This window comes from Corvus cornix, chromosome 3, assembly GCF_000738735.6.
Source record: "Corvus cornix cornix isolate S_Up_H32 chromosome 3, ASM73873v5, whole genome shotgun sequence".
NCBI lineage: Eukaryota > Metazoa > Chordata > Aves > Passeriformes > Corvidae > Corvus > Corvus cornix.
The window spans coordinates 100,731,041-100,803,129 of NC_047056.1; the positions used below are offsets into that span (position 1 = coordinate 100,731,041).

General features: G+C 41.4%; 1 long non-coding RNA gene across 2 annotated transcripts; it reads right to left on the minus strand.

Moving 5' to 3' along the window:
* Window positions 1-14,551: 14,551 nt before the first annotated feature.
* On the minus strand, window positions 14,552-28,432 carry LOC104685438. Of its 2 annotated transcripts, none has more exons than XR_002044107.3 (5): window positions 28,207-28,432; window positions 27,458-27,607; window positions 26,086-26,280; window positions 19,883-20,042; window positions 14,552-17,844 (listed from the first exon to the last, which is right to left on the minus strand). It is a non-coding gene; the product is annotated as an uncharacterized LOC104685438 (long non-coding RNA). The 2 variants fall into 2 exon arrangements; XR_751116.4 differs by having other exon boundaries at window positions 28,087-28,432.
* Between the last annotated feature and the right edge of the window lie 43,657 nt (window positions 28,433-72,089).

Genomic DNA, 72,089 nt, shown 5'->3' on the forward strand with positions numbered 1-72,089 from the left:
GTAACCCTTTAGGCAGATTTCTTTTTGCCTAATGTACTATTTGAATGTACCTGATAAAAATGCTGAAGAGGAGAAACCAGGACTGTTTCAGTCTCAAGTGTTCTCTATATATGGATTTTTCAAGCAACTACCCAAAATGCTCACCTGAGACTGGATAAAAGAGTCACAAACAGGTATTTGTTGAAACAGAGCATTAAAGTAGGGGTTAAGGAATAGAAATTAACAATTAACTATACTAAAAGACACAAACCCACTGAGATTAGCTCAGCTGGTTAGAGCAGGGTGCTAATAATGCCAAGGTTGTGGGTTTGATCCCCATATGGGCTTTTCACTTAACAGCTGGACTTGATGATCCTTGTGGGTCCCTTCCAACTCAGAATATTTTGTGATTCTGTGAAAAAAACCCAAAACCTCTTCCAGCCACATTTGCATTGCCAGATATGCTCAAACAAATAGAACAGTGTCCCGTGAATTATTCTAGTCAGAAGTACTTCCTACCTCCTCCCTGTCAACACAGCCTTCGGGTCCTATGTTCACCAAAAAATCTCTCAATTCCTTACTCACACAGGTAGAACAATTACTGGACACATGCACAGGAGAATGCACTTGCTACCCACCCAGGTTTCTGAGGAACTGGCCCACTCTCCATTCAACTGTTTTACCTAGACTGTCCATTTGGGAATATCAACATTTCCTTCCACACCAACTTTCACAAAACACTTTTCCTTTGAGATGGAGAGTCCTTAATGATGTGGGTAATAAGTTCTGCACTGCCTGGTGTAAACCAAACTTCACTGAGAATTGCAGGAACATAACACTACTGTGAAAGTCAACTCAGGACAATGTGTCTTAAATACATTTGCTTCAGCTGTAGATATCTCACTAAAACCAAAATTGGTTTCTCGTCCTGCAGTGAACCGTATTAGGCTTGAATTCAGTGGGAGCTTTGCCTGCCTTAGGAATTTTATAGGGAATGATGAAGCCAAGTGAGCCAGGCTAATGTACAAGGCAGGCTTGTGTAAATTGCTGAGAGGAAAATGGAAATGACGGAAAGGTCTGAGAGCTCCAGAAGAAGCTGAGCCATTTAATTGATTCTTTTCTTGTTGCTTTCATATGTAGGTGAGAAAGCTGCCAGGGTCTTAAAGTTGCTTTTTGTCTTCCCATGTAAAGGTAACCTTGAATATCTTTAAAACATGCTGACAGTCAAGTACTGCTAAATCATCCTGGTCAGTTAAAGATACATAATAGAAGCAGAAAGGAAGGGAAATCTTTAGAGGAGTCTAAGTAGAGAAGTTTCTTTAAAAATAAAATATCAAAAATGGAAAGAAAGACTGAATGCTATGCTGTATATGTCAACAAAAATCCCCTTATTTTCTTATTTACGGATTTCATTGATAATGAGGCACGCCGGCATGCTTTGGGTTTTCAGTATGACATGCTGTGATTCCCTATTCTATAAAGAAGTAACCTGGTACACTCCACAACAGTGAAATGCCTTAAAAATGGAAATTATCTATATTCATTAGAGTCTGTGCTAGAGCTCACACGTTCTGTGTTAGGGCTCACAAAGCCATGGAGACCCAGGTGAGCAGTCACTGGACAAAGGCAGCAAATTGCTTGGTACTGCAAAGGGAAGTTTTCGTAAACCTTCTGCCAGGCTCAGTCTGTTTTACTGTGCAAGAGACAAACTGCAGCTTCAATTACTATAAGAGCATTACAGGGAATTTTTTGTCAGTAAAATGCACTCCACTGATCCCAGACAATGTTTCCACTGCATTATTGTTACCAGCTTTACAAAGTCAATGTTTTCCAGGCTTACTAGCATAGTAAATAATGTCTATTTTACACAATATCCAGAATATGAAGTAGTTGTAACTAGCTATTGGTCTCTGTTGATTTTTTCTTATTATTACTTTTACAGCAAAAATGATACACCACAAATATTCTTCTCCATATTCACATAAAATATGCATGCATTGTCTTACACTGATTTTAACTACTCATATCCCTGAAGTCTCAGCTTGTTCATTGTCAGCCAGTAAAGAATTAACCCTTCTTATTTAGTCTATACCAGATTAATCACTATGAAATGCTACATGCCATTTTGGTTTCTTCCCTTGTTCCGTCAAGGTTACTCCATAATTGGACAGCTCTTCTCACTGGCGTGTTTTGTTTTCATTCACCTTCGTTTTTCATACCTTAATTTCAGTCTGCTACCCTTCAATGCTTTGTTTCATAAAATGGAAATGATTCATCTCTCTTGATGCTCACACCCCTGATGCATTTGTCAAATGACTCGTGTGGTCCCACTAGTGCAGCTCTCTGAAGGGTGTCAGTTCAGTGGGGCAGGCTTAGAACATGCCCAGGAGAGAAAATAAACTGCTGCAAAACTTCATTTGGACATGTTGTCCCCTCACCCCCAACCCCTGCATCAGAAGAAGACTGTCTCTAATACATGGAACACTCAGAAGATGCCAGGTCCATACACAGCAGCCCTGTCTGAATGCTCAGCCCTAGCTGAGTATTTTTGCACATGTTTAAATTCCCCTCTCTTTGAGAGGATTGAAACACTGGAGCATTTGGCTGGAAAGAGATTGCTTTAAACGTGCACTTACGTGCTTTGCTGATCAGAATGTGCTCATGTTAAACCTTACATGGCAAAAAAATGGATGTTTCTGAACTGCATCCAAGCAGGCACCAGCAATTTCTGCTCACGGCCACCAATCAGGCATCAGCACAATGGGACCTTGATTGGTCCTTACACGGGCTGCTGCAATACAAATGGGAAAGATTTTCTGCTCATGAATAACAGATAAAGTGTCATCCTACTGCTTGAGAAGTGAAATATCTAGGAGACAGTCTGACCTTACATCCTCCTTACTTACTCACTTTGTAGAAACATTACTATTTACAAGTCTGTTTTTGTACAACAAAAAAAACCAAAAAACACCCTAATTCCATCACTGTTTAGCAGGCAAAACTCAAGCAGAGAGGAGATAAAACCTGCATCCTTCCCTGGGCTTTTGCTTGGGAATGGCCACTGGCCAGCTGGAGACCACTTGCTTGTTTACATAGGAACAAATCACACTCTTTTCTGCCAGCAGGTCTATTTCTACTCGTTGTCACAGTAATAAATCAATTGTTGCTGCAAAACACAGCTCCTCTCCAACTCGTGGGGAATCTGCAAACTCTCTGCAGCCCAAATGTCAACCAATTGCTGGCTGGGCTTTCAGGCTGGAGTGGTGGTTATTGTTTGCCAGTTCCTTATTTGCATTGGAACAGTAAATTCCATTCGCAGAAGCCTTTACCGTTTGGACCCGTTTGGCTTAGAAAGAAACTAATTGCTGCCGTACAACATCATCCCTGCTGTGACTCACATAGGGCACATTTGTACTGCCTTGGCTGAAGGAGTGAACCTCAGCTGCCAGCTGGACTTCATCCTTGCACACTGGAGCTGTTATTGCCCTCCTCATGTTGGGGCTCTTACTGTCACAGCTGTTCACATGAGACCTGAGCAACTCGAAGATGCATTAAAGTGAGCTCTCCCATATCTGATTCAACTCGTCTGCACAGAGTGACTGCAGAATGTTTCTGAGTTGGAAAAGATGTAAAGAAGCTATAAAGATCTTCAGTGAGCATCTGGGGGCTGACAGGGGAGGGTGCATGAAGGCTTGGCTCAGAGCAGAGCTTGGCTCAGCCCCCTGAGAGTGGTCAGGAGAGGCATCCAAGCCTCTCTACTTCCCCCCACTCATCTGACTGCCCTCTAAGAATTGGTTGGCAGTGAGTAGGTGGGTGGCAAAGGATGGTTGTGTCTGATATTCCACCAAAAGAGATCTGTCTTTTCCCACTCCCCATACAGAAAACACTATTGCCCAGAATTCCCTGAGGCTCAAAGTACAAGAGATATCATAAGAGGTAAGTAGGGAAGCCTAGGAGACTCAACATTTTTCCCTCAGCTAAACCTTAGGGATGCCAAAGTTTTTTTTGGAGGGGAATACATTTTTAATCACAGGGTTGTAGATAGCCCCAGCGTGACAACATTCAGGTCCATGACTGAGACTCGCACGTGTCAGTGCATGTGACAGTGACATTTGGCTTTTCTGGCTAAGCTGTCATAGGATAACCTGTGCCACCCTGAAAAGCTTGTGGCTCTTTAGCTTCGGGATTTTTAGAGGGAAAAAATAAAAAGCGCTGTTCAATGTGACTAAAGAAGCTGCAACCTCTTGTAAGTAAATAGGCTGTTTGCTGAAATCCCCACATTGCTTTGAGCCGCTTGATAGGTCACAAGATGTTCTGTCACATCCACCAAGGGAAATAAAATGAGATAACTGGATTCCGCTACATTTCTTACTGTTCTAGGGTAAATGAGATAATAGTGATGACATAGACATGGGGGAGAGGGAGATAATTTGCTGGTACACTGTCTTCTGGGCTGAGCTTTCTCATCCAAACTAGTACATTTTGTAGACTGAAAAATTTAATTTTGAGCAGCAAGGCAAAAACATTACGGTGCAGTCCAACACTGCTGATTCTTGGGCAGCCTGCAATTAGAAGTGGAGTGCAACAAAGTAATCTACAATCCCAGATTTCAACCTAATTCACTGCTACATCAATCCAAGACACAGGATGCAAAAAACCACAAAGGATCTTCTGTACAATGGTCCTCTGATGAGAACAAACCACTTCCAGCTGCAGGGGGAAGGCAAGGATCTTGGCAGTGGGCTGTAGGACTGGAAATGTGCCTTACAGTGAGGTTTTACCCAAGGACCCTTATCTACAACCTAGTGCTGCATCTTCTCGTCTCAGGGAATGTATGGGGCATTTCCCTGTGCTGCGCTATTGCTGTGTGAGAAAATGTTTCGTACAAGAAAATGAGATTTATTCCTGCTGAACAGTCAGTGAGGGAGGGTGATGGACATTTGGGATGCATGTCTCTAGGTATTGCTTCATTTATAAACAGAGACTGAAGTGAAAACAGCTTTTTCATCATTAATTTGGTTCCACTGCTTTCACTCCTGTTCAGACTGGACCATTGCTACAAATTAATGGGAAACAATGCTTACTCCAGTGAAAGATCATCAGCATTCAATTGCTCGCTTATCTGCCTCCTCTGATCAGGTGACAAAAGACACACACCATCACAGTAAGCCACGTCCTCTGGCAGTCAGGGGATCTTCCAACACTTTAGTATTTAATGACTCAAAAACCTGTCATGGTAAAGGCTGCAGGAATGAAAGGCTGCAGTCTGAAAGATCTGCCTTAAATAATGAAAAATTAGTTTTGGTTTTTTTTTTAGTCTGCCCAAGTAAAGGTTTAGAGATGGCTTGATCAAATACCAGCATAGCTAGGAAGTTCCAGGTAGCTGAGGAGTTGTTAATGTAACAGACAAAAGCATAAAGTGCTAAGTGTAGCACACTCTAAGTAGATGCACAATATCATAGCAAGGAATTATTTTACCATGGAGGGAACTAATTCTGGATGGGTGGATTTTGCCACCTGGACTCTTGGGTACATAACATTTCAAAAGATGTGACTACTGAGAAGTCAGTCACTCAAATGTTAGTACCCAGTGTACCTGCGATGGTGAGGGTGTCCCTCCTGGCCTGGCATGAACGATGCACATTTCCCATAAGTGCTGTTCTGTATCTGCTGATCCCAGAGAGATGAAGAGCATCTCATGGGGTACTAAACTCCTAAACATCCTGAAATGAATCAAACTGTCAGTGGATTTAGGCAGAGCAGAACTTTCAGGTGCCCTGTGCACTGGAATTTGTTTCCAGCTGAGACCAAAGTATCATTTACGTTGGAAGAAACCTTTGGAAATCCCCCAGTTCAATCCCCCTGCTCAAGAACAGCCAGGTGAAGCACGTTGTCCAGGACCAGGTCCAGACAGGGTGAGCTGTCTGAGACACCTGCAAGGGATGGCAAATACACTCTAGGGAACACATAAACCTTTCTGAAGTGCCTTCAGGAGGCCAAGAGAGGTGCTTCACAGCACCTGAACTGATAATAGATGTCTGTGTTTGGGCAAATGAATCCCAGCCTTTGTGTCTGCTTGAACATGGTTCCTGGAACTTTCAGCTGCCTGCTGGGCTCCATCATCAGCTTTGGGTAGATGTCCACTGACTCCAGAGGGATCTGAGAGTGTGCAGTGTCTTAATGATGACCTGAACCTTCACTTCTGCTGTCTGCTGTCTGCTTCCTGAGTTTGTAATCACATGGTGAGGTACAAAGCATTTTACTGAGGAAAAGCAAAGAGAATGGTCTTGTTTTACAAAAAAACCCCCATGCAGCTGAATAGTCTTCTGTCACAAAAGAATCATAGAATGAGTTTCTCCCTTGCTGCTTGGTTAGAAAAACATCTATCAGATATAAATAAAGGTACCTTAATCACATGGTATTAAGGATGGTTCCACAGTCTGTGACACAAGCATGATGGGATAAACTTTCAGGCTTCCCTGTTAGATCAGAGGGTGCCTGGATCTGGCTGCTGGGCCCCTACCTGTAAATCATAGCATCATTCAGTCTGGAAAAGACCTTTAACATCAAGTTCAACTGTAAACCTAGCATTACCAAATCCTGTCCTCAAATCATCAAGCTGCATTACCCAACATCTGCTTCTGATCTCAGATCAAAAGAGAACTTGTGCCAGTTGTGTCAGTAGAAAATGAGATAAAAATCAGCAGTGGGCCGTGTGTTCTGTCACTGGATCAGAAACAGCCAAGGGAGCAGAATGGTGGCTGCTCTTCAAAATGCAAGAGACACTCCAGCAGCTCCTGCAGCCTTGGCTCCTGCAGCCCATGACCTTTACAGATCAACCACTGCTCTGCGCAGCTCCTCATCTTGTTCTCCCAGCCTGAAATGCCTTCATGTCCAGGTTCCTGATCCCTCATGTAAATGGAGACAGCATTATAAACTGTGCTGTCATCTCCTATTCTGGAAATGTAAATTCAAGGGTCTTTCAACAATGGCTGGGAACAGTGTGGTTAATGTGTTCCAGCTAATGAGACTAGATCAAGCCAATCATAAACTTTTTTTCTTAGTCTGCAAGGAGATCTACCTTCCAGGTTTTAATATTGGTGGTGGAATGTAGAGTGGCATTTTCCTAAACTAACTCAGTACCAAATTTTGGTCTGTTACAATACTCAAAGATTACTTCTAACTTCACAAATTTCTCAGCATTTTAACAGAAGTGTTGCCTTGCCTGGCTTCCTCTAGACAGCTTCTCATGCATATTCAATTTGAACAAACAAAACTCTGCGTAATGACTCTGATGTTATTGTCCTATGATTTCAAAAGGAGGGAAAATCACTTGGGATAGCTGATGATCACGGTCAGTATTCTGACTACAGACAAAATAACTAAATCATGTGATTTCACATACAGAATCATCTGAATAAAAATAAAAGGCTAATAACCACCCACACAACTCAATTAACAAACTATCAAGAAGTACTCTCATGTTTATTATTGCAATAAATCTGTGATTTAAATTCAGTGGCAAAATATTTGCAAACATTTACTCAATTACTGAATGCTCATTTTTTATCATAAGATTAATCAGATGAAGCTCAAGTAGTGCTGTAGCTCTGTGATGTTTAGTGCCACACATAAGTTTAGCATCATGTTCTTTAGTCCTCGCTGTGGCCTTGCATAGAAACTCTGTGACATCATCTCCTGTTTATTACAGATGGAGTGACAGAGACAGATTTTACCTCTGTCAAATTAGCGTTAACACTTGGTTGTAGTCATGTCATGAACTTATCCCTCCATCAGACTGCCTGGTATGGTGTTATATTGCAGAAAAGATATCGTCATTGATGTGTTACTGGGAAGAACAGAAACATCAAAGCTGCAGTGCAGTTACTGGAGAACAAAATGAGTCTGATTCATCACCCTGAAAAATCCCATCTGAAGCAAACGTCTTGAAAAGCAAGCACAGTTGCACTTTTTCAGCTGAGAACAATGAGAAAAGTCAGTGTGCATGAGAGACAGAGCATTTGCCACTTGTCCAGGCTTGATGGGAACATGAAAGGACATACTGCTAGTTAGCATGAAAGCAAAGAGAGAGGTGGGAATAGCACAGGATTTAGAAGGGCAATAGAGAGCAGAAGAATGAAAAGCAGTACAGAGACACTACAGAAGAAGGGAAGGGGTGAGAGACCTTTTACGTTTTTATTTAAATTCTGTCTTCTCACAAAGCTCCATTTTCCAATTTCCTTTGAGTGACTTAAATTCAATATGATGAAAGTCCTTTTAGTACTTTTAGCACTGCCAGTCATTTGCTAACAAAAATTGAGCGGGAGCAGTGATGGTGCATGTGTGTGTGTGTATGTTTGCAGATACACATATATATGAATGAATACAGTAAGTCTTGCAGGATTGAGGAAAAATATTTTTAAGTACTTTCAGAAAAGTTTGCTATATTTGTAACAGAAGAATAATTTAATAATTACAGTTACCATTGAGTATATCTATAAACTAACACGTATTTACATGTTTCTCCTTTGAATTTATGTCCAAAATATTTTTTCTATTACTAGTTACTTTCTGTATGGTGCTGAAAATGTGTATTGGCACAGTGTCGCCCATTGACAATCCAGAGGCTGGCAACTATGAAGCTATGAAGTCAACTCCTTAATGAGCTTCAATCTATTCCCATATCCCTATTTACCCATTTGCCTCAGAATGAAATGGCCATTCTGTTATTCCACAACCTGCACAGACTGGAGTCATTTAACTGGAAAAAATCCAGCACAGAAAGATATTACATGTTCATGAAAATTTATGGCTCTATGTTCTGTCCCTTTAATTTCCAGCTGGTAATTCTTGTTAGTGAGTCCTACAGAAAAGTCTCAACAAAACTGAAAACATGAATAATTGCAATGAAATAAAACCATTGTATTATTCTCACTGATATACTGTTCTTCTGTGGTTACTTATGATGGGTACCTGCAAGAAAACCAAGGAAATTGCAGTAAGGTTGTGCCTTATGAATTAAAAGAATATTTTTGTACAGGACATGGTGAAAAAGCATTCTTCCATTCTAACATATTTCCTAATACTTCAGGAACTTAAACACATGGTTTAATTGCTACCAAGTAATCGAAGGTCAGGGATGACATTATAAATCACTATGATAAATGCCTCTTCTTTAAAACATCTGTGAGGTAACAACTGACATGGTTTCTGATCTTGAAGTTAAGCAAATGAGAAAAGGGTTAAATGCTTTTAAAGATTTGTGAAATAAATGTAGAGGAACCTCTGTACATTTATTTAATTGATTATAAAAGTATCTATCAATGCCAAGTGCTCTGAAGTGCATGGATGTAATGCTAAGGAAGAGGTGGACATAAGCATTATTGCTTTCCCTTGAAGAAAAGTGGATACAAAGAGACGACATGTCGGGATTTTCACAAATGAGCATTCAAAGTGCTTTGATTTCTCACTGTCCTGGTGATGGAAGGGGGATCCAAGCTCTCCACTCCCTGCCCTGAGATGGACATGGATGTGCTGGTGTCTGCTGCTGGTTCCTGGACTTGCACAGGCAAAGGAGGTGGTAGATGGCTGCACAAACTCTTATCAAATCCTTTTATCCCCCCTCCCTAAGCAAAATCATGTGCGCAGCGGACTTATCCTAGCCAGATCCAGCCTGCTGACTGGCACCAAGAGAGCTCTGCTCTATACAGGGGATTAGTCCCCCATTCAGCTCTTGTTCCTAAAGCACTGACACAAATTACCTTTCAGGCTGGACTTCAGGGATGTGCCAGCTTTCCCAATGTGTAGTTACTGTTGGGCAATTCCAACAAAGCTAAACATTAAATCAAATTGCCTAGGGGAGAAGATGGGAGGGAAAATGTCCCAACAAGCTGACCTGATAATTTATTCATCTCTGAAAAAATGAGAAAGACTGTCAAGAATGAAATTTCTTCACTTTAGACATAGTCAGAAACTAAAACGCAGCTTTTCCTCAAAGGAGAAAGCCCTGGGTGTGATACAGGGCCACCTTCAGCTGCATGGAATAATGGAGCTCCTTTGCTTCAAACTGTCAAGGAAAAGGCCTGGAGAAAGGGACACGTGAGGAACCTGCCTTGCCTCCAAACAAGCAGAAACATTTCTTTGTGCCTTCATGGTAGTTTACTTTTCTCTGATGTTTTAGTCCTACTTGGTGTAGCATCTACAGCTCCACAACCAAAGGCATGGGGATGCAAATGACATTGAATGAGGCACGAGTATTTTGCTAATACCAGCCCAGCTCTTCAACTCCCACATCCATTACCCATTTCTTCAATCCCATTTTTGAAGGAGACAAAGCTGTTCAAGGTCTTTATGACCAGCTGCCCTGTACTCCAGGGCAGTGACTGCTCCTCCCAGTTTGGTATTATCTGGAATTCTTCCTTCAATGGTGATGGTAAAGTAGAGCAAAGAGATAACTTTTCAGATGTTAATTAGTTATAAAGACACAGAAGGCACTATCCTTTCCGTGCAGCTTGCCACCCTGAGTTGGAAAGAGACTTCTTTTGCAGGTCAGCCTGGAAGTAGCTTGAAACACTCCTGTTTCTCATGCGTGCTTGTGTCCTGTCCTGAGAAGCCTTGGCTGCTGTTACACTGAGACACAGAGATGCTCACCCTCCCACTGAGGGCCTTTGACTTCTTAGAGACAAGAAGCAATTTAAAAGCCTTTTCTCGTTTAACTATTGACTTTCACATCACTCCTTTACAGGATTATTGGACCTTGAGATAGTGACTAATGATGTTGTCACTATTCATTAATCCTGAAAAACGTCTGCCATCCATGGAGTTTGGCAAAGATGAAAAGAAGACATTGTAGGAAAAATAAGTATAATGTCTTTAATGAAATTCCAAGAAGATAGCTATTATAAGCAATGCATCTGAGGGAGTGATAATAGATTTTGATTTCTTAAAAGTGCTGAGAGGTTCTTGCTCAATGAACAGCAAGAGAAAGAATTGGTATAAAAACATTCAAGTGACAAATTCAAGTTTAAGATCTTGTTCCTGCAATTATTTCTGCAGTACCCCTGGCCTGCTATTTTAAGTCATTGACAAACTTGGGGAAGTCTAGTGTAGGCCACCAAGTTGGTCAGGGCTGGAAGACTTGTCCTGTGAGCAGAGCTGAAGAGAGGGTAAAGGCTTCCTCAGCCTGGGTAAAGGACAGCTTCAGGAAGGTCTCACAGCAGCCTGGCCCTGCCTAGCTGGAGGGATATCGAGCAGCTGAGCAGGGCTCCTCGTGATAATGCATGGTAGGAGAATGAGAGACAGGAGTTTAAATTGAAAGAATAGATTCCAGCTGGAGATAGGAAAAGACATTTCACTGAGTGTCGCAATGACCGCCACTGACCACTGCCCAGGCTAGCTCCTGCGGTGTGCGACAGGAGTGGGGAGCAGCTGGAGGCTCTTGGCTTTAAAGCTGCTCCTCAGGAGTTCAGCTCTGCCCAGGGGAGCTGAAGCTCCAGGCACAGTGGCTGTCAGCAGTCCGGAAAAGGGAGAGGCTAAAAAGTAGCAAGGAGGCTTGCCACACGGGATAACCCAAATTCATTGGAAGCAACTCCCAGGGCACAAGCCTGGAGCAGCTCCAGGGAACCTCTTATAAAGGGAGGTGTTACAATGGGGATGGCTTAACTGGGGACCAATAGAAATCTCTCAGGGAGGGATACGGATGAGGATAGACATTTCCTTGGGCCAATAGCCTCAAGGGGAGGAGGGAAAGGGATCACATGCCCCAATGGGGCATCGAGGTTTAGGGGATTTCCAAAGGGGGAGGTATCTATGGGGGTAGGGTCTCGGGGGATTGATGGGGACCATATAAGGGTAAATTGGGAGGTTTCAGATGATGGACACTGGACCTCCGGGAACAACAGGAGGGGTTTGGGTGATTGATAGGGAAAGAGCCAGAACAAGGGGAGGAGAACAACCATGTAGGGAGCACCGGGGGAGAGGCTTGGGTCTGGGGGAAACCAACTGGGAATAGGAGTGGGGAAGGTAGGGATGAACCATTGGGGTACAGAAAACTTATATAAAAATATAATAAAGGTATTGCATCACCACAACTGAGGACAGTTAGGAGACCAGACTGCTTGGAGAGCTTCTTCAGCCTTGGAGAGTTCAAGACCCAGCTGGGTAAAGCTCTGAGCAGCCTGGCCTGATCTCACAGATGACCCTGCTTGGAGCAAGAGGTTGGACAGAGGGATACCTGAAGTCTATCCCAAAGCAGCTGATTCTGTAATTTGGCTTCCCTTTTCATAGCAGTTTGCTAGGACTTCTAAAGAATATCCACACTCTAAACAGAAATAAGATGATCTTCACTGCTTTAACTACATCTGTTAACTACATCTACAATGAAACAAGCTAATTTGCCAGTCCATATTCATATATCCAGGTAGTAAGAACCTAGAGACCACCATAAAACCACCAGGGAGAAAAGCAAGTCATGCTACTTACTGTACAAGACTAAATCCTCTCACAAGCCCATCCTCTAGCAGAAAGATAGGCTTTTACATCAAGTGGTGCAACATCCTGGAAAATAAGTAATGACTACAAATAATTCCTGCAATGGAATCAAAATCCCTCACCTGTCCGATCCCTGCTTCCAAAGTGCTCCCATTCATATTAATCTATTCTGAAGATCAGGTTACTCCTTCAGTGCAAGCGCCTCCATTCACACAGGCACTCATCCAGAATTATGCTGAGAACATGTTGCAGAAGTGCTGCATTTCAGAGCTAGAAAACATGTGCTAAACCAGACAGACACTTCCAAGCAGAGAACACATGCATGAAGTTTATACTGCTCTGTACACGGCGGAAAAATCTACGTTCTCTGGAGGGCTACATCCCCAATCCTTTTGCAACCACATCTACAGGGTGAAAAGCTTCAGGCCATCAGAATAATTGGTGCTTCCTCTGCCCACAGCAAGAGCATGCCACTGTCTGTAAGTAACGCAGGTTGTTAAGAAAAAGAGAATATTTATTTTAGCACAAATATGGTTATGAAGGTTTTTTAAATAGCACAGTAATGAGCTTCAGCTGGCTATGTATATTACATTTTCATGTTCGTTATGAAAATTAATGTCAGCTTAAATATATGCATACTTTTAAAATGTAGAGAACTTTTTGCAAATGAAAAGTATATTGAAAAGAAATTTAAAGATAAAATATTCTGTCATAAATCTGCAGAAGTCTTGTCTGAATTACTGACTCAAGCTGACAAGGCAAAGAACAGTAGAAGCCTGTAGAATCTTGGCAATAAGAAGTTTGAGCTGGTTTTCCTTCAGAATTGGAAGGTCACCTAGTCAAACTTTATCCTAGTATGGTGATCCAGTGAATTTTCAAAGGCAAAGTGGCTTATACAAATAAAGGAACAGCTATCCATAGAGTAATGTACTATTAGGGGCATTCATGCTGGAGGACTTTGTTTTATCAAATTAATTGATACAGATTTCAAAAGTGCTCAAAAACCATAAATGTTCTTGGGATCCTCTAGCTGCTGTCTCTCTCTTCTAGTTTGTGGACAAGGAAAAAAAAATTATTTCCTAAAAGCAAAAAGAAATTATTTTACCCTGGGTATAACATTCAAACTACCAGAGCAAAAACTGAAACCTAAATAGAAAAACAACAGCAGAGATTCCATTTTTAGGATGGAATGATCTTTTCATGACTGAACAATTTAATATATATGACTTGCAATTTCTGTGCCTGGCTGTGTCATCTTTTTAAATGCCATTAAACCTCAGTGTCAAAATACCTATTAAGAAAGTGGCTTTTATGGAGGAAAAGATAATAAAAATCAGGTATATTAATAAGCTGTATGAGAAGCCTCATTCCAGAAATAATGAAGCTCATAAAAATGAGTTTTGCCATTTACATTCACATCCTAAATCAACCAAGCACTTTAATACACCCAGATCTGACCAAGAGCGATTTACCAGCCATGGAACTCATCAGTCAGAACTTAATAAAATTTTGTTTACACCCAACCTGTGATATTAGGTTGTCTATAAATAGCACAGCAGAGTTTCAAATTACATTTCTTCTTCCTTCAGGAACATTGAATGTCTAGAAAACAGGACACTGGATTTTGTGTTCCTTTAAGTCCTCAGGAATACTTAATGAAGCCCACACAATCTATGTGTACAAAGGATCATTTTCAACTTACGACCGGGGATGGGATTTTGCGCATGGTAGGAATATACACTGAATAGTAGAGCTGCAGTTACAAACCTCATGGATCTATAGTCACTCCAGACCCTGCTCAAAACTGTTGCTCCTGGACTGCTGGAGGTTCCCAATCCACCTCCTCAATGCCTACAAGTGACACGTGAGCATCTGGACCAACATCATGGCAATATGAAAATGGCATTACCTGTGTCAATGAGCATCCTCTCATCACTCTGGATGTTGATTTCTGCTACCATTTTAGAACATAATTTTATTTCAGTTATTGGATTTTGGAAAGGAATTAAGGAGGTAAGAAGCTGGTGTTCGAAATAATAAGTTGAGATGAAAAACTGGAACAACAAAAAGCTGCCCACAATATTCACATTTATTTGAAAGCAGTTGACTTGGTTACATACAAATACAATTAATACATTCTTAGATTTTTCATGTCTCATGTTCAAGAACTGATTTTCATTTGCTATAAAATTGCTGATGTCTTGCTCAAATGAGAGACCATTTTGAATGCAATGAATTCTAAAAATTAACAAATTTGGGCAAAATAGAAGCATTCTTGGAATATAATTTACTACAAGGTAGCTGAAGCAATTGTTCAAACAATAAACTCTCAAATAACTAATGCAACATTAAAATGGAAAATAACAAAACTGATTCTTTTTGTGCTTCTTCATTCTGCACAATTCTATGAGACAAATCAGCACTCCATCTTAAATCTACATCTACTGGCAATTAATAAAATAAGGAGAAGTATTTTCACAATCTCAGGATAAAATGCATCTTTGCATGAGTTAGCACAATTTTCTTATATTGTTCTAAATAGTCTATCTTTTTTCCACGCAAATAATACTTCAGAAACACTGTCTTGTTTGTTTATGAGTGAAATATTATTCAAGACTGGATGCTGAACTGGCTGAAGCATTTATAAAACTTACTATTTTAGGGTTTTGTGCTGTAAGAGATGCCTTTTGTTTCCATTCAGATAACTCCAATAGAAACTATTAAATTCTGTTCTGCTGAAATGGATGAAATTGTGAGGACCTCAAGCAACCCACTCAGGCCAGTAGAATATTTGTATTCTCTTCAGCTGCTTTCAGATCCAAACCCAACTCCTAAGCTCCTGAGATCATTCCCACCTCCTCTAGTGATCCATTTTTAATGTGTTTCTCAGTCCCTGAAGACAGTATCAGTCATAGGTCAGGTCCTTTCTCACTCAGGAACTAGCACTACAGGTTACTCCATGCTTGGTAGGTGCATCACATGTGTCAGCTACCTACTTTATGCCCCAGTTCACTAATTTACTAAATGAGAAATAGTGGCATTTATCCTGGAAGTAAACTAAATATGTTTAATGATGCATTTAAATAGGTTTTAAATTGCAAGTTTAATTAATAGGCAAAATTTAAGAAGAGAGAATGAAACAAAATCCTTTCAAAATTCTGCTTGCATCATTCAAAGTGCCTATATGGTTGATAAAGATTTTCCCAAGCTCTCAGAAAACAGGCAGCCCAGTAAAGGAGAAAGTAGGAATAAGCCTCTTATGAGGAAGGCTCACCCATTTCTAATGCCAGAAATAAACTAAAATTGAGAGACAACTATGAGAGCTTACCCAGCCTTTGCTTTTTTACAACACTTATGGGTCCATCTGTCTTAATTAAACTTACCAGTTCAAAGGTGTAACAGTACTCTTTAAATATCTACCTCTCAGTTTACCTTTGAAATTTATTTCCAATTTATATCATATTTAAAAATCAAGTCTGATTTCCCCAGTGTCACACAAAAGAAGAGAGCAAATCAACACTTCCAGAGTCAAATGATCCTTTATTGGAGAGCTAATAACCTTTTCCCATTTCTCTCTGAGGTTTCTTTATTACTGCTCTGTGTCAAGAATCCCACCATTTTTCCACAAGTTGTATTTCTAATCTCATTCTACAAATGGAACCAAACATTTTTTTTTCCCCACAGAACAGGAGCGAAATGCTTGCAGTAAGATAAGATCAGCTTTTCACAAAAAGCTTCCACACAAACATGAACTAGCTGAGGACGATTTATAAACCACTGGGAACACTATAAAAGATTTATTCTATTTAGACAACTAGTTTGATTTTTTCTGTATTCAAGTTCAATTCCACCCTTATTAAAATGGCCATTTTTTCTATTCTCTCACTTAATGAATGGAGATAATCTGGCACAAATTTCGCATCAGATTGGAGCAATATCCATCTCGAAGGCTGTCCCCAGCCTGCACCTGCTCAGCTGAGTGCTGGCAGGTTGATTCTCGGTTCTCAGCACATGACATTCCCCAAGCTATGGCTGATTTGGGTGGCTGATAGCCAGTGGAGGTGGTTGCCAGGCTACTGGGCTGTGGCCACCATGGTTGGCCACCATAAACTTTCTGTTGGCCCCTCCATGTTTTACATGAGCATGAAAACAAAAACTACTAAGCCAGCCCAGGGTAGATCCCAGAGTCCAACTGCGAAGCACCAGCAAACCTGCAGTGGCCTGACATTATTACAGCCACCAGAGCTATTTAAATACAAACAGGTGACTACTTTGCTCCTGCCCAAAGCTGTGACCCACCAATGGCACAATTGTGCCTGCTGGTAGCTTGGCAGATGTGGCGGATCCTCTCCCTGGCTCAGGGGGGGCTGTCTGTGTCCTCTGGCTGCACGTTGAGCAGGTGCGAGATGTGAAGGGGATGGAAGAACAAGTCATGCTGCCTACAAAAATAACTGCAGTTCAGTACAATTAGTGCAGGCTCAGGGGTGACCTACACATGGCAAAGCAATGATTTTAAGGCAGTAGTAGCAGATTTATGGGCTGTGCTTCACAGGTGCAAGCAGGGCACCGTGTCATGGTAGCTCTGGGAACAGTGGAACCAGAAGGACACCCAGAGAAAGGGGTTATTCTACATCATCAGTTTGCAAGGACAGATGCTGTAAAGCAGATATAACTTTAGAGCTCTCTTGTATTAATTTCCTCCAGATTACAATGACACATAAAGATAAGGTTTGTTTTCAAGGGAGCTGTGTCTGGCTGGACCTGTACCAGCTGCCTGATGGTACTTAAGAGTAATGTGGTCTAGATTCATTTCTCATAGACTCATTTCCCATTGCTGTTTTATATGCATACCAGTGGAGTTCTGTGCAGAATCACCAAGAAAGGACACTGAGACTACCAAACAAAAGTGCAAAAGCTGCAATGAAAGCAGTTTTTGCCTGTGTTGTCCCCAAACACAAAGCCAGTGATGGTTGACTGATGTGTGACAAACACGCAAGACCATTTGCAAGACGATTAATTCTGAGTCTTCTTCCTGGAAGAGGTACGGATTTCTTACCACCCATAAAGAACAAGAGTTATTTTACTCTTTGGTTTCACACATCAAGCAAATTTGTGTCAAGGAGATGATGGTAGAAGGAGTAGGAGAAATTGAAATGGTCACCTAGTTCCATGCTCTGAAAATCTGGGCGGGCTGGCTGTCTTCAGTGAGGTGTGCGGAATGGTCCTCTTTCACAGGATCAGACTGCAAGAGTAAGTTGTCCAGGCTGCTATTTAGCCCACACATCCTCAGGAGTGTAGATTTATACATGGGCTGTCAGATTTTAGCTTTGAGAGCCAGAGGTGATTTGGCTACAGATATATCCTTGGCTGGGAGAGCTGTGGAAGGCAACGGAAACAGGTCAAGTGATACTATCAAGAGAAATTCTGTCTTGGCTTGCCTCCTGTACTTCTCTGTTCAGAATCACAGCATGCTTAACTGGATCTTTCCAGCCCAGAGCAACAAGCCAAATTTATAATGTTCTTAATTGCTTTTTCTTTTCTTCTTCCCAGCTGGCAGATGGACCTGTACCATATCAGCATTGCTTTGTGTTGTGCTTTCAAGAATGATAATAGAACCAACAAAATTATTTTATTTTCTACTCTGTGCACACTGCAGAGAAATTTCAGTAAGCAGCACTTGGTCTTTATTTATTTTCATTTTCAGCTCTTGCTGAGATCAAAAATTATTTCTGCTGTATTTTGTTTGCTTTTATTATATAGTGTTCCAAACATTCTCTTTCAATTCTCACAAAGGATGCTTTTTGGAAACAAGCCAGGCTTGCTGAAGCTTTGGTAGGGACGTTCTGAGACACCAAACAGCAAATAGCAAATCATGCTTGAATAGCCCACAGACACAGAGGGATAAAAGAAGATGACTCCTATCACATGCATCAACCAAGAAATCCCTCTAGGGCTGGATATAATGAGGATTTAAATTACAAATGACTGCATTTACAGGTAAGCTAAAGATTCAACTCAAATCAGAGACACCCTCAAACGTAACCTCACATTCAGTAAAACAGTTCAAAATTGTAACATTCACAGAATCAGCACAAGTCTTTTCTGCCTTCTTGCTATTTTACTGGGTTGCAGAGAAGCATTTCACAGTCTTATTTGTGCCTAATGTATGGAATGAACCTGCCATCATTTTTGGGTGTGTGTCACACATATATATATACTTACTTATTTATATATATATATATATATACACGTTTGTACTGTTCCTCTGAAATGGAAAGAAATATGAGGTACATTCAAATTCAAGTTTAAAAAATTTCACTTAAGAGATGGTCCACAGGACCTGCTAAGTACTGGAGAAGAAGAGGGGTGGCATTAACTCCAAGAGATTTTGGCATGAGTTATTTTGAACTGACTCTACTAGTCTTCCTACAGAGAAGTCAGGCTAAATAGTTCATTCTGATAAGAAAGTTCATCAGCCTTCAATTATTATTTAATTTTTTATATAAAAATTACAGATTTTTCCCTGAGGTAATTTCAGTGTTGCATAGTTGTATCCTTCTCAAACTTTATGCTGTAGAAGGAAAAATTAATTTTCTCCTTTATAACCGTTTCAGTTGAAGGCTGCATGTGGAAAAACAATGCACAAATGCTTGAAAAGCGTAGCTTCTCCTTGTAGATGAAGACTCAAGAAAACTGCTATTTCCACTAGGATGACTTTGTAGCATTTTCTTTTCCACAGAGTAGTCTGATGAGGAAGCAGCCACAGCAGACAGCACAGAGTGCTAAGCTGCACCACAAAGAAGGCTGTGAGAGAGCAAGAAATTTGTTCAACTACTGTTTGTGCCAAATAACATGAATTTAAATACGCTTTTAATGTAGAGAAAAAAGTGTAGAGAAAAAAGCAGGCTGGAACAATTTCAGTCTTTGAGCAATACAACTGTTTATGTCAGTGCTTATGGAGCTGTGACTGAGTCAGCTAGGAGAACCTAGGGCTGTGGTTTTCAGCGCTTCCCCAAGGAAGAGCAGGGTGTTAGCTCCTGCCAGGGGTGAAACAGCAATGAAATATCCATGGAGACCTCAGTGGACCAGGAAATAAGCCCCATGGGGAGCTTCTGCCTCTCAAAGATAGCTTGAAATCACCAGCCTGTCTTTAGGGCCATCAGCTTTTTACAAGTTTCAGGTTAGTGAATTGTGAATCCAGACTTCTGCTTATTACATCCAGTTAATTATGTAAATGAAAGCCTGTAGCAGCCCTTTTAGTCCCCCGGTAAACCTAGAACTCACAAACTTCCCCTCCCTATGCAGTGGTGAGGAGGAACTCAGGCTGCTTTGAGCTCACATATTTTCATTCACTTTTTCAATTCACAGGTCCGGTCCCAAACAGGTCAGATAGAGAAGAAGGTCTTTGTCATACCAAGTTTTTTATCAGCAGAAGGATCTGGGAATGGCTCCTTTCACTGCCAAGTTTGGAAGCATCTCAGGGACAGAGCATTTGAAAGCACAGTTAGCAATGGAATTGCAGCACTGTAATAGACCTAGAATTCCTCAGGAATGGGATCAGAGAGCAGGGATTTCTATAAAAAGAGGAAAATAAAGCAATCTAGTAAGTCTTACAAAATTACAGCATTAAACTGTCAAATGCAAATCTTGCAGTTCAAGAAAATATTAAGGAAAGAGATTTTGATCCTAGCACTGCATCACTAAAATATGTCTTGCACAGTTTTCTTGGCATCTTGTCTTAGGTTTATCTCAAATCACATTATTCTTGTGCGAATAAAGTTAAGTGTTTTCAACTCTACTACAGAACAGTAAACACGGACTTAAATCCACCTGTCTCTGCCAGTTAACTATTTTCCCAGAATTATTGCTGAAGTTCTATTGTATTAAATGGGAGGTGAGGTTCATTTGGTAGGATATATAAACAATTCAAGACTAAATCTAACAGCATCCAAACCTTTTTGCCTAGGCATATACACATTTGACTAATATTGCTATTTTTAAATAGTGGTAATTCCTACCATGTTTATCTATATGAGATCATCCCAGTGATTTCTTTTCCAAAATTCCTAAGCAAAGTGCTCAGTCTCCTCTGCCATGCACAGCATTGCCAATCTCCATGAGGACTGGCAGACATGCAGGTATCTCCTGCTGTTTGAGGCATTTGTCTCACACAGCCCTTCACAGGAAGAGAAATCGAAGTTCTTCTGGTTGACTCTTCTGTGAAAGCTCCTCTTCAGCAGAGAAGGTCATATTAAAGGTGAATTTTCTGCTCCTTGTCTAAAAATCCATAGTGATACTGAATATTCATATCTGCTGGTAGGATGTGCAACGCACATTGAGTAGTATCCATCTCTTATTGATTCATTCTCGCCTACCCCAAAAATGAGAGACTTGAAGTCAGTCGTTAACTAAGACCCTTATTTTAAACATATTTTCAGAAATGGCAGTTAACAATTCACTTCCAGTGTAATGAACACTGGATTCATTAATCCTAATCACTAGGTTACATAAATCCATATTTATGACTCTCTGCAACAAACAGAAATCCAAAGTAGTGTTTTGAACGAAGTCATGAGAGGCTAGACGAACGCTGCATGGGGAGAAAGCAAATACATACCACAGAAAGAATGGTGACTCCATACTTGTCCTCATGGTAAAAACACGAAGAAAAAAAAACCCCATTGAACTCTTAATGAGACTGTCATATTGATGTAGACAGGGTGAGGCAAATGTCATAATATCTTTCGTAAAGCACTCTATATTAATTGACAAACAAGATGCTCCATTTTGTCAATATATTCAAAGGATTATCATTAAAAAAAAATTTAAAATGACAAAACCTATTACCAAAAATTACTTGAAGATATTTTCTTCCCTGGCTCCATATTCTGTCTGTCTCCATCCAAGGAGGATTCAAGACTTATAAAATCCTTGGCAAAGGGATAATTTTTTTTTGTCACCATCTCCATTTGGAGGTGATTATTTGGGGCAACATATTTAGAGGTTTGGCATACAAACAGAAGTAATATGCTATTGAAAATTTAAACCAGGAGATTTGAGGAGAAGGAGTGTTTGCTGAAAATGTGCTGTGCTTAATTCAGCCATTGAAACAGGAGGAAAAAAGCCCATCATGTTTATGTGTTCAAAGAGTTCAAAACCAGAAATGCACAAATAAGAAAGGAAAACAGAAGAAAACTTGACTAAATAAATGGCTCATGACCAAGCCTTAAAAATTAGCTTGCTTCACAGAAGGCTATACCAAAAATTAACAATTAAGCTGGAAGCAAATCTGTTACCACTTCTAATCTGCTCATATATACAATATGCTATGCAAAACATGCCTGGAGGAGTTGCCTCTTTCAACCCCGCTTTGTTTGTTTTGTTCCACTACTGCTGTTGAACATGAAATGTAATTCTCTGGAGAAAAGACTAAAGGCTCATTTTTTTACCATATAAATGCCTTGTGTCATGGACACAGCCAGGCACAGCTCCTGGGCTCTCCTGTACCGCAAATGGTAAATGAGTTTCCAAAGAAACATACAGAAATGTTCTCCTGTTCCCCAAAATGTGCACTGAGTTTATGATTTCCTAGAGATTCATAATCAACACCCAGCAGGGTCTGCAAGTGGGGGGGGCATCTGAGAAACGTGCAGTAAAACTGAGATTCCTCTCCTTCCCTTCAGATACTGTAGAAGTCTTAAATCCAGGGAAACCAATAAAATATAAAGTATTCCTATTGAATATAAAAGGAAGGAAAGGAAAGGAAAGGAAAGGAAAGGAAAGGAAAGGAAAGGAAAGGAAAGGAAAGGAAAGGAAAGGAAAGGAAAGGAAAGGGCAAGGCAAGGCGGAAGGAAAGGCAAGGAAAGGCAAGGAAAGGCAAGGAAAGGCAAGGAAAGGCAAGGAAAGGCAAGGAAAGGCAAGGCAAGGCAAGGAAAGGAAAGGAAAGGAAAGGAAGGGCAGGGCAAGGCAAGGCGGAAGGCAAGGCGGAAGGCAAGGCAAGGCGGAAGGCAAGGCAAGGCAAGGCGGAAGGCAAGGCAAGGCAAGGCAAGGCAAGGCAAGGCAAGGCAAGGCAAGGCAAGGCAGGAAGGAAAGGCAAGGCAAGGAAGGAAAGGAAGGCAAGGCAGGAAAGGAAGGCAAGGCAGGAAAGGAAGGCAAGGCAGGAAAGGCAGGAAAGGAAGGAAAGGAAGGAAAGGAAGGAAAGGAAGGAAAAAGGAAAGGAAGGAAAGGAAGGAAAGGAAGGAAGGAAGGAAAGGAAGGAAAGGAAGGAAAGGAAGGAAAGGAAGGAAAGGAAGGAAAGGAAGGAAAGGAAGGAAAGGAAGGAAAGGAAGGAAAGGAAAGGAAAGGAAGGAAAGGAAAGGAAGGAAAGGAAAGGAAGGAAAGGAAAGGAAGGAAGGAAAGGAAGGAAGGAAAGGAAGGAAGGAAAGGAAGGAAGGAAAGGAAGGAAGGAAAGGAAGGAAGGAAAGGAAGGAAGGAAAGGAAGGAAGGAAAGGAAGGAAGGAAAGGAAGGAAGGAAAGGAAGGAAGGAAAGGAAGGAAGGAAGGAAGGAAGGAAGGAAGGAAGGAGGAGGAAAGGAAGGAAAGGAAGGAAAGGAAGGAAAGGAAGGAAAGGAAGGAAAGGAAGGAAAGGAAGGAAAGGAAGGAAAGGAAGGAAGGAAAGGAAGGAAGGAAAGGAAGGAAGGAAAGGAAGGAAGGAAAGGAAGGAAGGAAAGGAAGGAAGGAAAGGAAGGAAGGAAAGGAAGGAAGGAAAGGAAGGAAGGAAGGAAGGAGGAAGGAAGGAAGGAAGGAAGGAAGGAAGGGAAGGAAGGGAAGGAAGGAAGGAAAGGAAGGAAGGAAAGGAAGGAAGGAAAGGAAGGAAGGAAAGGAAGGAAGGAAAGGAAGGAAGGAAAGGAAGGAAATTATTAGGATTTTTCTTCTATATATTCTGTAAAGTCTACTTTAAAGTCATCCTAAAGAGAATGAGTCCTTTTCATTTTATTAAAAAGTATATCAAAGCAATAATGAGTAGTTTGATCCCAGTGTGAGAGAACATTTTACCTCTTATTTTATGTTAAATAATCCCTCTCAGTTAATAACAATCCCATTTTCAAAGGAAATAGAAATTCTCTGTGTGACCATTCTGCATAAAAGCAAAGTTTGTTTTTATTTCTGCAGGAACAATAAATTAGAGCCTTTCATCAACTACCATTTATCTCCTCTTTTTTATGAGGATGCAAGTAAGTAATTATCAGTGAAGTTCAATGATCAAGGCACTGCATAAATTTGCAGTAGAAACTAATCCCAGTGAATTTATCTGACTACATATATGGCTTAAAATAATCCTCAGTGCCAGTAGTTCTTTCTCAATCATTTATTTTTATGTTAGAATTTCATCTGTCCTTCATGCTTTTTATTTGAAATTGCACCCAAGAGCCAGTTTTACCTGGAAATCTCATGATCTTTTATAAATACAGCCTTGGGTACTAAGAGACAAAAGTAAATACTCTCTTGCTATAGATGAGAGCATCATGAAAGTAGTGAACCAATGCCAAAAATCTTTAGGAAATCTGGTGAAGATATTTAAGGAACGAGTTCAGGGGTGCACTGGATGGAACAGGATCACTTTAGGTCTCTGCCACAGGAGTCAGAAGTACCCCCCAACCTATTCTTAGGGAGCAGGAACAACATTACCAGTGTGGGAAGCAGAGTTATCCCACATGCCACCCACGGCCCACAAATGTGCCCATCCAAGTTGTCCCTGCAGCCAAGTGGTTCAGGTGCAGAGACACCCAAGGGACCGGATGTGGTTCAGGACCAGACATCCGGGAAGGAAGAGTTAGCTAAACATGTTCCAGCACTCTGCAGTCAAAGAAAAATAGTAGCCATTCTTAATCCTTTTGTTTTCTTCCTGAATGTTAATAAACTTAATCTGTCCTTGTTATGGATTTGTAACAAATAAATACTTGGTTTTGAAAAAGGAAAATGAAATGGAGGTTTGGTTATAATATTCAGTTACCTATTTTAGTATCTTTCTCTTCCCTAAACTTGACTTAAATCCTCAGGAAAATCTCAGGTTCCTTGCAGCACTGTTTCTCTGTAGATGACAAGTATGGAAAAGAATGCAATTTAAGGACCCAATCCTGCAAACTGCAGGATGTGTGTAACTCCTTTTGCTTATATGGGCCATATAAATTCTGGTACAAAATTCACAAGCTAACAAAGCACAGATAGTTCCCACATGAGCACATTTCAGCATTTCCTCAGGGGAAACTGAGGGATGCACTGATTGCAAATAGTAATTTCTTAAGTCCAAATCATCTCTAAAAAACTAATAGAGGCTTCAAGTAGTTGAAGATATTGTAGAGGAGATTCTGACTATAACTAACCCAGAGCAAGTCTGGGAAATTCCTACTAGATACAGTGACAGTATTTGAGATTGGTGATTGGCACAGTGTAACAGACTTAAATCCCAAGTCTTAAATCCCTACTTGCATTCAAGAAATATCTAGATTTTAGAAATGAGAAGTCACAGGCTGTTTGCCATTACTCTTCCTTTAAGGCAATAATGAGGGTGTTTTCACTTAAGAATTTATACGTTTTTTTGCCCTTTAGGTCTCTTCCTGCAGGGGAAGATGCAGTAAAGCAAATCCAAAAAATATTTGCTGGTTCGAAATTATCTTCCTGAAGGGGAGAATTTTTTTTGTACTTTTAATCATTTTAGTACTTACTAAATCAAAAATGTAATGTTATTTCTAAGCTTAGCAAGTTCACTTGTCACACACATGTCTGTGATGGGACACTGGCTGACTCTGCAGCATCCTGTAGAGGGATTCTGTACAGTAAATGCACAAAGCATTGCCCAGTGAGACAGAAAAACATCATGTCATCCATGCTGTGCACTTTCCACCCCAGCTCAGGAGAAACAGCAGATAATCTACCTGGTTTAGTGAAACTTTAGCCCTCTGAAAAATCTCTCACCTGATCAAAAAATTAATGTTTCTACTCTTAAAAAATCCTTCTCAATACTGCAGAACATTTACTACAGGACAAGGATGGTATCCAGAACACAACATCGGTAACATGCACACAGAATAATTTGTTGTAATATTTTTCAAATAACTGAAGTCACAAGGTTATTGCCTTATTCTCTGAGATTTGTACCATTTCCTTGTTACAAAGGGGCTGCTTATAGAAGCAGGAAGTGCAAGGATGGCTATAAACAGCCGGGGGAGATAATTCAAAGGAGTTGGGAGTCCACAACAGGATTTACATTATCTATAGTTTTACAGCCTGTTTATACTTTGCATGTACTGTACATACATTTATATTTCCAAATTTTCTAAGCACAGTTACCAGTGTTAATAAGACTATACTTCTAATTTCTACCCTTTGGAGAGTCTCACAAGAAATGCAACCTTACAGTAACTCTGAAGCAGACTGTGCTTTACATACCATGACTCATATTTCTGGTCCAGTCTTGCCAATACAAGTCACAGCACAGATTCAGTAGGATAAACTACTCAGACCTGAATGGTGCAGGCCCTAGATGAATATACTGTTTCACCACATCCTATCTATAAATCCATTGTGCTGTGTGTGATAAAGCAATAGTCAAAAAACAAAAGCTCAGCTGGAGACTTACAGTTAATTTGGATAAATTTTCCCAGTTGTTTGCTATGCAGAAATGTATTTCCTATGGGGTCTGGGTTTCAAAGGCATTACTGGCACTTAGGAGATGAGCAGAAGAGGTTGAACCAGTTGACAATCAGTGAAGAACCACATCTGCTTGTGATTTGCAGTACCCAAGACATCAGCTTCTCCTCCTGGCAGCTGTCTTCTGTTTCAAGAATAAAAGACAGTTTGGGCTGCTATTTATCTGTCACCTTGCAAGAGTTTCATGCAAGCTTCCATGCAGGGACACCTCAAATTTTGTCTCATGAGTTATAAATACGTCACATCCACACCAGCAAAGTTCAGGCTCCTAGTTCACAAACAGGACTGAAGCAAACAGAAAAAAGAGCTGGAGAGCTCTTGGCCTGAACACAGACACCTTTCCATCTGCAGGCAGCTCTCTGAGGCTGACCACTTCCATGCCTGAGCTCAAGGGAGCATGGACAGCTCAGTCTGCCACAGAGCTGACAACAGCCTGATTTAGGGATCACAGACTTTCTTCCCATGGCATCTGCAGGGAGCCAGGAGCTGAACCCTCAGGGCAAATCCTCTCAATTTCTTACATTCTCTTGAACTTAGATGCCATGGTAGACATACCACTTAACTTAGGTACTTATAAGGTGCTATGAATATGCCCCTCTACATTCCCCTGCCAGCTCTGACTTCATCTCTCAAGTGGTTACACATCCCAGGCCTCTGCAGAGCCCAGTGGAGGTCCCTGCGCCTGGAGCTCCCCTGCGAGGGAAGCGATGAGGCTCTCAACTGCAGCCTTGTTCTTTGAACAGAGCTTGGGGAACAGAGCTGGCCATCATCTGCTGTGAACCAAAAGCAAATTAACTACAAATTAATTAGAAATTACAAAATGCAAAGCTGGTAATAAAGAAGACTGCTGTTAGAGCAATGATTGCTCTAAATTGTTATGGAGGATTTGGGGAGTCTGTGAAAAGTAGCAACATCAAAGAGCGAGCATGCTTTGGCTATTGAGGTAGCTCTGATGTGACTGTGCAGATATCTGTGCACAGCAGATATTGTAAAAAAACACAGAAAGCCTTGACTGATCAGCCAACCTTTAAAGAACAAGGTTTCTGTGGATAATTTATCAAAACAAAGCCATCTTCCTGGCACGAGTTTGTCAATTTTGTTTGTGCTAGATAAACAAACACAATACGAATATTCCATTATCTTTTGCTGCTTGTACTAGCATCGCAGCATTTTCAGTAACAAGATAAACATGTATAAAAATGGATCTTTTTTTTTTTCAGTAGTTGCCCTTGTTATAGTCTTGTCTCACGATAAATGTGAGATTATTTATCCTTCCATAAACCAAATCTACCTTACATTACCATGGGGAAGAGCTCCTACAGATCTGCATTGCTGCATGGGTAAGTTCGGGTACACTTGCATCAAGCTTTGCCTCTGGTAACGTTCTCCTGTGCCCATCCCAGCAGCTCACTTCCTAATTCTCCGTGGAGGTCTTCCCTGAATCCAGATACCTGTGAGGAGAATATGATTTTATCAGAGGCACTGCTGCACTTCAGTCTGTCTCATTACCACCATGCCTAGGTATCCAGCGAGAGCTAGTAAAAACCTGCCATTCCCCCGTGAAAACACAGGTAGTTGTATAACAAATGATTTCCAAACTGCAAACTTCAGAAGTTTTCTAAGTAACTTACAGGCCATGTGAACTTGTAGTGCCAAAACTTTCTCAGCAAAAAAGCCAGGTTCATGTTATAATTCTTATTAATAACAAGACTTAAGCCTTTCTAAGTCTACCCAGGAACAGGTTTGTGCTTCAACAGCACCTTTGTGTATCAAAGACTAACAACTTAACACATGGCATGGAAAATCATGAGCTGATACTTTAATTAATCATCAAATTAAAATCTTCATTTCACATTCACTGGTTCACCTGTGCTGAGTAGGCCTTCAATAGGATTGAATGACACATAAGAAAAACCTTCCCCCTGCCTACCTTTGCCGTGTTCAGTAAGATGCCTGGAACTGGTGTGTCCTGTCACTGCTCTACTGCTCACCTCTGGCTGAGTGTAACACAGAACTGTGGAAATACTCACAGAACTGTGGAAATACTCACAGCACACTTGGCCGGCCAGGCTCATAGTTGAGTGCCTTAGAAAGCCCCGAGCTACCTAGAGAGACTGCACAGGAGATCGAGCACTTCAGTAGCTCCAAAAGCGGCAAGTGGTAGCTGCAAAGCTGATACCACGAGCAAAAGCAAAGAGGTAGAAATACAGCCCTCGCTCTGTGCTTTAATCCTGCTAGTGGATTGCTCTCGCTCCCAGACAGAGACACGCATAAGCCGTCAGGAGAAGGGCAGCCAGCGCACAAGGGGGAGGAGCCCGCTCGGCTCATCTTTTATTCGGGGGAAGGGAAAGGGGAGAAATAGGGGCGGACCCAGCGTACCCAGCCAATCGGACTCTGCTTCGGTGGAATCCGAGTTACTTTCAGTTCTACCCGCGCTTAGAACAAAGGGGATTCAGAGCACATGGCAGGGACAGGTCCTGCCTTGTCTGACCAGTCTTGGGCCTGACTGCACCTTAGGGGCAGGCAGCAACACAGAACAGATGACTAGGTTCAAGTAAATAACAGATATGAGAGTATGTTATCACCTTGCACATCTATAGTCCTTTGTGTCCAGTGAGTGTCATGTCAGGGGTGGTCCCCCCCGCAAAGCCTCTCAGAGGTCAAGAGCAATTTCTGGTACAGCTGCGTGCTCCTGTCCCTGGGGCAGCCGCCGGTATTTGGGTGTGTGAGATGGCTCCTGGGGTGCCATTCTCTTCCCCCTTGGTGAAAGTTCCTGCACCATGCAGCAGCAGTAGTACAATAACACAAGGAAGGCCTTATGGCAGTGCTCTGCTCAAACCTGTGAAGGCTTTAGAGAGTTATTGGTGTCAGGTCAAGAGGGGAAGAGAAATCACCTTAATTAACCAGGGTTTTATTACTGTCATGCTAAGTATATAGTTTAGTGGGTAATCAAAACTTCCTTAACAATTCTCTGATTGCACTGCAGAAAACTTTAACTCAGTAATCAGTGAGAAAACCAGTGGTGCTTATACAATTTACTATCACATTTCAGTTCTCCTGTGTTACTACCAAAAGTCTAAAAGACATATAGAAAAATACACTTAGCACTCCTTTCCATGCTGTCCCTTGCAGGCCATGAAGATGCTAAAACCTGCCTTTGTTTCTCCAGGGAGAAGATGACAGTTGCTGATGCTGTGATTGCTTCATCTATTTTTGCTGATGTACTACTCAGTGCTACAATTTGGTTCTACTAATTGATTCCTCCTACATGAAAACAGCTGATGAACACCCATTTTAAAAAATATGCCTAAGCAGGGTTGATCTGCCACTCTTTTAAGACTGAAGCTACTTTTGATTACTTAACATAACAATAAGCATCTTAGTCACTCGGTTGCTGTAGGTAACACTGTATAACACTTGCATATTCTCTTGCTATTCCTTGTTGTAACCATTAGTATCTGAGGAAAAAATCAATTTGTTATTCAAAGTTTGTACTCTCTTTTTATGTTTCTACTTCTGCTTTTCCATGCAATGATAGGTGATATTAGCTGTGGCTGGAAATGCTTTTACATGATGTCTAGTCCTTCATCTTAATTCTGGCTGCTGTGAAGTCAGAAATATAGAGTAAGTACAGTCACTCATATATATGAGAGTTTTCCTATGCAACTTTATTTCACAATTACAAAAGGACATTCTTTTCTAAAAAACTCAGTTGGACTAGTACTGCATCAAACTTTAAAAATGAAAGAGTAATTGCTAGAACCACATTTTAACAACAAGGTACATATTGTTATCCCATGCTGTAGGGAAACTCAGGGACTCACTGCTGCAGAGAGGAGCAAAATCCAAAAACGGTCTAAATCATTTGGGAAAGTGCAACAGGAAGCAATGCTTTAGTTGCAAAGGAAATAGAAAAAGCTTTAGAAGTGAGAGGAAATAGAAGTGAGCCTTAGCTGCCTTAACAGAAGGATGTCCATGCCCATGGTGAGAGGACTCCCTTCTCCTGCCACGTGGTAACTTGTACATAGGAGGGTAGGTGTAAGCTGGTAAACTCCACTGCTTTGGGAGAGTGTGAAAATTCAAGGGGTCAGGAGGTGCAGAAAGATGCTTGTGGAAATGAGGAAAGGGTAAAGAGCTGATACCTTTTCTCTAGCAGAGGATTCAGTGACTGACAGCTCCACCAGACTGCAGCTCAGTTCTGCATTATCTCCTGCACTTTGCTCCTTCTTCAGCCTCTGCACTCTTTGATGGTGTATCTGCCATATATTTTATATTTGCAACTTGCCTGATCTTACATTACAAAACAACTTTGCCAAGTAAATAAGAGCAAATCCTTATATCAAAGAATAAATTGTTTGTGTGCATGTGTATGTATGCTGGGAGATACGGGAATAATAAGCTATTTTTCATAAAAGTTTCATATCTCTAAATATGTCTCTATAAAGATATGAGGTTAAGTAGACACTGGATAGAATAAGATTAGCTTTCATCTCCTGGCCAAATTTCATCTTAGGTAATTACATTCTTCCTGAATAAATATCTTTATAATTTCAATTGGGTACAGTCTATTTCCTATTTCAAATTGCTTTGTTGTACATAATGTGAGCTCCTGTATTTTCCTAGAAATGGGTATGCTCTGCTAACAGGTGAAGTGCTCACTGGTGAGTACACAGTAAAATCAATAAAATGTTCTTAATTCCCTTTGGAAATGGCCATAAATCTTAGTGTTTGTTAAGCAGAGACAAAAAGTTGTGAGATTTTTGAGAAGATGTTTGGAAGAAAAGAGTTTGGTACTAAGCTAGTGATCTCTGCCTCTTTCACCTTTGGATCAGGGCATTGGTAGGGATTTGACACCATGAATTACAGATATATACTAGGATGCTAGCTGTATGAGGGGAAAAAGTTGCCATGAAGTTGCCATACGTTCAACAGCAGATGGATGTATCAGTTAAACTCCTTGGAAGAAGGGATCTGTGCAGGTGACTCGATACCCCTTGTGTGCAGACCTGAACACTGACACAGTTGTCAGATGGTAATGCTAAGGCCAAACTTGGGCACTTACAGGTAGGAACAGGATGAAAATGCAGGATATGTGAAATTTAACTGATCCAGCTTTATGCTTCACAAACAGTGATGAAAATGGCTGTGAGATCAGATATTTGCATCAACAGTCTGACTTGTGCCCATTAAGTGTCTCCTCAGAATAGGTAACCACACTGTACAGCACAGTGTGGCTTGTATAGAGTAGAAAAGCCAAATTTGATTTATGGCATTTTTGAGCACAAAAATCTACAGGAAATTAATGATTACTTCCAGAAATTAGTACCACTGAGAAGATCCCGGGTCATAACAGTATGGATACACCAGTGTGAACTGTTTGGGGTCATTGTCCTGCTTGTTAGGTACATCCCTAACCAAACTCCCAAATGCCTGAGATACACGAATACAAAGAGATGTCACCGTTTAAGGGGAATTAACTTCTTGATAACGTCTCCAGTGTTAAGAGCTACTAATTTACTCCACTTTTCTGAATATTGGCCAACTGTGTGCAGTGGGCTGAAGAGCACGAGCATTTCATGTGCAGATAGAAAATTTAGTTTATTATTCATGTGCCTTATTTCTGTACCGACTTAAAACCAAAAGCACCAGCACAGCATGGGGGGACTCTCTTTGCAGAGCAGGTCTTGAGGTCTGCAGAGTCTCACTTCATAAATGGGAATAGTGACACACAGACCACACACTCAATGCACTTTCCAGAGCAAACATATCTTGAAAAATAAGTTAAAAATCTAAAATGCCTGAAACAGGCCTAAAAGATCAAGAACTGGGTGCCTCAAGCCTATATTACCTCAATTACCTAAATACATACATCTGTCTTCAAAACTCTGTGAGACTGACTTATTTGTAAGATTTAAAATGAAATTAAATTCTTCCTGTGTTCACCTGAGGTTTAGAAGTGCAGACCCATGGCTTCACTCTTTATTCTGTGCAATAGTGGAGTTTAGGAATCTATTTTCTATATAAAATGCAATCTGACATGAAAACATCCCTAGACCAATGCTTAGGGCAAAGCTCTGCACAGAGAACTATGCATTCAAAAATAAATAGAGAAGGATAAGAACTGAGCAAGCACATGTGATACAGCCCAGCTATTTCCAGGCTCAGCATTAATCACCTAATTCAGCCTCTGATTCCAGGCTCTGGAATTGCAGATGATGAAGTCTCAAGAGGCTCAAAGTCTCTTTGGAGCTGTGCTCTGCCTGTGCTGTGCAATTACAGCAATAATCCTCCTTCACACTTCCGCGGTGCCTGGTAAGCTCCTCGTAGCATTCAGCAGCCAACAGGATTTCTGAGCAGCCAACAAAGCCAGCATGATTCAGCAACCACTTCTTTCCAGCTTCTATTTTTTTTTTATAAAGAGCAATACTGTGTATAGCATAGTTCAAAAGTACATCTCCTAATTATAAGTTAAAACTAAGTATTTTTGGTTTGCATTATACTGTACTCCTAGTCCAAACTTCTGCTATTTTCTCCTCTTGGGTTTCTTATCCTGTTGTTATACTTACAAATCAAATAAACTGAGAATGAGTTTTAAAGCTGTGCTTTACACAAATGCCCATTTAATGCTAGAGCTCTTGCAGGTTGTTTGAAATTATTTCCCACTGAGCCTCTGACTTCTTGTTGTCACCAAGATACACAATATGTTTGTTCTTTTAAAACATCCCACTTTAAGTAGCTGCAGAAGTAAATTGGGTCTCCATTTATCAGTATGTCCTGGGTAATTATACGATGCTTTAAAAAGTTAAGGAAGAAGCATCATCATCCAACAACTATTTACATTGAACACCAGCAGTATAAGGATACAGCAAATGGTGCTATCCACAGAGCAGAGCACCACCCTGGGTTTTGTCTGGGAAGAGTGACTTAAAACATTATTGCGGCTTTCTGTTGCGGTGCGAGTGGCTGTGGTCCCCATGACCCCAGAGGAAAAAACAGAATCCAAACTCTGGTGGTCAGGCACCAATGTCTGTGGTCACCTCCTTGGTGATGGCGAGCCCCAGAATCCTTGGGCTCCTTAATTTGCTTATTTTGAGTTGATTGGTTCCTCTTCTCCCCTTCCAGTTTCATGTAAAAGGCCATAGATATTTATCCTTTTAATTAAATATATATCCGTTCTGGAAAGTTCTATGTTCCTTGATGTCCCATTGGTTGTTCTCTGTGATCCCTCCTATGAGTTACTCCCATTGGCTACCTCCCCATTAATCCCACCCCCATCACTTTACCCAATTGGCTGTTACCCTTGTCCCTGCCTTTCTTTCCCTGAGTATAAAATCCCTGGACCCTCCATAAAAGCTGCTCTTTGTCCCTGATCCTTCACCTGCAATGGACTTGCTCATGGAACGCATACTGAGAGTCCTTCCTTCTTTGCCTCCGCCTGCACGCCCATACAACTTAGTCTGGGACTCGCTCCCTTGGGTGAGGAGCTCACTCTTTGTACCTGTAGAGTCGCTGTCATGGAGGGTGCAGCCAGACCTCCGGGCTTTCTCCTGGCTCAGCGTGCCCTCAGCTTTCTGTGGTTTTAATTTCAATAACTTGAAAAAAAGTGACGGTGTTGTCATAGCCTGGGGAAGTGGAGTGGTTCATGCTGTGACACTGAAAGTATTTGGTGCAATGAGTAAGTCACAGCCTGATAGAGATTTGGGGTGCCTGAATTTCTGAGACCTGCCAGGACAGTATGGGAAGATAATGTGTGGGCTCAGTCACTGTGAACCCAAACCATGCCTGGCTCTGTTTCATGTGGTATTAGGAAATGTAGAAACTTGCCCAAAAGGAGAGCCCTGGACTGAAATGCCAGACACATGGTGTGGAGAACAGGGGACAGGATCTGGCAATGAGCTGAGGAATTATTTGGCAGAGACTATGTGCACAATATTTTTCTCTCCTTAGCTGGCAGCTCACAAGGCAGAAAAATAATGCCTTGGTGACAAGACGAAACCCAAATGACAAAAAAGAGTTTGTTTCCCAAGACTTCAATAGGGTTGGACCAGTTAAAATCAGTGCCATACATCAGCACCTTCAAGATGCACACAAATATTTCATGATTAGACCCTCTAGGATATTCATAATAGGCTACGAACTAAATATTTTCTGAATTTAGAAAGTATCACTTGAATATGGGAAAAGGAAGAACTTGCTTGGCTGGGAATGGCCACATTGCTGCCCATAGTCTTGATAAAGGTGATGAAGCAGCAGTTTGTTAATGTCTGCTCACACAGGTGTGCTCCAGGCGACCAGCTCAGCTGCCAAGCAAGAACATCTCAGTAGAGACAAAAATGCCTCTGTGCCAATTATTATAAATCTCATTCCTTTTTAAGTATGTCTGAAGCTGCAAATCACACATAGACATCAAGTGCCAAGTGAGGTCTGAAGTCAAAATCACAGTGACGGAAAATGTCTTGTGAAACTGTTCACATCTGCAGCCTCTACGATGCTAAACGCAGAAGGTAAAAAGATTACTTTCCCATAAACTTAAGAGAAAAAGAGAATTTTCTTCTGCCTGTTCCTGCCTGAGAATTGACGTTGCTTAAAGTTGTAATCCCAAGTGAAAGGCGGAAGAGCCTGGAAGTTTGAAGGAGACAAAGCCCTGTTGTGTGATGCAAATTCAGGTCCCAGGTGTCTGCCAGGGTGCCAAAGTCTGCCCAGTCCAACCATCAACCATTGCTGGTGCCCAGCCTCTTGCCCACAGCCTTTGCAAGGAGAAGTTATCAGACAGCTTAAAAGGAAGCAGAGCACAGTCAGGGCAGAGCTGAGCACCAGCAATGGCTCTGTCAGACCTGAGCTGGCTTTGTAGAATTTGCAAACTGATGCTTCTCAAATTAGTCTGATTTTGAACTTTTTTTTCAATAATCCATATCCAGGGCATGAATGAAAAATATGCTCCCTCCTCTGCTGAAATAGTCTCTCTTCCTACAACCGAGTTAAAATTTCCTTTCCTGTTACTTGCCATTACTCATGGCAAGAATTATTTAATAATATGCCAGGAAGTAGGTTGGCTGCACAACGGAATGATTCCCATCCTTTTCTTCTAGGGATAACTCCTTTTTGTAAAACTATCAGGTGATGTGTCCCAGAGCCATCTGGTGATGTCCAGGTGAGGTCTCAAGGCAGGATCTTCTCTTTTAACTTGGTAGTCTGAAGACCTTATAGAAAACCAGAAAAAATCACAGCATGGTGGGTTTTAAAGATTAGTGAAAAATTATTTGGTCACTAAAATACTTATGTTTAGCAAGTTGTAAACAACCAATCAATCCTGGAAAAAATAATTCAAGGAGAAAGAATAGAATAAGTGAAGTGAGTTGTTGACGGTTTCTTCCAAAGTTTGCAGAAAGCTCTGCAGCTGTTATTAGGTCAATGACATTTAATAGAAGTGCATTTCTATAAAAGTGCTCTTAACAGAGTTGTTAGTGCAGTGTTTGCATGCCTTTGTACTGGTACCTGAAAGCTGTGAGCTGCCTGGGGAATTGGTCCTTACCACAGCTGAGACCCTGTTTTGAAGATCCAGCACCAGAACACGGATGGCCCGGGACCATCTGGGGACACACAGGTTTACTGCCTACATGGACAAGTGTTTAGAAAGGGTGGTGTTGCTTCCCTTCAGGATGACAGGATGTGTAAGGTGGAGGTCCCTCTGGCAGCCTCCGTGCCAAATCCATCCGTGCTGCATTCCAGTGACTTCCCTTGGACCTGGGGCATGGGCAGGTACTTCCAGTGGTTTTGTCTGCATTTACTACACTCCTTTTCTCAATTACGCCATAACAATTGCTGGTCATTTTAATAGTGTTATGACTTCAAATCAAGAGAACAATTCAGTTCTGTTTCATTTCACCTTTTCAGTCATTGGGGTGAGTAGTTAGGTATTCCTGATTGAATTGCTCCTTCATGAAAATGTCACCACTCTATAGTTACAATAATTACAATGCAGAAGGAGGCATTGGAAGTCACTCAGAGACAAAAACCATTTTTGTAATAGCATGTATAGGAGGAAAACATCGTCTGGTTTATTTTATAGAGCAGTAACCAGGAAAATTAATTAGTTTTGTAAATAGGATATTTAACAGCACAGCAAATCAAGAGGCATATAAAAATCTATCAATAGAATTACTTTAAAAGAGGATGAATTAAATAATGAGATTATATTCCTTGAATACTGGGAAAATTCATTGAGAACAGCCCTGCAGAGAAGGACTTGGGGTTGCTGGTGGATGAGAGGCTGGACATGACCTGGCAATGTGTCCCTGCAGCCCACAAAGCCAAACGTGTCCTGGGCTGCATCCAAAGCAGTGAGGGCAGCAGGTGAGGGAGGGGATTCTGCCCCTCTGCTCTGCTCTGGTGAGACCCCACGTGCAGTGCTGCATCAGCTCTGGGGTCTCCAGCACAGGAAAGACGTGGACCTGTTGGAGCAAGTCCAGAGGAGGCCACAAAGATGATCAGAGGAATGGAGCACATGTCCTATTAGGAAAGGTTGAGAGAACTGGGTTTGTTCAGCCTGGAAAAGACTCTGGGGAGACCTAATTGTGGCCTTCCAGTACCTGAAAGAGGCTTATAAGAAAGATGGAGTCAAACTTTTCAGCTGAGTCTGTTGCAATAGGATAAGGTGTAATGGTTTTAAACTAAAAGAGAGCAGATTTAGACTAGATGTAAGAGGAATTTTTTTAGAATAAGGATGGTAGAACACTGGCACAAGTTACCCAGAGAAATTGTGGATGCCCCATCCATAGAACGATTCAAAGTCAAGTTAGACCTGGCTCTAAGCCACCAGATCTAGTTGAAAATGTCCCTGCTCAGTGCAGGAGATTTGGACTAAGTGACCTTCAAATGTGCCTTCCAACCCAAACCATTCTAAGATTCTATGATCATACCTCTCAGGCTGTCTCAGGTACAAGGCTTAGTCTGTCTTCAGTTGACTACAGCTGCATCTAATTATACTATTGACTAATTAAATGCTACCTAATGGTTACTAAAATGCCTTATTAACATTAAGGATCCAGAAATAAAAAGGTAAGCTGAAGACTTATACTGAAAAACAGTTACTCTAGGTTTGCCAAAGGATTGCAAAGCTGATCTGGACCCAGTGTTCTGTCCTGCAAGCATGCTGTTTCTGTATCACAGTGAACACAATCTGTGTATTTGCTGTGTAGGAGGAGTCATTGGTACAAAAGCAACACTGTAAAGGTAATAACAGCAACACCAGTTTTTAATTCTTTGTGAGGACAGGTATATGTCACCTGAATGGGGCTAAAACAATCCTGCAGTTGAACAGGAATTGGTAACAAATTTCTAAAATTGGGACAACCAATTGGTATTTATCAGCTTGGTCTTTCTCTCTCTCTCTTTTTTTTTTATTTTCTTGTAATGAAATATGATTGGCAAATAAGTGAAATTAGATGGTTGTTTTAAATCTAACTTAGTCAGAAAAGCTAATCCTTTTTAAAGTTACTAGAAACCAGTGAAACTAAAGAAGCCTGTCACACTTGAATTTAGGATGTGAATTTTAACTGTTGCAGCTTGACTCTTCAAAGACAAGGGCCTTATTCTGATTTGTGCACCTATTTTCTGCAGTCACTTGGCTGGCTTTAAGTTATTTATAACTTTTAAAAAGCTGTTTAAAATGTAGTTAATAGCTGGACTAAAGTAGTCTCATTATTGTTAACCTGTTTTTAAAAAATGACATGTGATTATTTTTGACAGAAGCTCAGCACTTAACGAATCTTGAAAGCTAATTGTTGTTTCATATGTTCTTCCATGGGGAAAAATCTTTTCTTAATAAAAGAAAAGGAATAGAATTTGGGTGTTCAGGTACACACAAAGAAGCAAGATGCATGGTAACTGATTTTAACAAAAGTGTAAGATGTCCTCTAACTTCCTGACTGCCTTCAAAAAGCAAAATTAGGAATGTTGTACTTCCTTCACCTGTGAGACCTCAAGTTCTATGAAGGAGAGGGCACAGTATCACTTAACAACATGCAGTTTCATGCTCCAGTAAAGGAGCAATTCTGGGGTGATTAGTATAAAAACTGCTGCTAGGCCAGGCTCAAAGGGCACAGGGACAGGACCTGGGCCCTCACAGTTCCCCAAAACTAAAAAGAAGAGTTCCATGTATATATATACGTGGAGTCTTTTTTACTTATTCAGACTTTTTGTACAAGCACTTGAGATAGTTATTTCTCCCTTCCCTTCCCTTCCCTTCCCTTCCCTTCCCTTCCCTTCCCTTCCCTTCCCTTCCCTTCCCTTCCCTTCCCTTCCCTTCCCTTCCCTTCCCTTCCCTTCCTTCCCTTCCTTCCCTTCCCTTCCCTTCCCTTCCTTCCTTCCTTCCCTTCCCTTCCCTTCCCTTCCCTTCCCTTCCCTTCCTTCCCTTCCCTTCCTCTTCCCTTCCCGTTTCCTTCCCTTCCCTTCCCTTCCCTTCCCTTCCCTTCCTTCCCTTCCCTTCCCCTTCCTTCCTTCCCTTCCCGTTTTCCCTTCCCTTCCTTCCCTTCTTCCTTCCCTTCCCTTCCTTCCCTTCCCTTCCGTTTTCCTTCCCTTTCCTCCTTCCCTTCCTTCCTTCCCTTCCTTCCCTTCCCTTCCCTTCCCTTCCCTTCCTTCCCTTCCTTCCCTTCCGTTCTTCCCTTCCCTTCCTTCCCTTCCCGTTTTCCTTTCCCTTCCTTTCCCAATTCCCTTTACCTAATTCATCCTCTAAACATCTTCACCTCAAGTCTTGCTCGGGTCTTTAAAACCTGCTTTGTTATATAAGAGCTGGAGCATGGGACAGAAATAGTCAGGCTTCACTTTAAAGAATTTCAAAAGGAGAAAGTCTTATGTATTTTTGTCTTCCAGGACCTGAAGGGCATCTACAAGGAAGCTGTAGAGGGACTTTTTACAAGGGCGTGTAGCAACAGAACAAGGGGTAGTGGCTTCAAACTGAGAGTAGGTTTGGATTAGCTATTAGGAAGAAATTCTGTACTGTGAGAGTGGTGAGGCACTGTAACAGGCTGCCCAGAGAAGCCATGGATGCCCCATCCTTGAAATGAAAGGCCAGGTTGGATGGGCCTCTGAACTACCTGGTCTAGTGGAAGGTGTTTCTGCCCGTGGCAGGGAGGTTGGAACTGGATGATTTTAAGATCCCTTCCAACCCAAACCATTTGGTGAGTCTATGATTACAGGGCAAAACAAGGATGAACCAGATGCCTGAGCTGCTGCTGGGTGCTGCTGGGTACCACTCTTGCAGAATGGCACCTCCTCTCTCCCCAGGAGTTGCCTGCACTTACTCTTCAGTACCCTGCTCCCTCAGTTTCTTGGCTGGAAAATAAAGATAGTAGCACTTTTCTAACTCCCTCAAGGGTTGGTGCAAAGATAAATGAAGGGATGGAAAAGGCTCTGAATGCTTCATCATCTTGCACGAGCTCTAAATATCAGTAACACTGTTATCACCTGTTCAGCATGCACCCAGCTACTTGCACTGTTAACAGTCCTGGATGGAGGAGAGCAGAGCAGGAGGAGCTGCCTCCAGCTGTGAGGATTGCAAAGTAACACACCAGTTTCAAAAATCTCCATCATTTCATAAATTTATCATCTGTTGATTATCTATTTTTAGAGAATAAAGTTATGCTTTTTGTATGTTGTTTCATCTGAAGAAATGTCACTTATTCATCTCAGAGTTGGTTGTACTACTAATTTTTTCCATTTACACAGAAGATGTTACTGTTTTGATTGTTCACCAGAGTGGAAAAAAAAGGGAAGGCTATGCAGCCTACATCAAACATCTCCTCATATAAAGAATTAGCTTTGAAGGTCCAAGATTTTTTTGGTGACTTCTACATTTCATTTCTTATGTGATTTTATTACATTAATATACATTCTGTTTTGATAAATGTAAAACAATGTTAGAAAGTAATTTGCTTTTTTAATGAAACTAATAAATTTATTTCCATGTCTGTGAGGATTTCAGTCAATAAAATAGTATTCTCACCAAGGACTCAATAGAATCTTTAAAATATATGTGAACTTCAATTTTGTCTAGGAATACATTTACAGAATATAATTGCTCTTAATGTACCATGAAGAGGAGCTGTACTTTTTAGTATATAGTTTCTACGGAGAAGGCATAAGAGGATAGCTATTCTTCTGACTTTAAAGAACTTCTCTGGTTGTCATCAAGATTATTGAAACATGTCTGTTCAACGTTCTTCACTCTTTCACAAATAGAGTATTAGGAAACAGTTGAGAATTACCAAAGGAAAGAAGAAAGAAACTGATGATTTGGGGTACTTAATACAGCAGTTAATAATAAATTGTCTCGAGACTTACTAATAAAATTTTACTTTCTGTGTTTTATTTTTGTATCATATTTGGTCTATCCCTTACATCCCTGTAGCCCAATTTCAAAATTAATATATCACATGAAAACATCCATGAAATACTGACATACGTTTTGCATTTTTCCCACTGAAATAATTCTCGGTTCTTCCTCCCAATGTCACTGGGGAATTCAGTTTCTGACAAAACATGCCATGAACTTCAGAGTGAATTCTTCAAAACACCTCATTTAAAACTGCTGCACTCTCTAAAACAGACAGAAACTTACTGGCTTTCAAGGCCATGAGTCTGTGAGCCCTGGTTTCCATAGGCAATGAATAGGATCTAGTCCTGGTACCCAGCACAGAAAAGGGATCAGGGCTGAGTGGCAGAGCTACCGGGTCACAGACTTAGTCATGAAGTTTGAATCCCAGCAAGGTATTCAGCACTGTAGGGTCACAGTTTGGCTTGGCCCACTGTATGGACAGGAGTCACTCGGGAACTTAAAATCCAGCTCCAACATATATTCAGCTTAAGTCTTTATCTAAATAAGAGCACTGACAAGTAGAACAGGTTACATGTTTCAGCACTGGGTTTGGAAATGCATGGCAGGAGTAGTTTTATCATGGGACACGTGCTACATCCAAAGATGACAGAGGATCCACGTTTCCAATGCCACTTGCTCACAAACAAACAAACCAAAAATCTCAACAACAACAACATTCCCTCTGTCTCTACTGACATGACATAAAATGAAAATTTTGATCTAAACTGAGGTGTCTGTAGGTTCAAGACAGTTAGATGTATGAATAGCCATGGATTATTGCTCATATGAATAGCTTCTGAATCACCTCTGGCAAAGGTAGTGTACCAAAGTGGCATTTGAAGTCTGAAGTTTCAATTCTATTCATGGATTGTGGTCCCTGTCCTCCTCTATGGCAAGGTAATTTAGACAATTTGTAAATAAAAGTAATTAAGCAGGTGTCAATAGCCCCATGGAGCATTTAAGTGTGTTCTTTTCCACTGAGAACAGCATAGTTAAATGAAGTTGTTAATTTAGTCATTTGTAGGAATCAAGCATTACAATTACATACTAACATGCTAATTAAATAGTCAAGATTCTGTCATCGTGATTTGATTCACGGTATTTCACTTGAGAACAATCAAAATTCATCCACAGATACACAGGCATATTAAAATGGAATATTGAAACAATTATGTAAAACCCAGTCTAGATGAAAGATATTCACTTGCCAGCTCTGTTTTATTTGCATAGGCAAAAGGAGTCATTCCTCTAACATATTTCCTAACATTTATTTAGCCAAGCCACTTGGTCACAGCCAAAATGCTCAGTCAACATATGGTGTAGGATGTTTAAAACAGCATTTGTGGGTGATATCTTCACACAGTTGATGTGTTAGATTCAATAAGGAAACTTAAATTAGATACACAGATTGTACCCCTGATTTGGAGAGAGCTGTAGGATTCAGGAAGGCCATGGGCAGCCCTGGTGTGCCCAGGTGCAGGCACAGGTCAGCACTTGTTCTCACAGCCACAGTGCCATGCACAGTGCCAGCTTCACACGATGTGATGTGCTCTTTGTTTTGATGGAAAGCCCTGATCCAGCTGGAAGCATGATGGCCAGGCACTGGCACCCCAAGAGGATTACTGCCAAAGAGGATTTACCCTGCTTCTCATCCACCCAGCGAGGTGGTAGAATCAAGACCAGGTGGTTGATACCTCCTCCCAGCTTCAGAGCAGAAGAGACACCATGCTGGCTGTCACTGGGTCTCTTTGTAAGGCAGCCATGGGAAAAGTCTGGCTGGGGACCATGCACTTTATGTGCTTAAAGGAGGTGTTCTGTTTGGGGTTTTGTTTACTTGTTTGTTTTTAAATAGTGTCTTGGGATCTAATTAGGCTTAGGACTTGGAGCTGGACTGCTTTTCTGAACTCTGGCACCCAAACTGTGTCTATGATGGAGAAGGGGTCCATATATATCCTGTAAGATGTATCTTACTACTAGTATCAGCTTTTGCTCTACAGTGCTTTTTGTTCAATGAGTTGATGTCCTGATCCTGTGGCTATTGGGCTTCTGAGGTTAATTCTTTTGCTGCAGGGTGAAGGAATTTTTTATAAGCAATAAGCCTCTTACAGCAGCCCTCAGGGAACATTATCACACTCACAATGACAGACAGTTAACATTTTTCCAACATACTCTTCATCTGCAAGTATAACTGAACCAAAAACCTGTTTTAAAGGAAAAGCAGGCAGAGGTATAGCTTATAAAAATGGAAAGAAAAAGAATTTTAAAGTGTCAGGAAGATTTTTGCCAAAGTTTTCTGTTGCAGAATTGAGAATTATGTGCACATGGATTTCACCCATAGCCTCACCAGCTGTGAAACAGTAGGAAAGGATTAGAAGTGCTACATTTTAAGAGAAAGTGTTGTGTTCTGAAATCATTGTCAAGTACATAAAAGGGAAGGTGTTATTTTTAAAAAGGAAATGTATTTTTCTCCTCTTCTTCACATTCTCTTACTCTTTCTTAGCTATACAAAAGCTGGAAGACAGTAAAAGTTTCTGTGGCAAAAGAAAAAGCCCTTTCTCATGTTTTCATCCTTTTCTCATGGAAAATATTATAATTTCACATGGAAAGTACTCCTGAGAAAAGCTCTACTTTTCCAGTTCTACCTATGCATGAAGCAGAAAAGACAGATTAAAGGAACTGTCAAAAGTTTCAATGTTAACAGCAGAGTGAAAAATAGGAACTCATTTTATCTGACTTTTCCTTTCCCTAGTATTTATTCTTCCTGCTGTCACTCTCCAAAATGTCCCCTGATGTTAAGTAAGAGCAGGACCTGGCCAAGGCGGAAAAAGACCCTTCAGACTTCCAGACAAGCATAGTAATTCCTCTTTTTGAGTCATCTTGAGAATGCAATTGAAGATTTCATCAAAATAATTTTCTAAACAGTCTTTGACACTTTGCAGTCACTAAATTGCCACAACAAATCCATGTTAACTTTTACCCATGACAAATAAAACTTTTTTGGTCTCTTTCTCCAGCCAAACTCTTCAGTCATATTTCCATAACTTCTTATTATGGACCATAAATTTTTTTTGCATGTCTGCTCTCACACAGGAACAAAGTTCCCTTGTATGTGCATATCTTCTACATTGCTATACCTCTAGCCTGCCTTATCAGATCAGGAAGCCACACAAGTGGGGTTTTTTTCATGCCCCTTTCTACTTACCTTACAATAATTTTCATGCCCTGTAAATCAGCTCCTGCAATCCCCAACTCCTGCGTTTGTAACAAGGGCTCATGCTGAAAAACACCTTTGTGCTGCAGTTTCAAATGGAGATGTCTCAGTGGACAATCTCAGGAAAGAAAGAAGAAATCCCACAAACACTCGGACAAAATGACATAAGCCTTTCAAACGTCTGCCATTATTAAAGTAGAACATAAAACTGTGTCATTTGTCCTTCCACTGGACCATGCCCTCGTTGCTGCTTTGCTTCGCCTGTGTCTCAGCCCAGGCATTAGACAGCATTGGCCATGGACAGCAGTAATGTGCCTCAGTGAGTGTTGGGTTTGGCAGACCTATGTGCTGTGCTTGTGCTCTCAGAAATGCTCTCAGAAATGCTTTCAGGTTAAAGATTAAGTTGTAGTCAGATGTGAGAAAATGTTACCAACAAGACAAGGTTAATGACAGGTCCTATGAGCTGCTCAGCTGATGCTCGTTGTCATTGCACTGCATCATTAATGAAATGGGTCCCCAGCAGAGGGCAAATACACTGAAAGTTACTCTAAGAAATGAAAATGGGGAGACGGGGGAAAAAAAAAAATGTACTCACTGTCATTATTGTGTTCCATATATCACTGGGAGTACAGGGTATCTTCTGCATATATGGATTGGATGTGGGACCTGCTCCACACAGAAGAGGGCAACCCAGGTTTTCTCTGCTAGCACAGTAAAAAAATAATTAAAATTAAAATTAACCTTTTTGAAACACTGGACTGTGGCTCTTTATACAGTTTCATGATGGATTACACATTGTAACTGCACTGCCCAAGGAGTTTTTTTGCTGACCCACAATTTTCAGAGTATCTTCCTTCCTTGTAGGTAGAACAAGATGTGATTTACTGCCATTGAGTTCTCCTAAGTTTAACAAGATTAATGGGGCTTCCACAACTTTAATAGTCTCATTATCTTATGGTTTTAATATGTTATGTGAAATTATTTCAATCTTTGTGACAAATGGAATATTATATAATCTTTTAATTACAGTTGTTCTCGATATGTTAAGTCTAGAAGCAATACCACTGTGCTTTCAGGTGATTGAAAAAAGAACAAGCTCCCCAAATTTGGATATGTTAATCATCATGTAGGACAGAAATATTAACCAAGAGACCTACAAAAAGGAAGGGAGAAATTCAACCACGTGATAGATTCATGCACAAACACAAAAATGAAACCTGTCCTAAAAGAGGAATAATGGGAAGTTGTCTTATTCCATTAGGGGCGGGAAACAGGACAGGTTGCTTCAGGAACATTCACCAAAGAAACAGACATCACATATCTCAAAAAGCTCTCCAGTGTAAAGTAACTTAGATGGAAAAGCCAGTTATTGTTCACCACAAACTGGCTTTGAGGAGTTAGTTTGGCTTTCACCAAAGGAAGAGCTATTGCATCACCTCAGCTCAAGGCATTTTAGAAAGTTTCATATTTACAATCAATAAGTCAAAAGCAATTACAAAGAAGTGAGTACAACGGCTGGAAAGCATTGCTGTAACCGTGATCCAAAATCCTGTCTTCAGTTGGCTTTCACTTTGACTTGATAAGATTTTGACAATCTGTCTTTTTTTTTCTCTAGGGTATTTTGCCTGTGTAAATGCAAAACACAGAAAGATGCTCAGTTCTTTTAGACATTTTTGCTAAGTGAAACTCAAAAGGTTAAGTGGGTAAGGAAACAAATTATGCAAATCCCTTGTTCAAGGAACAACCCCTTTCTACTGTCACTCATATGTTTTTACAGAAGGATGATGAATTTTTTTTTCCATATTGCATGTTCCATTCTTTTTCAAGTTTCTTATGAGTTTGAGAGCATAGGAAACCAAGGAGTTAAAGTATATACCTTGGTAAATTTTATCTTGTATATTCATCCCACACAGTCTGTTTCCGTTGTCCAGTGTTTCCAAAACCCTGTTTCAAATTAGTGAGGGCTAATTACAGTAAAGGCTAAAAAGCCTATCTTTTCAGAGCTTTAGAATGTAATGTTTGTCTCTGTACTTTCCAGAGTGCCATATAAATGGAACAGAGTACCAGAGACTTCCTTCATCCCTTGGAAGGGAGCAGGGGTGAATTTTTAGTATGAGAGTCTTTGGGAATACAGGTTTACTGGCTACAGGTGTTTGTCATGGAAAATTAAATAAGAGCTCCCAATATCCACCAGACATGTTAACATACTGATGTTAATGTTTTTCCAGCAAAATTAAGTAAGATCTTTTTGGGAGATCTCATCACACTCTAACTGTCTCAGAAATTCGTCTTGCAGCCTGCAACATCCATTTCTAATTCCAGGAGTAATTAGATATCTCCTGGGACTTGCCCTGAGTGTATTTTCTTGTTCGTCCTGTATACTTCTTCATATAAACTGATTTTGCACCATTCTTGTCAGAGAAAGCGCAGTAGAACAACTATTAATTTCTGCCATTTAGAATTCTACAGAAATATGATGGGTAAGACATAAATTGGCCTCTGTACTCACCTCTTCCCTTCCCTCTTCAAGACTTCTGTCTTGTCTTAGATAAATATCACCTGTGCTACTACTAGTTAATAATAAAGCTGAAATAAATTTAAGGTGCCCTCTTTTAGCAGGAATATAATATTTGCTTCCCTGAGACACGTAACAAGCACTGTGTAAGCCAGGCTGGCCATGCTAGGAAATGGTCCAAACTCTATCCAGGCCTGGAACCAGCCCAAACCTCAACATTTCAAATCTTTGCTTCCTCCCTGTGCAACTGCTTTTCTCTCTCTGAAGAAGGGAATTTTCTCTATCAGGTTATGGTGTGTGGGCTCACCCATGGAGGGTCACTTACTACTTCTAACAGAGGTGGCTGTATGCTCCAGACTGTCCTAGCACTTTGGGGATCACTCAAGGGAGAATGTCCAAGCAAGGACATTTCCATGGTGACAGGCACAGGAGAAACAGCACAGTGGGCAGTTCATGTAAATGTGTAAGACTGAATATATTTGTCTTTTGCAAAGGCATAGAGAAGCATGGAAAAAAAGGCAGGTTATGGTTCAAGACACCTAAAGGGAGGTGTCAGTGTGTAGGTGTCTGAGTGTGCTTATTTCCATTACAGACAGCACAGATCCAGGCTGTGATTCAGGTCCTTAAACGTAAGTGTTGAGCCATCTGAGACACCCTAGGACACCCCACAGGCCCCCTACATTTTCTGGGTCATACCCATGAAGTTCATGTGAGTGTTAGAGTGTCTCAAAAGGCTCCAGGCACCTCCTGTGGTCACTGAAACTGAGATGCACGTGCCTGTAGGTGCTCATACACCTGACACTGAAGGACACTGAAATGAGGGCTCAGTCTGGAACTGAGCCTGGCTGGGATGTGTTGTACTGCTCAGGGTACAGATGGAAACCACGATACTGACTTATTAGGTAACTCTCTTAATTCACAGAAATGATTGACACAAAATCATAGGCAGACCCTGGAACTGATGTAAAGCTTTCCAAATCCCAGCTACTGTCCTGTCCAGTACATGGACAAGGATAGCTACAAAAAGAGAAAGATTAGAAAGGCAGGACTTCCCAATCCTGCAGGTTTCCCTGATCCTGCAGCCATAAAAGAGTTGTAGATGCAACCTTTTCTAGGCACCTCATCTTCATTCATGGATCCTTGAAGTTAACAATTTTTTAACATGTGGCATATTGCTGCAAATACTAATTTTCTATTGTTTTCTCTAATTTTAAATTAATTCAGACCAGAGATGTCTGTGCAATTGGAATGACACACCTCTGTAGAGCTCAATAATTCCCTTATGTGTATTACCCAAGCAATGTCTTCCACTTCATTTGACATTTTTTTTCTATTTCAGTTGTAATCAATTGCTTTAGCAGTCTGAAAAAAACACCTTAAAGGCCACCGCTCCTAATCACACTTACGGTTACGTTTGCAGTAAATCATCACATGTGGATTGAAAAGCACTTTTTTACCTATTGCATGATTACAGGTTCCTTTCTAATCAGTCTTCACTGGGTTTTGTGTATCAGCTATTTAATCAAGCCATAAACATATCCTTGTCAAAGGTATCCTTGATATCCTTTCATTACAACCTACATCACTTTATTCCAAAAGACAAGAATCTGACATGCCACACATTTCTCTGCAGCTGTGAAGGTTATAGTTATCATATCTAGAAATGGAAGAAAAATGTCCTGTCTCCAGGTACACCTTTCCATATGGACAGAATTTTCCCCTCAGAAATATTTTAAAACTCCTTGTTCTCTCTAGTTTTTCCAGCTCATAATGAGATTCTCACCAACTCTTCCGGGGAATGTTCCTCAAAACTTTCCCTATCCTAATGTCATCCTACACAAACAAGGACTTTCCACTGCTGACATTTCCCAAATGTTTGCCATCATGTTGTCTCCACTGTCCCATAAATCTGATTAATCTTCTCCACACTACATAACCAGGGCTCAATTTTCAGTCAGTAATAATTTTGTTTCCTTTCTGTTACTCTTCTATCATTTAAATTAATTTTAATTACCACCCACATCCTAGCACTACACAGAAAAAAGTACTCTTGGCTGGAGTTTCTGTGGACTAGAACTGTAACAGATCATCACACTAGTGGAAAACAGGGCCACAAGATTTGCTCTGGGTGCACTTCTTAGAGCAGATATACCAGCTCAGCTCCTGAAAGTGTACAGCCCCCTGGATTATAGCTGATCTCAACCACATCAGTGCCCTGTCCTGGGCCTGGATCCAGAATGCAGTGAGAAGTGGGTCTCTCATGCCTCTTCACACAGCACAGGACACAGCAGGTGCACCCCCTCTGGTCTCTGTGGCATTTTTCCTCCTGACCTGCCAGGGCAATGCATCCCGAGAGAGCTTTCAATTTGCAGCAATGCCACATTGCAAATTCAAGATTGATTTTGTCGTAGATACTATCAGCACATTCCCAGCTTTTGCTTGAACACTTACATATAAATATTTTCAGTTTCTAAGTTTTGTTTTTGTATGTAATACAGATATTTGCTTTACATGTTTCTTGCGATTTCCAAGTGCAACATCGCTAAGTAATTTTCTAACTGTAGCACTGCCCTCCATCCTCTTGCCTTATTGCTCTGTTCTCCAGAGGATTGCAGCGATTCCGTATATAGTATGTGTTGCAAACTTGGTCCCTTTGCTCCAGGACACCAAAATGTAAAATGACACCAATATAAGGACTAATACAAAGACCAATATTTGCACAGGGGCAAGCCCTAACCCACAACGTATGCGCATAGTGCAGAGGGGTTTTCTGGTGGCCATGGCATCATCAGCTGGTGCTGAGCTTTCCTCAAGGCCCATGGTGGCACAGATGTTTCTTTTCAACCTGGCCCCTCATTGTGGCAACATTTTCAGTAGGACTGGCACAAAGCCGTTACCTTCTTGTTCTTCAGCCCACAAAAAGACTTCAAAACATATCTTAAGGCCCATCCTAGCTGGATGTAAACTAGCAATCCACTGCAACAACCTCCACAGTTTGCTGTTAATCCTACTAGCCTGCAAATGCCCTCTTCACTATTTCCTGTACCCAGTGCATGGTAGAGTTCTTTCCATTTCCTGTGAAGACATTGTCTAGTTCTCATTATTTCCCAGCTGATCCATTAGCTGTTTGAGAATTCAATTAGTTGAAGTTATTTTTATATTTATGCTGTAATTTTGCAATTAATATTTCAAGTAAATTATATGTTCACCAAATTAATGAAAATGTCATTGATATCCGGTAAACTGCTGTGACAACTTCCTGGGGAGCCCATTGCAGTGCCCAGCCATGCTCAAGGTGAAGAAGCTTCTCCTAATGTCCAAACTAAAACCCCTCTGACACAACTTCAGGCTGCTCCCTCAAGGTCCTGTCACTGGTCACCAGAGAGAAGAGATCAGTGTCTGTCCTTGTTCTTCCCCTCACAAGGAAGCTGTAATATCAATGAGGCCTCCCCTCTGTTACAGCAGGGATACTGTAACACGCGTATCAATCAATGAGGCCTGTCGAAAAGAAATATATATGGACAGATTCTTGATAGATGTTTCAGAGATGTTTATTTCTCCAGTCGCATGGCCGGGGCTCTGCCGAGGAACTGTTCCAGTCACGGGACCAAGGGTCCTTCTGCCCGCGCAGGGAACACAAACCAACCAGTGGGAACGAGGCTGAACAGGGGCAGGGAAACCCCGTGTCTGTGCCCTCAGGGCCCCTCTCCCAGGGCTCCATGGCAGGGGGGAAGGGACCCCAACACTCCCCAAAGCATCAGCACTTTGGAAACACTGTCCAGGTGTTGTTTCCACAGCGTCAATCCTGTTTTCATTGTGCTTTTTGGGAAATAACTCCTGGTGACTTCAAGACAAACAGGACAGGGCTTGGCAAAAAGAATTTAATCCAAATTCTCTCTTCCCTGGCACTGACAACCCCTCTTTTAGGACCTTAGGAGCCTGTCTGTTAGAAGCAGTCTCTAGACCCTCAAGAGTTTGTGTGCAGTGGACTAGAAGTGCTTGCCCTTGGGTGCCCTTGGCAAGCAGTGGCTCCTAAAGACCAGAAATTCAGTGTGTTGGTATAGTACAGCCCATCCTGTTTGAAGCATTCTTAGGTGGTATTAAACATTCTTCATTGTGCCAGTTGTGTTATCAGTAATTTTACCATCTATCCTCAAAGTTTCCCTTTGATTTGTTGCTAAATGATGGAAGTCGGAGCACTTCATATGGACTTGGGTCTTTTTCATTATCAAATTAATGATCTGTTCAAGTTTAACTGTGCAACTTCTTACTATATGAGTCTATTCCCAAAAGGACTCTCAGGCAGAAACCCTGAGTGCCCCCACTTAGTATCCATCATTACTCTGGCATGTTCTCTTTCTCCGGGAAACAGTAATGTGCATTCTTACTGGGTGGTTGGAAGATGAAGTTCCCCAGCAACACAGGAGCTCACCTAAAGGGATAATAATTTTTTTTCAATGTTAGGCATTAATTTAAAATTTTCCCTAGACTGCATTAGAGACAAATTTTTTTCTTGATTTTTCTTGATTTACTGCTAAAAGTTGATCTTAAGCCCCTGTTTTCACCTTCTTTAGTCTCATTTCATTCTGAGTAATCAAATTTCATGGGGTACAAGTTTTTCCTTTCTCAAGTAGTCTGTGGTGAGTTGGTGTCAGTATCATGAAGCTGCCAAACCACACAGAAAAGCTGTATCCTATGAGCACTCCCAACCACTTTGGTCTCAATGATGACAAGTGACATATTGCTTATTAAAGATAACATCTTGCCAGCTCCCATCCCTCAGTCCTTTTTTGTTCTGCAGTTGCAGAGCTAGTGAAACCAGGCTTCTGTACCTAGTAAAATTGGTTTTTTGGCTTTTTTATTTTTTATTTGTATATCAGAAAGTTTGCATAAGGTTAGTCCACAGTATGGGACCCTCTTAGAGGTGAGGACTGCAGCTGAGCAGTACTTAATAATTTTAAAGTCTGTCCAGTAATAACATCTGCTTTTCCATACTGGTATCAGGAAGTTGAAGACCTGGGTTCAGTTCCTGCTTCTTCTTAACTTGAAGAAAGTCCCCATTCCCTTCCTCTCTTCCAGCTGAGCACCCTGACACCAGGCATTTATGTCAGCACCCACCTTCCTTGCTTCGAAGCAAGGTGCCTGTGTACAGATCACAGGAGGGGAGCCTAAGGAGAGGGAGGTGGCACCGCACCATAGAGCTTCAGAGCACTAGGGTGATGTTGTGGAGGGCAGGGAGAGCAGGAATCTGCTCCCCAGGACCAAGTTACAGGGATGAGAACTCCCTTGACTGCAGTCCCTTTGGGCTGGAGCTTAGGCTGTCACCATGCAGTATCTGGGGTTGAGCAAAGTTAGAGCAACTCTTGCATTATTTCCAATCACGACACTTCTGTCAGGAGCTGGCTTCTGACTCCTGAACTTGTACACTGTGGGATGTACATATCAGTGCCTAGGCTAGGTGGCCACTTTCCAGGTTACACTGAAAAGGGCACCCAATTTCTCTCTAAAGTGTTATGCCATGGCCATCAGAAAAACCCTCTGCACTATGTATGTGCAAACACTATGGGTTTCTCTGAATGTTGCCAGAAAGTAAATGAGAACTTTTTCTGCAAGTGTAGAAATCATTTTGCACAGAGAAGCTCAAACATGACATTAAATGTCAGCAAAGCAGAGAGCCATGGAACTCACTGAACCTTGTTTTTATGCTGTGCAGGTCTCTGACTACGTCTAGCATTAATATATTTACAGTAAAATGTTGGGCTTCTGATGTGATTTTTTTTTAAACTTTGATTTGGGAAAGACTTATTTGCAGCTATTTCTACTCGGTATTGAAATAATGTATTACTAACTTGTGTAATTTTTATTAGTTCAGCAGCTTGCCTATGAAAGACACTACTGAGGCTATGAAAATGAGTTGCACAAAAGCCATTTGGGAATTGAGCTAGTAAACTAAAAGAGATCCTACCAAAACAAATTGAATAATGCAGAACTGTTTGTCAAAGCCAAAGGTCAGGACTTACTGTTACATGCTTCCAAAATTACTGTACATGTTTATGCAGTTGATTCATTGAGAAATACTAGGGAAGAGTTGAAATTGCAATCACAAATAACATATTTTGAAATCTTTTTTATAGAATCATAGAATCATTTAGGTTGGAAAAGACCTCTAACATCACTGAGTCCAACCATTAACCCAGCACTGCCAAGTTTAGCACTAAACCACGTTCCCAAGTGCCACATCTACACATCTTTTAAATACCTCCAGAGATGGTGACTCTACCATTTCCCTGGGCAGCCTGTTCCAGTGTCTGGCAACCCTTTCTGTGACAAAATTTTTCCTAATATCCAATCTAAATCTTGCCCAGCTCAACCTGAGGCCATTTCCTCTTGTTCTATCACTAGTTACTTGGGAGAAGAGACCAACTCCCATGTGGTTACAACCTCCTTTCAGGCAGTTGTAGAGTGATGAGGTCTCCCTGAGCATCTTTTTCCCGAGGCTAAATAACCCCAGGTCCCTCAGCTGCTCCTCATCAGACTTATGCCCCACATTCTTAACCAGCTCTGCTGCTCTTCTCTGGACTTGTTCCAGCCCCCCAAATGTCTTTGAGGGGCCCAAAACTGGACACAGCACTCCAGGTGTGTCCTCACCAGTGCTGAATACAGGGGGAATGATCACTGCCCTGATCCTGCTGGCCACACTATTGCTGATACAAGCCAGGATACCATTGGTCTCCTTGGCCATCTGGCACACACTGGCTCATATTTAACCAGCTGTCAACCAGCACGTCCAGGCCATTTTCTGGCTGTCAGGTTTCCAGACACTCTTGGGAGGAGCTGTTGACTCCCTCGAAGGCTGAGAAGCCCAGCAGATAGACCTTGAAAAATTAGAAGACTGGGTGATCACCAACCATATGAAGTTTAACAGAAACAAGAGCCAGATTCTGCACCTGGAATGGGGCAATCCAGGATGTATGGACAGACTGGGGAATGAGACACTGGAAAGCAGCTCCTTGGAAAGGGCCCTGGGGGTCCTGGTCACTGGCAAGTTGAACATCGGTCAGCAGTGCCCTGGCAGCCAGGAGGGCCAACCCTGTCCTGGGGGTAACAGGCACAGCATCGCCAGCCGGGCAAGGGAGGGGATTGTCCCAGTCTGCTCTGCCCTGGGGTGGCCTCACCTTGAGTGCTGGGGGCAGTTTTGGGTGCTACAATGTAAGAAAGATATTAAACTGTTATAGAGCGCCCAAAGGAAGGCAACGAGGATGGGGAAGTGCGGCATTTAAGTCCGCAACAGCAACAGTGAAGGGCCTTGAGGGGAAGCCGTGTGAGGAGTGGCTGAGGTCTCTTGGTCTGTTCAGGCTGGAGAAGACTGAGGGGTGTGGAAATATACGCACAGCTTTTTACCGGCTAGGCTCGTAGTTCAATGCCTTAGAAAGCCTTGGGCAGCCTAGAGAGGTAGCCCAGACAATCTAGCATTTCAATAGCTCTAAAAGCAGCAAATAGTAGCTGCAAAGCTGATACCACCAGTAGAAGGAAAGAGAGAGAAATATAGTCTTCAGCTTGCCTAATTCCTGCAATTAGAAGCTTTCGAACAGAGACAGACACACACAGATGTTCGCAGAAGGATTGCAAAGCGAAAGAGGGCGGGCCCCCTCTCGGGCCCTTCTTTTATTCGGAGAAGGGGAAAGGGGAGGACTGGGGGCGGACCCGGGGTGACCGGCCAATCAGACACTGCTAAAGAGTTTGAGTTACGTTTGGTTTATGCCTGCGCTTGGAACAAAGGAGCTCAGAGCACATGGCAGAGGCAAGTCCTGGCTTGTCTCGGGGAGGGGGAAGGGAAACTCGGAAGGGGGAAGGTCATCCTTATTCCAGATTGTGAATGACAGTTCTGAGACAGCTGTAGTCCAGCTATCCAAAAAAAAAAAAAGTGCTTACCAAACAGGAGATATAATTTGGTGGGTGTCAGTTAGTCTGGTGTGTCCTGTCACTTGTATGCATGCATTTATAAGAAATAAGTAGGAATTTTTGAGCTGTTTATACCACTACTGCTCACAGTGAAAGAGAAGAACTAGACCTAGTAGTCAATTCTTGCTTTCCTGTGCAGATCAACGTGCTTTATCTTCATGCCATAAACAAAAAGCATGAATCAAACTCGTCACTTAAACACTCGCGTTTTCGTGGCTTCCAGTCACATGTGTTTTGTAAATGTAAAAAAATAAACCAGTCAAATGGAAGTAATGAGTTTTACATCTCAATACATTTTCTGTAACTGTAATGAAAAATCAGCATTATTGACCCAATAGTTAATGAAGTAAATATTTCTCATGCTTCCTTTCTTCAAAAATAGTTTTTCAGTTGAAATCCCCAATATGAAGACCATATATTTCAATTGCTGAACAGCAGCAGCTCTTCTCGTCGGTACCACTCATTCCTTCAGAAAAGGCAGCTCTAGAACAGCACAGGAACAGTAAGGACTACACCCTTCCTAGGCTGGTGCAAAGGCAGGCAGAGTCAGGCCCCCTCTCTTTAGTCTTCCCAAGATTAGTAACAGATCTAACTAAATGATTAATATTACCATGCAGTGGGAATCACTGCTGGGTACAGAAGGAGTCTTCTCTAAGAAGTTCCCACAGGCAAGATTTTCAACTTTCTTTTGAGATACAGAAATCAAATTTTAATTTGAGGAGAAAAAAAGAAATTAAAAACCTATCCGTTAATTAATGTGTAACTGGTCACATACTAAGAGAGGTGAAAGTCAATCTTTGCACCTGGGGTGAATAAAAGAGGAACTTCTCCCACTTCTTGTTTGCAGTCTCCAGGGTGCAGAGTACCAGGAGCAGCAGAATAATGGCAAACAGGGCAGAGCAGATGAGAAAGCTGTCATGTTAGAGGAAAGTGATCACTTCATTTTCACACTTCTCCTTTGCCTTTAAACTTTTGAAAGAAAATGCTACAGATCAATAGGTTTCCTCATTAGCCAACTTTAGCACCTGGCTGTGAATACCAGAAACAGCTTTGACTGACATATGGATGAGGTGTACAGAAGACAACTGAGCTGACATCATTTGCATTGTAGAATTTTTCTGGACTGAAAGTTTATATGTCAAGAAATAAAGGCTGAACATATTAAGTGGTTCTTTCACCTCTTGGGGACTGTAAATTTCCTTTCCCTCCTGCCCAAAGCTTTCCAAATTTACCTTGCTAATCTTCACTTTTTGGCCTTGATTTTTGGGGGAATGCTTTTCATTCTGTTCAAGTTTCCTGCTGAGAGAAGGGCAAATGACCAGCCCTCTTTGAAGCAGAGCCACTTGTTCCAGTTTCTTCTTTTTAGATGTTAAAAAGCTCCATACCATGCTTAAGAATAAATATCTTGTAAATTATTTTATGAAATACAAAAAAAATGTTTCAAGCAAGCATACTCTTTCCCCCCATTTTTCTGCATTTCAAAGGATAAAAGCAGTTTTATTTCGTGGCACTATGATGATACAGCTCACAACTCCAAATTTCCAAATAATAGTTGTTTCCAATGCCAAGCATTTTAGCAGATGATAAAATTTTATAACTACTGAAATCCTGACAGCAGACATATTTTCCTTACACCTACAAAACATCTCCACATTTAATACCTGTGCAAGCAAATGCTCAGGTCTCTTTCCCCTAGGCTCCTCAGATCTGCTTTCTGCACCCAGGAACTGAACCTATGGCAGTAAACACAGGTTTTTGACATCAGGTTTCAGGTATGTAAAAAGCTGCAGATCTTTCCAAGGGAATCTCTCTGTTCCTTTGTTCCTAATTATTTTCTGTTCTGTCAATTTAAATTGGAAGCTTCTTGCTACAAGAACTATCTCTGCTTTATCACATAAATAAAGTTGTATAACCAGTCACATATCTTAGAAGGGTGAAACCAAACCTTTGCCCAGGGTATGAACAAAAATGTATTTTCTAACATTTTGCATTCTGTTTCCTGACAATCTTACCATGCCAATTTGAAACTGTAATTATTTGAGTCAAGACAGCTCTCCAGCTGCAGTTTACAGGGAAAGGCAAAATCCAGACCCTCTGGCTCTGCATTGGGGTGGCTGGGAGCTACTGCCTCTCCTCCCACCTCTGCATGGGAGGCAGCACGAATCCCAGAGTTTGTGTGCTGTGGACTAGAATTTTTGCATCTAGGGGTTGCAAAAAGCATCATCTCTGTCTCTCAAAGGAATGGGAGACATGTGGGAACAGCCTCTAGTTCAAATGGAGAGCTCTGTGCCAGCACACCGCTCTTTCAGAAGGTATCACAAGTACCTGTGTCAGCTCTCCATGCTTGGGGGAGCCGTCATCTCCGCAAGTCTCTGCAGCTGCCACCACAGCTGATGCAGTTAAGAAAATGCTCAAAGCCATGTGTCTCCTGCCTATGAAAGTACTTGTAGCAAAATAGCAGCAGAAACTTAGCTCGACTTCTAGGTGACTGATTCTTTTTTTCAAGAATATAATTTTGAGTGTATTTGATTATGAAAATCAAATAATGAAGAAAAATGTTTTTTTTCTGTCATAAGCCAGCTTTGAAAAGTGATGATTCTTCATTTCCTAATTTGATTTATTCAGCTAATCTACTTGACCTTATGCAGACCTTCTGTTTTCATGTCTGAGTGGTAGGGAGGATGGGTTCTCAGTGCTTGTGAGAAAGCCATAGGGGCTATGAAGAAAACTGAAGCCCAAAACGTATTGTTTTCATGAGAAAAAAGTAAAAAGTGCATTTATTACAATAATTGTTACAAAGGTCTTCTCTCTTCTTTGCATTTGTGTTGTGGGAACCCAAAAATGAAATTATCATCTTAAGAGACAAAAGTAAATGATTTGAAATTGTTTTTCTGGATTATATGAATTTGTTGTGTGAAAGGCAGAAACAAATCACGTACAGCTTACAGGCTTAGAGAAAGATGATCATTAAATTCCATTCGTGTCCAACAGCCTGAGTGGCCATCACTTCTTGCTCGTTTCAGGTCTGATCCTGCAGTCTGACACGCTTGAACAACATGTTCCCACACACAGGGTACCAGCACGGATGTAGGGAGCAAGCTGGGTCTCTACCCCTCTCTCATGCCCACAAAGAGCAACAGGAAGGGCAATGCTCTTGCAAGATTTTGGTCAACCCCTGGTGATCCTTCCTTTCCTAGCAGCTTTTGTGTTCTTTCTTTATTCTCCTTTTCTGTGCCCAATTTTGTGCCAATATTTTTTTGCCTTGTCAGAGGTGAGGGAAAACTGCAGCTCTGGAGGGAATGTGGGTGCCCAGCAGTGGGTACCCTGGAGACCAAACAGCAAATTGATTTGAGGCTTAAAGGGATCCCAGTTTGGAACTTGGTCTCACTGGCTGAAATGGCAGGTATATTTTTTCCTCTGCTATTGGCACAGCATCCTCAGCTGTCCCTCAGGATTACTTTTTATCCTGACCAGGAGGAAAGCGTCTGTGGTGCAGAAAAGAGTTTTCCTTCCTGCTCTACTAACAAAAACAGCAGGATTATTACTTAACCCAAGGGAAGTTTTTTTCTGAGGGAAATATAATCCTGAATGAGCACTAGTAGCATGACCTGCTTGAGGAACGGTGTCTGTCTTGTTGATTTTCAACTGAGCAGTTGGCAAAAGGGAACATTAACACTCAGATGGAGGACTAGGCAAGTAGACAATTTCGGGGATTTATACAAGATACAGGCAGAGATCCCACAGCTCAGTGCAGCAGGGACAGCTTCATCTCTTAGTGCTTTGCTTTATATATTCTCTTATAGCTAGAAGTATCATCTGTTGGGTTGATTAGTTTCGATTTCTGCTCAAAAATAGTCAATACTGAAGGTAGCTGGAATTTTCTACTACCTACAAAATGTTACCTGAAGAGACCCAAAAGAACAAGTATGGGTAAAGTAGTATTTGCACCTTTATAATACAGAACATTTTAATGGGCAGCTGGAAAGGAGCTGGTTAGTATGCACAGGGTTGGACTTATCCTTGTATTTGGGATTTAGACATGTTGCAAGAGGCAGCTTTATTCTACTGAAAACCCACACAGCTGTGGTCTTTGTTAGCTGAGAGGTATGTACCAGCAACAACTCATACACCTGAGAGTCAAAACTGCTTTGATTAATTTGTGACCTGCTTGAAATACCTTTAAATTATTTTCCAGCACACTGGTCATTATTTTATTAGCAGATATGTATCGATAGCATAACAGACATTTTCAGAGTGCCAGTAAGCCCTAAGTCTGAGATTTTGACTTCAGAAGGAGAGGCTGTAAACTGATGAAAGAAACACAGAGGCAGTATTCTGCAGAAAAATTTGTCCAGAAATAGTTTTATGTGCTTTGGCCAGGTAAGAAACATTTGAATATTCACCTTTAGATACCCTATATTAAGTAAGTACTTGCTGCTGCTTCTGAGTGATTTGTGACAGTACATGCCTTCTACTGTGAAACAAGACTCCTGACAGAAATAAAGCATAATAGCTTTTAAAAGAGAATGGAATTTTGGAGTCTTTCCATTGCCTTTAATGGGCTTTGGATTAATTCCAAACAGGCTGCAGCAATGTGTTACTCATTATAATTCCCTGGCTCTTGCCCTTGCCTTGTGGCAAGAGAACATCACCCAGCAGAGTGTGTGATGCTTGCAGCAGCTCCACACAGCCTCACCCTGGGGGCCGAGGCAACAGCAGCAGTACCAGCCAGGGGTAGTACTATGTTTGGGGCTCAGGATGGTCTCAGAGGGATGGGAAAAAACCCATCAAGGGGAAAGGCCAACTCCAGCCATTGTCATGGATACAACATTTCTTCACTGTGCTTTGCCAGGGGGTCCCAAAGTCTCAGCCAAGTTGTTCCATGCTTTGGGTGCACAGCTTTCCTGCAGGGAATCACAGAATCACATGGAATTGGACTGGCTGGAAGAGACTACAGCAACCACACAGGTCATCTGGTCAAACCTCCCTGCTCAGCAGGGTCATCCAAGAGCACATGGCACAGGCTGGGCTGGATAGACAGAATAGACATGAATACTGCAGAAATCCAGGGGTCACAAGAACGATGTTGCTGCTTAGGTGCTGCTCCTTGGGAAGGGTTCTCCAAGGTGCTACCTCCCTGAATCTATCATCCCTCCAGTGCCCATGGAAGGGAAGTTGCCAACAGTCATGTCTTCTTGCCCACAGGAAGTTCCCACTCAGCTGGAAACGCAGCCCATGGGAATGCATTTCCACAGCTTCAGGTTTATCTCCACATTTCATTCTTGCCTGCAGTAGCACCAGCACATGGGGCTCTTGTCCCATCTGTTCCTATTCCCAGGTGATGCACCAGATGTGCTGCAGGAACCACCCTCATGCCTAAAGTACCTGACGACCTCCCCTCTCCCCTGGCCCCAGTGCCCAGCTCTGCTCAGTGCCTAGAGCTGGCAGAGGTTTGCCTGGCTGGGTAACAAACCAAAGGAAGGTGATGAAGTGTGATATGGGGACAGGGGAGCAGGGCCACCTCCCACCCCAGTTCACTGCACAACCACATGGATCTTTGGAGGTGGCAGATGGGGAGGGCTGCCCCACTCCTTCCTGGGTCCCTGGGTGATAACCTGGAAAGAGCTGCAGCCAGGTGAGGTTACATGAAGCTGGTTGGGTTTAGGTTTCTGTTCTCCCTAAGCTCAGCAGCCTGGTGTTTTTGAATTCAGTTTCATTATCGGTGTGAATATGAGTTGCAGGTTGTTTTCTCCACACTGGATTGTTCCAGTTATACATATGCATTACTGGCCTGAGCTTAGGCTTCAATGCACAAGGACTTGTGTGCACATAGTAACACATCTCAGATATGAAAAGACTAAATAATTACTAGATATGGAACTCCTTGCAGAAAGAAAAAGGTTGTTTTGCAAAAGTGTCCCTTTTAAGTCCAAAATGAAGCTGCTGAAATAATGCTCATAACAAGGTTTAGCTGCAAAGCTCTCAGCAGTTTTACTAATAAGAATTACTTCCAGCAACTCTGTATGTGAAGAACTGTGACTCCAGGCAGACTCACATCTCCTGTCAGGTATAAAGAAACACAACCATCAGCTCTCCTGCTTTGTGTGTGACTGTTAAGATGAGGTATGAAGGAGACCAATCCATTCTGAAGCAGCTGGCATTTTGTGAGAGGCTAATTTTATTCATGAGCAAAAGTGATCTGCTAAATACAGCCTATAAAACCAGAATTAAAGGTAGATGTAAGATTATAATCAGAGAAATAAAATATTAGCCTTTCCACATCATATAAATCCATGCATTTTTTTTATAAGCGGATTACTTTAATCAGTGCTTGTTCATTGGCTGTAAGTTAACATCTAAAATCTTGGCACTGATTTTTGGCACGTTTGCTGAGACAAAATATCATTATTAAAAATTAGAGCAGATTTATTCTAAAATATTTTGCTGCACTCTAACAATTGTCTGGGTAATCGCTGACAGGAGCGTGCAGGCAATGATGCCAAAGCACTGAGTTGAGTTCTTTATTGTTTTCCAGTCTTAGCCTCAAATGAAAAATCACAATGATCCAGTGAAATTAATGTACACATTGTGCACTGTTATCTCACCTAAGCTGTGCAAAACTGACTATTTTCACGTTCACTAAATCTGTGTTCAACCAAATTTCTGTGCACACATGTGCACATGCTCACAGAGCTCCCCATACTCTGCCAACCCCATATCGTGTGAACCTTGTCTCAGTGTAATTCTCCACTTCTGAAAGCACAGCTCAGCCACAGCTCGGCTCAGTGCTGGAGATGCTGCCCACCTGAGGAGCACCACCACTGAGAATGTCTCCATCTGATAAAACAGCTTGCTCACTGCAAACCCAGGTCTATAAAAAGATCCTGCTATCACAGCCCTCCTAAAGCAGATTTTGGAATCCAAGAAGTCCTACATAATTGAAGACTTATGAAGTAATTGTAGACAAAAAAGTGGTACTGCAAAGTCCTTGTCAGTCATCCATATTACAAGCAGAACTGAAGAGTGGTGGCTCACCAGTTTAGCCAGGAGGAGAGGGTTTTGTTTTATGTTGCAGGCCTGTAGTTTACACCCTCTTACTGAGTGGTTTGCCTGTTGTTCTAAGGAAACTATTTATTCTGCTGGAAGTCTCATTTTCTCTTTGAGGCTTTTCTTCAAATTGCTGTTGTTTATATAAATAGAATCTTAGCTAAAAAGAAACATTTAAAAATGTTTAGCAGGGACTTGCTTTCATACCAATATAGATTTGTGTGTGTGTGTGTGTGTGCATGCATAGCATACAAATGTGCACATCTGTTTAAATTGAATTAATATAGAAAAAAATCCCAAACAAAAAACCAAGTACAAAAGTGCTCTCTTGCCAACACTGTCCTCTCGTTTGGAGAAAAAAAAAGGAACAGTGGAATTGTTGAAGTATTTCCCTAAGAACAAAGTCAGCCATTCTTGACATAAAGCCAAAAGAATAATTTTTAAGAGGTCCTAAAAGATAGAATAGTCAGATGTGAGATAACATATAATTTTAAATGTCAAATTTTATATTCAGGAGGGTGTTATAGAAGATGAAGATTAGGACAGAGCAAGTGATACCACTGCAGCTCTTGGTGAGTGCCTAAGACCTTTAAGATTTAGGTGTCCACGTTTTATCACTAGTCAGAAGGTGACCAGAGACATGATCTAGAGAAGACCACAATGTAAAACACAATGTTTTTGGAAGGTAACCAATACTTGTTTTCCTTCTTGAATAGAGCTTGGTTCTTTCCTTAGGCAGTTTTCAGTAGAGATTAGACAGTGGCTGATCAGTTTTGGGAGCTCTGCCAGCTGAGGGAAACTTCTGTAAATAAAAAATGGAGCATCTCTAGCTCAGTTATCTACCTCACCCAGTTCACATAAACTTTTGCACACTTTGAGAAACAGCTACCAGTGGATCCACCTTCTTCTCCATTAAATCTAAGCTCCTGTAAAGCTCATTAGTTTCCAGCACTGATTGATTCTTTCTGATGTGCATTCCAGAAGAATCCATTAAACTATAAGGCCTAGCAGTAAAATTAATCGTGCATCTACTGGATAGTAAAGAGGAATTAATGTCAATAATTAGAGCATAAAAGGATCTTTATCATCATTTCAATAGTGACTGAAATCCTGTGAGTGAACACCAGAGACAGACTGTGAAGAGTTTTTATTTCTCTAGGTTGCTTTATTTCCATTGCATCATTTGATGTAGGCACATGTTTTACCTTAAATGAAAAACACTTTTGATTGTGTTGACTGTCTTACAGGAGTCCTACTGATCGCACACCTTTGCTCAATCACTCATGATTTCAGAATAATAAATATTATTTTTAGAGTTACAGAAGAGGCCAGTATCCTGGCATTTTACAGTATCTTGAAGACTACTCATATCAAAAGGAATAAATAAAGTATTGTTAAGTTAATGCCTATGAAAAACAGAGAAGTCAGAATGTTCCATGCCCGTACATTAAAGAAGGGATTTCTCAATTAAAAGTGAAGCGCCTTTTTGGCCAGAGCCACAGAACCTGTTAGTCCTTCATCTTCTAACAACACCCAAAGTACTATGCTGGCCTCACTTCTTTAATTTGCGTGGTGACTTGTCTTCTTGGTAGGAATTGGAGATTACTACAAATAAACATGGCACTTCTGATTAATAATAACACAAGTGAGACATATATTTTTAGCTCTATATGTACAGGACACATGGAAACCCAGCCATTTGTGATCTGCTAAACTTTTAGCATGGACAACATGTTACAGGAGTGAGCACAGCACTGATTATGTATTTTATGAAAACCAGAATTAATTTTAAATATGGATATAGGAAAAAAACAAAAACCTTTTCTGCCCTTGATTGAGCCTGAAGCTTTTTCTCACGGTCTTTTTGTAAGTAGTAGATAACATATATTCAAACTGTTATCTTGGTTTAGGTTCTGGTCATAACCATGTGGGGATTGAATCAACTGGAGAGTTTTAGGATTGCTTAACTTCATAGTTATCTTAAAGCTATAGACTTAATTTCCTGTTAGATAAATGGAAATTAATGCATCCCCTAAGGCAGACTTCTAAAGTGGGTCAAACAAAACACTCTTTAAAATTGTCTGATGCTCTTGGCTGACTAGGGAACATCAGGTACAAGAATCACCATGAAAAAATGACTTACATTAAGGTACTTTTGGGTTACTTGACTCCTATATTCCCGTTACAGTCACTGGAGCCTGAAGAGCAATTCAGCTCACCATAAAGTAGGTACATAGTGCCTGGTCAGCTGAATCGTTCATTGATTGCTTTTACTAGATCTTCATTAAATGGTAGTGGGAGCTTAGACACTTTATCACAGAATCACAGAATGTGCTGAGTTGGAAGGGACCCACAAGGATCGATGAGTCCAGCACCCTGCCCTGCACAGCACCATTTCCAAGTGGTCACACCTTGTGCCTGTGTCCAGAAGCTTCTTGAACTCTGTCAGTCTGGTGTTCTGACCTCTTCCCTGGGGAGCATCTTCCAGTGCCCAAACACCCTCTGGGGGAAGAATCTTTTTCTAATATCCAACCTCAACCTGCCCTGACATAACTTCAGGCTATTCCCATGTGAGGCCGCCCCAGTGCAGAGCAGACTGGGACAATCCCCTCCCCTGCCCGGCTGACGATGCTGTGCCTGTTACCCCCAGGACAGGGTTGGCCCTCCTGGCTGCCAGGGCACTGCTGACTCATGTTCAACGTGCCAGTGACCAGGACCCTCAGGGCCCTTTCTGCAGCGCTGCTTTCCAGCATCTCATTCCCCAGTCTGTCCATACGCCCAGGGCTGCCCCCTCCCAGGTCCAGAATCCTGCACTTTCCCTTGTTGAACTTCATATGGTTGATGTTTGCCAAGTCCTCTGATTTGTTGAGGTCTCTCTGCAGGGCTCCCCTGCATTTGAGGGAGTCAATAGTTCCTCCCAGTTTTGTATAATCTGTGAACTTGCTCAATATCCCTTCTAGTCCTTCATTCAGGTAATTTATGAAGATGTTGAAGAGCACGGGGCCAAGGAGAAGCCCTGTGGAACCCCACTAGTAACAGGTCACCAGTCTGATGTCACCCTATTCACTGAAACCCTTTGTGCCTAATCCATGAGCCAGTTGCTCACTCATCCCATGATGTGTTTATCCAGCTGGGGGCTGGACATTTTGTCCAGAAGGATCCTGTGGGAGATGGTATCGAAACCTTTACTGAAATCCAAAAAGGTTACATTAACTGTCTTCCCTTGATCAGCTAGGTGGGTTACCTTGTCATAAGGGGAAATCAAATTTGATAAACAGGACTTTCCTCTCAGGAAGCCATGCTGGCTGTGATCAATGACTGTGTTACCTTTCACGTGTTTTTCAGTATCTCCCAGAATAATTTCCATTGCTTTCCCAGGCAATTTCCCAGGCTTTGACAGGCCTGTAGTTTCTGGAGTCTTCCTTCTTGCCCTTTTTGAAAATCAGGACAATGTTCACCAGCTTCCAATCAGCTGGGACTTCTCTGGATTGTCAAGACTGCTCAAAAATCGTCAAGACTGCTCAAAAATCATCAAGACAGGATTTGTGGTAACATGAATTAGCTCTCTGAGGATTCTTGCATGAATCAAATCAGGCCCTAGAGACTTGTATGGATCCAGCTGAAGCAGTAGATCCCGCACAATTTCAGGGTCTGCTGGGATTTTTCATTCTTGCAGTCATGGTCCTCCAGTTCAGGGCACATTTCAGGTGTGGTACATTGTAGCCAACACCTTGTGAAGCAGATTGAGGGGTTCCATTAGTGCTCGTTTCTTCGAGATTCAGTGCACAATCCCACTGCTCATCACTGGTGAGCCTGGTTTTGTCCCTTTCCCCCTTTCCACGTTTACAGCTCTGTCAACAACCCCCTCTAGCTCCTCTGAGCATCCTGTCAGGTTTCAGTAGATGAGGAGTGAGGTGTTGAGCTTTTTCAAATTTTGGAGATGGCAAAAAGACATCAGTGATGTCTCAACATCAATGATGTGCTCAACATGAGAGCTGTGGATGTCCCATCCCTGGGAGTGTTTCAAGGCCAGGTTGGATGGGGCTTTGAGAATCCTGGTCTAGTGAAAGCTGTCCCTACCCATGGCAGGGGATTTGAAGTAAATTATCTTTAAGGACCTTTCCAACCCAAACCATTCTATGATTCTATGAATTACCTCAATGGTAACTGCTTTGCAAATTCACTTTTAAATACAGACAAGTTTTTGTGGTTTTTATTACATTAGCACGGTCAGCCAAATGGCTTTGTGGAGCCAACTGCTTTGGGCCACCACATTATGAACTATTTTCAATACTACTTGGCAAGAAGTAGTATCTGGAAGTCTCCTTGCACCACAGCTTACAGAAAGGGCTGGAGGCCAGCACTGTAATTTCACTAAATACAATCATTTTACCACATCATTGCACTAAACAGGCAGCTGCAAGAATGCAAATTTTCCATGAGATGGGGACTTTATTCCTGTTCCTGAAAGAAAGTATGTTATAAATTCACACTTGCCCCAGCACACAGAAAGCTCAAAAGAACCCTATGGCTAATTCTATTTACCTTGCTAACGCACCAGAACTTTACATGGAGCACATGGGAACTTTGAGGGCATACTTGTGTAAATGAGGTAGGATAGAGTTTAAATCCAGAAAAACAAATTTTAAAGATCTAGAGTAACCTATATGAGAAAGCCTATCAGTGTTTCTTCCCAAAAAAGTAATAAAAAAATTAATTCAAAAGCTGAAATTTCTAGAGAAAAATAGGAGTTTCCCCATTTTTTCTAGCTGTTCTGTATAAACTGTCTTCTGCAAGGCATGGATGATGAGCAAGCCTGCTTCAGTTTATGTGAAATTACCTCCTGACGAAAATAAAAAAAACCCCAAGCCAGCTGCCACCAACTTGCTCAACAAAGTTTCGTTATCAGGTAGGTGTGCAGTCCCCAATTTGCTGTTATAGTGGTTCTGGCTGCAATGGACTTAACTGTGTTCATTACAGCCCATATGGTGCTGTGCCTTGGATTTGTGACCAAAATCCATGTGTGTTGACACACTGTTATTTTGGCTATTGATGAACAATTCTTGCACAGAATTGTCCTTGCACAGGATCAAGGCTTTCGCTGTTTCTCATTTTGTCCCTGTGAATAGGTCAGGAACATGCTAGAAGCTGAGAGGAAACACAACCAGGAGAGCTGACCCAAACCAGCTGAAGAGATACTCCAAGTCATGTGATGCTGTGCTCAGCAATAAAAATATGGAGTTTGTCTTGCAAAGAAGCCATTTCTTGGTACATGGGTCTACTTGTAGGAGGTGATGAATAAATGCCTTTGCATAATTTGTTTTATTTTTCCTCTCGCCTCTATTTATTAAAATTTCGTAATCTTGACCTATGAAGTTTCTCACCTGTTCTCTCCCGGTCCCACCTTTAGACATGCTGCTCTTTATTAGCTCTCCTTAGGTTTTAAAAGGAATCATTTCTTTGAGATAGCAGCTAACAGGGTAGCAGAGGATGTGGAAGGGTTAAGTCCAACTCACAGTGGAGCTAAAAATGGGAAGTTTGGTTAAGGGAATGAACATGTTAAATAATAAACAAGCTTCCAAGAACTTACTCAAACTAAGCCTTATTTAAGCATCCAAATGGAGAATAAACTCCTGTTAGGTTATTACCAAAAGTTAAATATTTTCAAAAGGTTTTCTTATTGGTGCAGGACACCCTGACAATGAATTTTCACTGGCAAGTCATGCAAAAAACATCATCTTATTCCTACTTAAGACACTTAGTTGCAAACATACATTCAAATAATTCCCACCGGACATCCAAGATTAACAAAATAAATATGTTCCCACACTGCAGATTTTTAGAAAGTACATCGGTATATTGGTAATTTCAAGTTCACAGGAGCATGGCTTTACTCATAACCAGAACAATATAACAGTCTGTTTGGGATTCTGCAAGACAAATGAATATATTCATAGAATTCACAGGAGACATAAAAGAGTTTGAGACTTGGCTGCATTCAGGCTACTGACCTTGTCTGAAGTCAAGTCCAAAATCAACTACTAAGAAAATAAATTTCCCTATCTGAAAGGTTTTTACACAAATATGTTTACAAATTTCTTCTTTCTACAGTTTAAATGTAAGTAATTATGACAGCAAACTGTACTGCTCAACTTCCAATAATCTTAGAAAAGATGCTTCATTCTTCTTCCCCCCAAAAGCAAGCTTTCCCAGTACTCGACATGCAGCAGCACCATTACAGAAAGTCTAGGAATTGTTTTCCATATTATATTCTTTACAAGTATTACTTTCTGGTCTAAAAACTTTAAGTATGACTGTTTCATAGAAATTCAGTAGATATGGAAAAGAATATCAAGTACTGCAGTTAAGAATTGAACTTTAGTTTTGTAAATACCCAGAAATTTTCTGGATAGTTTCCAAAACTCAACTCTGCTCCCCTGCTGCACATTGTTCAAGGCTGTTAGAGAAATGTGAGAGAAACAAAGAAGACCAAGCAGGATGTAAAGGCCCTGTACTGCATGTTCTGATCAAATTTATCAAATCTCAAACAATTTCCCCCCTCTTCTTTCAATCAGATTTCACTGATGGGCTGAATTCTGTCAGATACTAAGCACCTGCCACTCCTGATCCCACTCACAAGTCAACAACACTCCAGCTCTTCTCAGAAGGGAGAAGTAGGCTTGTTTTTAGCCCGTTTTATGGAACATCCACAGGACTTAAGAGTCTTGGGAAACTCAGTGTCATAAAAACTCCACTTGATTGTTCTGTGTGAGAAATAGAAAGGGATTTACCACACATGTCACTGCTGTAAGAGCAGTCAAGAAATGTAACATGCTGGAGCAGCTCGGCCTCCAGTACTAAACTGCTTCAATTCTTACATCAGACACGGCTTTTACTGTCCTGCTTCAGTGGCGCTCAAGGTGGTCTGTTCTACCCAGACAAAGCTAATGCACTGATTTGGGGTGAGTGGTTGGCTGGGGTGCTGAGTAGCTGGGCTGCCAGCATAGGGCATAGTCTGGGACCCTACGGCTAATTCGAAGCACAGAGTTGATCCTAATAATTGCCCTTCCTCAAAGCTACCCAGGATGCCTGTGACAAGGGATGCTTAGTTGGATCTCTCAGCTCTTATTCATACAAACTTTTAGTTCAGTTTACCTAATTGATGTAGCTAAGAAAAAATTAAGTGAAAAAATGGCTCAAACTAACTATGAGTTCCTGGAAAAAGGTCTTTCATAAAGGTTGGGTAAGGGCAAGAAGCTTGTAGGTGTAAGCCCACATTTTGCCAATCTCTGCTATCAAAGCAACTGCTTCAACTGATGCCTTTTCCTGGTCTTAAAATCAAGAGTCAAACATGGTTAGAAGGGAAAAAGGGATTTTACCTTTGTATTTATTTTAAGGATCCTTAGGTGCACCATGTCCAGGTCATATGCACCGAAATGCACACCACAATGCATCCCCCCCAAAAGATCTGGTATAACATTATAGGTCTTACTAATTAGCATATCTATCAAAAATTCCCCAATGAGAGCCTTGAATGAGCCCCCCTCCCCAAGGAACCATCCCCTGGATGGTTCTATCTTGGTTTACAGAATGTGTTCTGGAGAGGACCTTGGGGTCTGGGGCACACTGATCCCTACCTATGAAGCTTCTAAAATGTTTAGTCTCCTAGATGAACAAACAAGTCCAAGAATGAAGGCAAAAAGCACTAAGAATACAGAAGCTGTAAAAAGGTATAACAGGGGTATAAAAGAAAAGGCAAAAAATCATCCTGGCATCACAACCACTGACCTCATCTAACTGTACAACCAAGGGCACTCACACACAAAACTGGGAGATCTGGGATACTTTATCTACTATCATTTCCTTTGTGGGATAAGGGAATGGACAAACAGGATGGACATGGGCATGAATTCCTGAAGCATCGTGTGGCTGTATTCGCCAGCCTCAGGAGGTTTTGGAGAGCAAAAACTTAATACTGACAGGTACCGCATAAATTTATCTTATTTCACTGATTCAGGTCGAGAAGCATTATTCTGCCCTGTTATTAGTGATTAGTGTTTATTATTTTAAGCACTGATCCTTCCCACAGGTCTCAACATTATCTTCATTAGTTTATGCCTGTGAATGGATAAGAGATGTGATCTATTACTTTCTCCACATTTTTTAAATTGAGATGGTCATAGTCTACTAAGAGACACATTTAAGACCTTCCCTGAATACAATTAAATGTTATGCTCTATATGATATAAATATTCCATCCTGACCCCAAAACATTAAGTTTATGCCACCATCTTCCATCAGCTTGTTATTCCTCAAAGAGGAAAGGAGACATTTTCTCTACATTGCTTCACTTGCATCCTTAAAGCTTGCCAGTTTTATAGACAACAATTCTTTGTGAGCCTCTATTTTAATGTTATTAGCTGCCAAAATATGAAGTGTCTCACTGAAGAGGTTCGCAATTATAATTAAGTTATCAGACTCATTCAGACTGTTTCCCCTAATGAATGATGTCACTTTCTCTGTTGAAGTCTTGCCTGTTCTCAGTTTTTTGGCAGAATGCAAAATGTGCCACACACAGTTCAGTTTTCACAACACATATCAGAAATTGTTCATGGACTTACAGAAGGAAGACCACTGTGGGGCAGTTGTGAAAGATCAGGAATTGCTGAATAAATTCATAGAGGAAACACTGCTGTGAAATTAGGTCCTTTGTTTCATTTCTAATCTTCCAAGAACCAAGGAGAGATCTTTACACAAGAGTAGAAAGAATAGTAGATCTATTTAAATACTTTGCTTCTTTTGCAATGTGAATTGATCAGAGTGAATGAATTGTTCTGCGCATATCTCTGTTACTAAAATTAGAACAATAAGCCAGATCCCAGCATCCAAATATGCACCTTGACATTGGATCAAAAAGTGCTGTTACCATTTTTGTCCATCACTGTCCACCCTGGGGCAGCAGTACATCCTGCCAGTGACATCTCATCATTGCCCTCACTCTGGGGGGCAGGGCAGGAGGATATCTGTGCCAGAGGCTTTGAGCATATCTCCACCCATCTCCTCACAGCTCCAGAAGCAAGGCCAACAGGAGCATACTTCAGAGAATGAAGATGAACGGATGATGTACCTTATAATTAACCATTTTAACAAGTCAAATTCTGTCCCCATGTTAAAACAAACAAACAAACAAACAAAAGCAAAACCAAAAAAGCCCTAAAAAAACCCAAACCCAAAACTCAAAAATATATAAAACAACCAAGAAACCTAATGTAGAAAAAAAATCCTCACATTGATTGATTTTCCAGTACAGTATTTACACAGGTCTCAACATTTACGAGACTCAGTTAAAAAGCAAACAGATTTTCTTTAGGATATTTTTTTTTCTATAATGTGATATTGAGTACAGGTTTCATTTCAGGAAGAAATATACCCATTGCACAGAGGTTATGAGAAGAACAACTATGCTTTGTACACTCTAGAGCGCTTAGGGTGAACACAGGGATATAGTCAAGATTAAATATTTAGACACAATAGGACAAACTGAATGCAAATCAGTCTCTACCACTTCTACGGAAGAAAAGACACATCTAGGGCCATGCTAGGAAATATGAAGAGGTGTGCTGTCTTCCAACATATGGAAAAATTAACACTTCACTGAGGAGTTATGGGACCTAACAAGTCATATACTGCTTTGGGCTCTGTGCTTCAAGAAGTATGCAGCTGCAGAGTTCATAGCTAGACTGATAGAGCTGGAGTAAGGCAGAGTATCAACGCTGTAGTGTTTTCCTCAGGTGGGAAGCCCCTGGCCTCTCCACAGCAGTTTTGTATCAATACCTCAAGGGCTGAGCTGGGGTCCAGGTCTGAGGTTATCTTTAGATAAGCCCCTGTAAGAGAAATGGAGAAAAAGCTCTCAGGCACTGTGCTGAACTCCCTGTAGAGCCTCAGGCAGGCAGGGGCTGGCATGAGTAAGGGAAGAGGGGAATACCCCACAGCAAGAAGAGCAGAACTGCTCTCAGCCAGCTTTGCCATCAAACGAAACCCACTACTGCTCTGTGGCCCCAGGGACAGATATCAGCACTCACAGAAGGGAACATGTTCTTCACTGTGTTCAGTGTAGAAAACTTAATGGACCCTAGCTACAGCAAGAGGGTTTTCAATAGATAAAAGCTTTCTAGAGTGAGAAATTAATGTAGGAGGGGAGCAGGTTGCCCAAGGAGTTTGTATGGTCCATGTTACTAGAGGTCAGGAAGAAACTGGACAAGGACAATGCCCCAAGAACATGGCACTACTCTGACTTTGGACAGGAGGATAAAGCAGCTCCCCCAGTGTTTGACAGTCTTATTTGACATCATTTTGGCTCCCAGAGATCCAGTACAGAGACTCTGGCCATGGTTAATTTGTAAAGAGGATATTCCCTTCTCTCCCTTCACTCACTAATGTATGGGGGTTTTTAAAAGTGAGAAGACACTTCAGTAGATAAATTACTCTTTAAAGGTAATTTCATAATTGGGTCAGGGGCAATGAAGAGCAATTAGGGCTGCTTAGACCTGCAGTTCCCATATAAATATTTAGGTGCACCTAAACATTTGCTAAATAACTTTACAAGTGGGCCCAGAGCTCATACATTTTTCAAGAGAAAATTGTTCTTAATTACATGTCTTTTGACCACTCTATTTCCTGTACTTGTCTCACTCATGTATATAGTGCCATTGAAGTGGGTATCACTTGAGGAAGCCAGTTGAAAATAATTGGAAGTTGGCATTGTTTTACAGAGGCCACAAAGCATTAGGGACAGACTCAGCCTAGCCAGGGTGTCTTCTTACA